General features: G+C 44.6%; 1 protein-coding gene and 1 long non-coding RNA gene across 17 annotated transcripts; both read right to left on the reverse strand.

Annotated features, from left to right (window-relative positions):
* Window positions 1–10,015: 10,015 nt before the first annotated feature.
* ripor3 (RIPOR family member 3) lies at window positions 10,016–56,854 on the reverse strand. 16 transcript variants are annotated; one of them, XM_037252486.1, is made up of 25 exons: window positions 56,559–56,853; window positions 56,365–56,465; window positions 53,027–53,125; window positions 32,599–32,754; window positions 31,746–31,824; window positions 26,063–26,086; window positions 25,936–25,989; window positions 25,013–25,162; window positions 24,702–24,765; window positions 24,578–24,621; window positions 24,333–24,458; window positions 23,690–23,835; window positions 23,485–23,611; window positions 16,538–16,689; window positions 15,811–15,990; window positions 14,391–14,499; window positions 14,046–14,279; window positions 12,645–12,757; window positions 12,239–12,383; window positions 12,046–12,175; window positions 11,706–11,888; window positions 11,189–11,356; window positions 10,916–11,118; window positions 10,606–10,852; window positions 10,016–10,535 (listed from the first exon to the last, which is right to left on the reverse strand). In XM_037252486.1, exons 3-25 carry the CDS (start codon window positions 53,122–53,124, stop codon window positions 10,435–10,437), a joined length of 3,033 nt encoding a protein of 1,010 aa, XP_037108381.1. In that variant the 5' UTR covers window position 53,125; window positions 56,365–56,465; window positions 56,559–56,853; the 3' UTR covers window positions 10,016–10,434. The 16 variants fall into 16 exon arrangements, with proteins under 16 accessions (XP_037108381.1, XP_037108397.1, XP_037108390.1 ...); XM_037252502.1 differs by having other exon boundaries at window positions 10,606–10,696; window positions 10,769–10,852; window positions 15,811–15,987; window positions 56,365–56,853; XM_037252495.1 differs by having other exon boundaries at window positions 10,606–10,696; window positions 10,769–10,852; window positions 56,365–56,853.
* Window positions 46,471–48,168, reverse strand: LOC119123490. The gene is made up of 2 exons (XR_005098081.1): window positions 46,959–48,168; window positions 46,471–46,680 (listed from the first exon to the last, which is right to left on the reverse strand). It is a non-coding gene; the product is annotated as an uncharacterized LOC119123490 (long non-coding RNA).
* Window positions 56,855–57,278: the final 424 nt, after the last annotated feature.

The raw sequence follows: 57,278 nt of genomic DNA on the forward strand, positions 1-57,278 counted from the left end.
ATAACCAATGGCCATCATTCGGGTGTCGTTATCCCAGTCATCGGGATTTTCGCTAATGATACAGAATAATTCAAGCAGATCACTTTGGTACATGCTTATTGATTGCACAAGCCTTGAATTTGAGCTCCATCTCGTGGGCCCTGCTCTCGGTAAACGCCGCTTTACAACTTCATCGAGTAAGTTAGTGCGTTTTGTTGACTTGCTGAAAAATGACCCAAGTCCCTCCACTGTTTTAAAAAAGGTTTTGCACTCAGGCATACATTTAGCAGAATGTGAGAGTACAAGGTTCAATTTATGTGCATAACAGTGGGTAAACATTGCCTCTGGGATCTTTTCTTTTACTTTAGCCTGTACCCCGTTAAGCTCTGAAGCCATCACAGCCGCTCCGTCGTATGTCTGAGCTACCAGCTTTTTCTCACAGTCATACTTGTTCACAACTCCCAAAACATAGTCTGCAACTGCAGCGGCACGTCTATCATTACTCACATCGTCAAATCCCAAAAACGCCTCCTTCACTTCACTGCCGCCTTCACTTATAGCCACGTATCGGAAAATGACAGATATCTGGGCTTTATTTTTGACATCAGTTGTCTCATCCACCTCCAGTGCGACAAATTGGGCTGCATCAATCTCCTTTTTAATGTCATTTCTGATCACATCACAGACTGCTTCAATCAAATCATTCTGTATTCTGTTTGATAAGCCAGAAAATACAGTAGAGGTCTCCAGATGTTTAGCTAACCTCTCATCTTTCTCTGCATAAGAATGCAATAGTTCCACATAATTTCCATGATTAGAAGAGCTTGCACTCTCATCATTACCACGAAATGCAAGCTCCTGGCCAAAAAGCAAGTGGCATTTATCAGGTCTTTCAAAATTTCACGGTTTTCCCTTACCTTGGCGTTATGGACGCTGATATTAAGTCTCCTTTGTTCATCAAGAGCCAAATCAATACGTGACTTTCCAAACGTTTTTATAGAAATCTGACTTTGAATGTGAGTAGCAGATCTTTCGTGTTTATCGAGGCTTCTTGGCAGGTTTTTCAGATCACAATATCCAGTATGGGTCCAGACGTTATTGTCACTCGTTGAGAATAAAAGACAGGGAAAGCAATAAAGTCGATTTTTTGCAGCACAACCACAAAGCCATTCTTTTTTAGAGTACCAATTCTTTTGAAACGAACGTGTTGTAGTCCGTCCCGGGAGGCCCGTAGTTTGAATTAATCCTCCCAAATCTGGCGTTGGTCTTCCCTTAATTATGATTTCTTTCTTTGAGTGAAAGTCAAGTTTTGAAAAATGTCTTATCTTCGAGATGATATCCTCCATTTTCAGAGAAAAAAAAGCCAAATAGCAACGCGTCAGCACCGAATGTTGTTGGTTGTTTTTCGTTTCTTTTTTTTTTTCTTAATTTACTCTCGCACTTTACTCGTGACGTGAACTATTAGCCTGAGGCTCACTATCGCCCCATCTTCGCGGCAAAGGTACTGGCTGCCTCAAGGCTCGCATTTTCACCCGCTCTGCAAGCAAGCACGCGCCGTTTGCACGCGCTCAGTACAGTGTGTGAGTGGTGCACACTCTCACACGCACGCCCTGAGCGGCACAACCTGTCACTGCCGCAGCCTCCATGATTCTCGTCTCCGGTTGTTATTTGAACAAGAAATACAGCTATTTTGACTATGAAAATGATCCAAATGTATAGGAAACACACCAAAATTGCATTAAAAGCATAGACCACAGGACAGTTATTATATTATGTTTTATTATATTATTCATTTTTTAACAACTTATGGTGACAGCTGAGGAAACCATGTTGAGCCCTTTACTGCCCCTGGTGGCAAGGTGAGGCACTGCCTCACCTGCCTCCTATGAGTGCACGTCACTGATCCAGAGTGATCATGGGCCTCTTGGCTGCATCTCTGATCAGTCTTCTCCTTGTTTGAGATGAAAGTTTGGAGGGACGGCCGGGTCTTGGTAGATTTGCAGTGGTCTGATACTCCTTCCATTTCAATATAATTGCTTGCACAGTGCTCCTTGAGATGTTTAAAGCTTGGGAAATCTTTTTGTATCCAAATCCGGCTTTAAACTTCTCCACAACAGTATCTCGGACCTGCCTGGTGTGTTCCTTTGTCTTCATGGTTCTCTCTGCGCTTTAAACAGAACCCTGAGACTATCAAAGAGCAGGTGCATTTATACGGAGACTTGATTACACACAGGTGCATTCTATTTATCATCATCAGTCATTTAGGACAACATTGGATCATTCAAAGATCCTCACTGAACTTCTGGAGTGAGTTTGCTGCACTGAAAGTAAAGGGGCCGAATAATATTGCACGCCCCACTTTTCAGTTTTTTATTTGTTAAAAAAGTTTAAATTATCCAATAAATCTCGTTCCACTTCACGATTGTGTCCCACTTGTTGATTCTTGACAAAAAATTAAAATTGTATATCTTTATGTTTGAAGCCTGAAATGTGGCGAAATGTTGAAAGGTTCAAGGGGGCCGAATACTTTCGCAAGGCACTGTAATTACTGTTCGGTTGTCTGATTGCCTCGGGAGGCCGTGAAGGCAGCAAGGGGGGGGGGGGGGGAGCGCGCGTGTGGGAGGGGGACTTGGCTTTGTACTGGGGGTGTAAATCGCGGGTTTTGTCACGATACGATATCATATCGATACAAAGAACCGCGATACGATATTTGCCGATATCTTAAAGCCTGCTGTGATTCATTCACGATACATCACGATATAGTGCTCTACGATCGAAATAGAACAATATCCTGATTTATAACAATTCATACGCAAAATCAACAAGGTACTGCAAACTCTTTATTTAGGAAATTACAAGAGTATTGTAGTATACAAAGTGCTTATTTTAACACTGAACTTGATCAAATTCCTATATTTTTTCTCATATAAGTAGGTATATTTTTTTGTAATACCATTAACTTTAAAGTGCATTACTGAACTATTTAATTACAAAACAAAAACAAGTTCTTTATAATGAATGTAGTAAAAATTACACCTTGACCATATGTTCTAATCCAAATGCAAAAAAAAAAAACATTCTCTTGCAATACCAGAGAACTATACACTAACTTCTTGGACACTAGCCATAGCACCAGCCCAGGAGCCGCGTAGTTGTCGGCTCCCCTTTCACGTGCCTGCTCTGCTCACAACACAACACGCCGCGCACTGCTCCCGGAAAGAGGAAGCAAGCAACAATGAACTGGATTTCAAAATAAAGTCGCGTCTAATGTCCGAGGTCAAAAACGGGCGATATAGATCAATGTTTACGTTTAGCATCGATGCCAACAAATCGTAGAGCATTATATCGATTAATCGATGTGTATCGATGAATCGTTACACCCCTACTTTGTACTCTTCTTTGTTGTGTGGAATAAAGAGCCAGTTACCAAATACGACGTGCCTGATTCATTGAAACGCTACATTATTATTATTATTATTATTATTATTATTGGTTCTCGCACTTAGCAAATATAATCTTTTTTTGATGCGCGTTGGTTAAAAAAATATTTTTCAAACCCGACTAAATGAATGAAAACGTTCTAATGCAGGGGTGTCCAAACTTTTTGCAAGGAGGGCCAGATTTAATAAAGTGAAGGGGCCCGGGGGCCAATAGTTTTTTCAGACATTTTTTAACTACAAAAATTTCATGCAAATACACACTGTTATAAAACAAATTTCAGTCACAATTGTCTTTACTTTTCAAATGACAAAATAACCAAATATAAGCCATTCAGGCAGACGTGAACAACTCTAAAAACACAAATTCTGCCTTTCATTCATATCTGAAGAGTCAGATAACATTGAACAAACTGTTTGAAATACCTTACATTTACATGAGTTTAAAATTATTTTTGCCTCATGAACATTTTAAACAGGAGTTATAAGTAATGCAAATTTGTCTGTTATTATTAAAACTTAAAAGTGAGTTTTGCTCTTGTCATTTACAATATCTTTCAGAAAGTAATAGTTTGTGTCATGTCTACAGGTTTATAACATCAACAGTATTAACATGCCCACTTCGTAATATTTAATATTAAGTAATATTTAATTTTTATTTAATTTTGACTCACAGCCCCGCGTGAAGAATCGCTGTTGTGATGCCATTTCAGCTTGGAGCTGCTTCACTTTATCAGCGCGGTTACTCCCTGTTAGCTTGTCGTATGTGTCAGCATGTTTAGTCTCCTAGTGTCTCTTTAGGTTGAAATCCTTAAACATGGCAACTGTCTCTTTAGAAATTAGACAAACACAATTGCCTTGATTTTCAGCGAAGAAGTATTGTAATTCCCATTTCTCTTGAAAGCGACGTTCCTCAATGTCAACTGTCCTCGTTTTCTTTGCAGTCGCCATGGCAGAAATGAGCGGCGAGGGGTGGTGCTGCCACCCTTGGGTAGTAGGAGGAATTACAGGTTCAAGTTTCTTTTTTCTTTTTTATATTCAGTTTGACAGTGCAGGCGGTCCATAAATAATACATTATAAGACCGAAGCTGCGGGCCATATGAAATCTGATCGGGGGCCGGATTTGGCCCGCGGGCCGGATTTTGGATTTGCCTGGATTAAGGCAAAGGACTACCAGTTTGACACACTTCTGAAATAGCCAATTTGCTCAATTTGGCTTTCACTATGTGTTATTATTGTCATTTCCAGTACACATGTAAGTGTGATTTTAACAAGAATAGCAAAAATACAGTCAAACCTTGGTTTTTGACCACAATCCGTTCCAGAAGGCGGTTCGAGAAGCGAATCGGTCGAATTCCGAATCTATTTTTCCCATTACAAATAATGGACATTTTTTTAAATTCGTTTTGAGACAAAAAAAACCCGCCTTTTTTAAGCATTTTTTTCATTTGCGCATATTTGTCCGATCGCGCAACTGTAGCGCACCGCCGAACGCGCAACCGTAGCGCGTCGCCGCACCGCGCAACTGCACCGCGCTACTGCACCGCGCTGGTCGCATTATTGTGACAGAGCCATCGCTGAAATTTAGAAAATATTTTTAAAGTCCTGATGTACTTTCCAAAATTTAAGTGGACCTAAGTGCGCAGGGAGCTTAATTTTGTCCGATCGCGCAACTGAAGCGCACCGCCGGATGCGCAACAGTAGCACGTCGCCGACAGCGCAACTGCACCGCGCTGGTCGCATTATTGTGACAGAGCCGTCGCTAAAATTTAGAAAATATTTTTAAAGTCCTGATGTACTTTCCAAAATTTAAGTGGGCCTAAGTGCGCAGGGAGCTTAATTTGGTCCGGTCGGCATCCGGGCCGCTCGGTCGGGTTTTCTCGGGTCCTCCCGGCTCATCTTGCGAGGTTCGACCTCCGAATTCTGTTGGACAACCGAAGCAAAAAAATCTCGATTTTCTTGTTCAAATTCCAATTTGTTCGAGAACCAGGACGTTCGTAAACCGAGGTTTGACTGTAAAACAAATAGATGCAGCTCACTGACAAGTGCCGCTATTTGAGCTAATTTTAGAACAGTCCTGCGGGCGACTCATGCGGTCCTCATCGGGCGACCTGGTGCCCGCGGCCACCGTGTTGGTGACTCCTGGTCTAAAGGATGCAATATCCAGATTGTCACAGTTAACGGTCGGCAACTACATGATACTGTATTGCCTTGATGACAATTTCTGATGGATTTAGCACGAGATGGTTCCTTTATCCTTTTTCATCTCCTTCAATCAAACATGTCTTTTTTTAATCTTTGTTAGGCTACTGATTTTAGTTATTGATCTGACTCCAAATTACGATCAACACTTAAAACATGAGTCGTTATGTCCTAATCCACACACTGGTACACCTAACAATTTTGCGAGTTCGTTCTGTCAAAGAGAAGACCAGTAGATCAATTACCGTGTTTATCCATGCATAATGCATAATACGCACCCTAAAAATGGCATGTCGATGCTGGAAAAAAGCCTCTACCCATGTATAATACGCACCCAAATTTTGACTCTTACTTAAAGTCAAAGTCAAAGTCAAAGTCAGCTTTATTGTCAATCCCTTCATATGTCAAGACACACAAAGAAACCGAAATTCCGTTTCCTCCATCCCACGGTGACGAGACATACAAGTAGGCGACACAAAACAAAAACAAGAAGGCACAAACCATAAATAATAAATAATAAATAAAATAAAATGAGCGATGAATAAAAACAGACCAATAACCCATTGAATATGAGGGGCAAAACCGAGCCAGTGAGCATACAGCAAGAACAGGACGCTACGCTGAAAGGGGGAGCGAGTTCAGGATCCTAACAGCCTGGAGTACGAAGCTGTTGGAAAGTCTGGTGGTGCGGGAGCGCAGGCTCCTGTACCGCCTCCCAGAGGGCAGAAGTTCAAACAAAGAGTGAGCGGGGTGACTCACATCACTCACAATCTTGGTCGCCTTGCGAGTGAGATGGGAGGTGTAAATGTCCTTCAAGGAGGGGAGAGAAGCACCAATAGTCTTACTAGCCGTTTTCACAATGCGCTGCAGGGCCTTCAAGTCTTGGTCAGTGCAGCTGCCACCCCAGACAGCAATACAGCTGGAGAGGACGCTCTCAATGGTGCCGCGGTAAAAAGTAGTCATGACGGCCGGAGGAGTCCCCGCTCGCCTGAGTTTCCGAAGGAAGTACAGGCGGCGCTGGGCCTTCTTCGCCAGCGACGCGGTGTTGGTGGACCAGGAGAGATCCTCACTGATGTGCACCCCCAGGAACCTGGCGCTGCTCACTCTCTCCACCACAGCACCGTCGATGGTCAGCGGCAGGTGTTGGGCGTGACCCTTCCGGAAGTCAACGACAATCTCCTTGGTCTTGTCGACGTTCAGCAGGAGGTTGTTGTCCCTGCACCACGCGGTCAGAAGGTCAACCTCCAGCCTGTATTGAGTCTCGTCTCCCTTGGTGATGAGACCCACCAGAGTCGTGTCGTCAGCAAACTTCACTATGCGGTTGCCGCTGCCGGTGGCAGCGCAGTCATGCGTCAGGAGGGTGAAGAGCAGCGGACTGAGCACGCAGCCTTGGGGGGCCCCTGTGCTCAGTGTGATGCTGGCGGAGATCTTGTCGCCAACACGTACCACCTGTGGCCTCTGACAGAGGAAGTCCAGTAGCCAGTTGCAGAGGCCGGTACTGAGGCCCAGCTTGTCAAGTTTGCTGATGAGACGCTGCGGCACAATGGTGTTGAAGGCAGAACTGAAGTCCACAAACAGCAACCTCACATACGAGTCCTTCCCCTCCAGGTGGGTGAGGGCCGAGTGGAGGGCAGAGCAGATGGCATCCTCAGAGGACCGTTTGGCTCGGTACGCAAACTGGAAGGGGTCAATGGTGGGAGGGAGAACTGACCGGATGTGCTCCAAGACAAGCCGCTCAAAGCACTTCATGACGATGGGCGTAAGTGCCACGGGGCGGTAGTCATTGAAGCAGGACGGAGCAGGCTTCTTCGGCACAGGTACGATGGTGGCTGCTTTGAAACTCGACGGGACGATGGCCTGCTGCAGGGAAGTGTTAAAGATGTCCGTGAAGACACCCGTCAGCTCACCAGCGCAGTCCTTCAGCGCTCGACCCGGGATGTTGTCCGGGCCCGCCGCCTTACGGATGTCGATAGCGGCAAGCGTCCTCCTCACGCTGTCGGCGGAGAGGCACAGGGGCAGCTCGTGGGAAGGGGGAGTGGCCTTCAGCGGGCAAGTGCTGTTCTGAGCGTCGAAGCGAGCAAAGAAGCGGTTGAGGTCATTGAGCAGACGGACGTCGCCATCACAGCTCTGCGGCGCGGGCTTGTAGTCCGTGATGGTCTGAATGCCCTGCCAAAGGCGCCGTGCGTCCCTGCTGTCCTTGAAGTGGGCGGTAATTTTGCCCGAGAACGCCCTCTTCGCTTCTTTGATGCCCCGGGACAGGTCGGCCCTCGCAGTCCTCAAGCCAGCCTCATCCCCCGCCCGGAAGGCTTTGTCCCTGGCCCTCAGCAGCCTGAAGACAGCCCCCGTCAGCCATGGCTTCCGGTTTGCCCGAGTGACGACGGATACTGAGTGTGTCACATCATCAATGCACTTCCCGATGTAGGAGGAAACAGAGTCAGTATACTCCTCAATGTCCGCCCGACCGTCGCAAGTGGCCGCCCTCCTAAACACGTCCCAGTCGGTAGAGCCAAAGCAGTCACGAAGCGCATCAGAGGCACCCTCAGGCCACACCCGCACCCGCTTGCGAACTGGTCTGGATGTTCTCACCTTTTGTCTGTATGCAGGCAAAAGCATAACAGTGAGATGGTCAGAAAGCCCAAGATGGGGGAGGGGGGCGGCTTTGAAAGCTCCCTTATGCGAAGAGTAGACCAGGTCCAGGAAGCTGTCGCCACGCGTAGGAAAATCAACATGCTGGTAAAGCCTCGGAAAAACAGACTTCAGATTAGCATGATTAAAATCCCCAGCGAAGATGGTGAAACCGTCAGGGTGCGCTGTCTGTTGGTCACTGACAGCCTGGTACAGTTCACTAAGAGCCGCGACCCTGTCGCCTCCGATGTTGGAAGGCGGGATGTAAACCGCGACCAGCAGAATCGCGGTAAATTCCCTCGGCAGGTAAAAAGGACGGCACTTAATGATCACAAACTCCGCCAGTGGCGAGCAGTGCCTGCATACCACCACAGAGTCCCGGCACCAGTCGTCACGGATGTAGACGCATATTCCACCTCCACGAGATTAAGTCTGTAAACGTAAAATTATTTCAGAAAAAAGATCATCTTTGGGAACAACTGGATGTTATTCTGCCGGTCAGTATCACTGCGCATGCGCTAGCAAACGCGATAGCGAAGAAATTTTTCGGATTTGTGTAGGGTACATTGTGCGGACATGTGAAAAAGGCGGCTCTGTATGGGAGAGACGTTGAAGAGGAATAAAAACACCCTTGGAAACCAAAACTTGCCCCTCGTCGTGACTCGGAGCCGCAACAAATGTTTCGGATTTGTGTAGGGTACATTGTGACAGCAAACGAGCAGGTGATCGAGCAAGCGTCTGATACGAGAGCATTGTGTTCGTATGGAGCGTGTTTGAAGTGAACAGCAGAGAAGAAAGGAACAAGGCAAAGTGTTGTGAAATAAAATATTACCTGTAATACGCATTTTGTTATTTGCTGATTGAAACTGCTAATTAAACTGTGAATTGAAACTAATAGGTAGAGAACTGAACTCTCGCTCTTTATATAGTAGCTGACGTGTCTTGCGCATCCGTTCTGCGCATACTGTCATGGCGGCCTCCGTAGGATATCCGGTCTGCGATGGAGATTAAAAAACAAACAATATTTGACAATAACACACCATCAAGGATTGCACCATCGCATCAAACGATGTGTCGTCAATTATGAATTTACTGACTAAGTGTGTTGGGCAGGATGGCTGAATGTGATGCGCGATTGACAACAAGCCAGAAGAAAGGTATGATTTCAAGTTTTATTTTGAGGGAGATTTTCTTCAAAAATTGTTGTACCCATGCATAATGCGCACCCCAGATTTTAGGACAATAAATTAGTTAAATTTTGCGCATTATGCATGGAAAACACGGTAGGCCAAATTTACCAATTGTTTAATCCTGACAAAGCAAGCTAATACACGCGCCTGGGTCTCGGGTCCTTAACACCAAAAAACTCGTGTGCCTTCGTGACCATCAAAGACAACACATTCTTCCGGGTTGCCCAGTTTTAAGGAAACACAATATGAATATTCAAGCATGCAAAATATTGTGTGGTGATTGGTCGATGGTCATCTCCTCCTCGTTTGGGTGTTTTTCCGCTGCTCAGCGCAGGTGTCTGGACCACCAAGACGAGTTGTTATTCGCGTTCCTCACCGGCTTTGGGATGTCCTCCCTGTCTGGACATCCTGTTCCACAATACTTTGTAGAAAATAAGTTCATGCAGTTGCCTGCACATTCCTTTCCACTTATTATGCGACCACACGAGTACACTACTACTGAAAATTATGTTGATATGATTATAAGTCTAGCGCCGCCTTAATAAAATATGTTTGCAAACTGCCGAAAGCACATTTCCCTTTATCTTGTCATTTCTAACTTGATCTGTTAGTCTTTGTTGTGCATTTAAATTAATTGTGGATTCTCCGCGTTGAACCTTTTAATATTTTGCCAGCATGATTTAAACTTTTAGTTGCTTTGTCGATAAAAATACTCATTTGTTTTTGTTCAATTTTTTTAAAAACCTTAAATTATGAACACTTGTGGAAACCTCTTTCATTTTTTGGAAATGTATAATTTAAGAATGAAATGCTAAATGTTTGAAAAATATTTTAATGTACTTTGACACTTGTGCTGTGTTTAGCTGACTTTATTGTTTAAATATGTATCAAATTATATATATATATATATATATATATTCTTTAAACAAATATATGTATATATATATGTATATATGTACACATGTTGGCCATGAAGAAAAAAAAGACAGCAAAAGTTGCTCTTAAAGAAAAGTGATCTCAGTGTCCAAATTTTGAAAAAAGTCCTCCTGCATCTCCAAGTCAAGCTGCTCCATCTTCTGGAAGGCTGCGTGGCCTTTTTTACCTGTCAAAAAAATGGAATCAATAAAAAAAAAAAAGGAAAGAAAGCTGTGAACCAATCAGGCACCAACTACCAAATGAGAGGACCGCTTCCTTGGCGGCATTTTGAACGTCTTCATTGGGACACCTGCGAAGTTCAACCATGTGCTCCACACTCTCCATGGCCTGCAAATACACGCAAACAAATACAAATGAATGTGTGAGAGCCAGTGCAATGGGAGGCCGCTGCGCGCTCACCGCCAAGCATTGGAGCGCCAAACAAGAGTTCCGCTGGATGACGACGTCAGTGCTCCTCAAACTCTCTGTGAAATAAACAAGTGCCTACGAACACACACACTGTGAGCGTTAGCCCTGCCACATGCTAACGCGGGACTAGTGGTGTACCCTGGCTCGGAAGGTGGCGCAGACAGAAGCCCGTCTCAGGCAGCGGGCAGCCGCCCGGCACACTTTGCGGTCGGCGTCTGTCAAGAGTGCTGCTATGGCCTGCAGCGTGCAGCCCAGTGGGAGAAGGCGGGCCACGCCCCGCGATGTCATCCTGGTCAGCATGCCCCGCCGCTTGGGACCCTTCAATGCCGACAGGAAGTACTCTGAAAGGCCATGACGTCCGAAAATTGTGACTTTTTGGCCTGGGGGGGGTGACGGCTGAACGGAACACACCTTCCTTGGCGAGGTGGGCGACGTGCTTGCCCAGCGTGGCGATGCCACACCGTCTCAGATAAATCGACAGCTGGAACACGCTCACTCTGTCGGCGGCGCTCGGAGGCTGTGGTGGCCACAGCGCCACCCTGCAGGCTGCCTGCACTTGCTGCAGTAGCGTGCGGAACACTGAATACATATCAAAGACACACTTTTGCTTACTTATTGCCATCAAAGACAAATAGTGACTTTTACACAATGGACTGATGTACATATCAAAGGATACCCACATGTTGACTTCTACACATCAAATGATCAGTTAAACGCATCAAATGCATCTTCACCTTCTTACATCTTTACATCAAAGAGCATGTACAGACTCGCACAAAAGAAACAAAAAACACGCTAATTGATGTGAACACATCAGAGAGTCATATTTACATACGCGTCACTAAGACACGTTAACCCACGTCAAGACAACTCACTCGTATCAAAGGCACGAGTTTACTTAACTTCACACACAATTCTTTGTTCTGACCTCTTTCAGAGAGCCCAGGCTGCTTGGCCTCTGCGTTGGGTTTAATTTTGTCCGAGTATTGTTTCCTGAGTGCGTTGACAAAGTTGTCTGAGTGGCAGCAGAATGGAGAAGAAGAATCGGAGTCTCGCACACATTCAGCCCACAACAGCAAAACATCTCGACTCCTCTGATCTTCCGGAAGCACTGGACACCACAACAGCGGATAAGAAAGCTTTCGCTTCTGAACCACCGACCGAGCGACTGACTGACCAGCAAGCAAGCAAGTTGTGCAAACAAGCTATCAGAAGCCATCAGTTTGTTAGCAAGCCAGCTAGCTAGTTAAAAGGTTAGTGATACTGACGGTCTTCAGTGGAGATGCCGTTCTTGTCCTCCAACAGCAAGCAGCCGATTCTGTTCAGGACGTCTGCTTGTTGAGAAACATCCTCAAGGAGATCCACACGAGTCAAACTGAAGTTGATCCTCTGCAGCATCTGAGAAGAACCACGAGAACCTCAAAGGAACATCCTGGAACATCGACGGGAAAGCCTCAGTACCTCCAGTAGGATGCAACAGGTGTCCAGGTGTGTCTCCAGAGCCTGGTCAAGACCCCAGTGGCCACAAGTCAGCTGGGCCACCGGCGGCTCCTTCTCACAACCCCATCGGTGGTCTTGTGGGAGGGGGCTCCTTGGACAAGACATGCTGTGGATATGACACGTATGCTGACAAGTCAATGACCCACCCCAAAGATACACGAGCACTTACCTCCAGGACTTGCCGACTTACACACATCAATGACCCATCCATGCTTACTTCTTCCACACACACACACACACACACACACACACACACACACACACACACACACACACACACACACACGCGCACACACGCACACACACACACACGCACACACGCACACACACATACACGCACACACACACACACACACGCTCTTCTCACCCGCCGGAACAGGAAGAGTCGTCGTCATGTGACAGGAAGTCAAAGCTGCTGAGAACCTCCTCCACGGCCAAGGTGTCGTCCCATGACGACGGTCTGATGAGGGACAAGTTGTTCTGAGGGGGTTCAAAGCGTACATTCACACTGGTTGCAGGGATGAGAATGGCAAATGAAGAAAAACACTGAGAAGTAGCCGGCCGGGGTCTGGGGGCCGCATGCCCCACTGGGGGGGCCGCAGTGGACCAGGGGCCACAGGCCCACATTGGGGGCCGCAGGGGGCCAGGAGCCACAGGCCCCTATTGGGGGCCACAGGGCCCACAGGCCCCCATTGGGGGCCGCAGGGTGCCAGGGGCAATGCCCCGGAGGGGGCTCAGGGGGCAAAGCTCCCTGGAAACTCCTGGATTTTGGCAGTAAAGCAACCCCAAAACCATTAATTCCACCACTCAATTTCAACAGTTTTGTTGAAAAAAATATTCCTGCTTGGTGGGCTACCAAGGTATATAATACATCAAAATGGCACAATCAATTCTGGAATTTTTCCTTTTGATGAAAACTGTTAATTTTTTGCAACATCTATCTATCTATCTATCTATCTATCTATCTATCTATCTATCTATCTATCTATCTATCTATCTATCTATCTATCTATCTATCTATCTATCTATCTATAAGATTTATTCTTTAACGATATCATCACAATAGCCAAACATTAACTTACATGTAATATCATGTTACCCACATGCTTGTACATAGCTTATCACATCTTGACAAAGAATGCACAAAACCTTCACCGGGACATCTAATTTACGGATATGATCCGTCAGGCAGGTGGTTACGGACTGTGTTCCGAGTTGTAAGATGACGCTGCTCTCGAGCCATGCCCATCTGAAGCAGTTCCTGATCCCGTTCGACTTGTCTATTTCCCTGGCACGATCCTCGTCTTTTTTCTCTAAAACTTTCGCCATGCTGGCTTAAACTTTTGCTTATTAGGCTGTTGTCGAAATACTGCTACAAGCCGCTCCCCCTCCCCCATATAAAAACAATTTTCTCAACGGATCTACACGAGTCACAAAAATGATACTCCCGACGGAAAAAAAACACGGAAATCCGCGGATCCGCGGAAGATTCTCATCCCTGTGGTTGACTTTGTTGGGGGCTTCGTGTACACTGGAAACAAGCGCTGCTTTGTCTATATCTTGTGGCATCTTCTTGCCGATTAACTAACTATCCAAAGGGCAGTTGATGAACTTTGGCCAACGGCAGTGCTGTAACACCACCTGGTGGCATCACAGTGCCACGGAACGTTTGCCATCTGAGGTACTCTGCCGCCAACGTTTTTAGAGCGGGTGTCAATTTTTTGGTCAGAGCCAGGTTCAGCACTTTGAGCTCCAGTGATCATCTCACCCTCAGAATGGTGTTGAGGTGTTCTATCTGCTGCTTCAGGAGCCTCAGCGGGCTCTCGCAGCTCCGCAGTGGCCGCAGGCTTCTCTCCAGCTCCCCCAGCAGCGTTCCTAGTTGCAGGGCCTGCGCCCGCTGCTCTCCGCCGCCGGGCTCCGCAGCTGCCGAGGCAACCGGGGGTGCGGGGAACTCCCCTATGTCCTGCCATTTAGGGAGCGAGGCAGTCAAAAGTCCCGTTTCCTTCAGTTGACAGGAGGCAATGATTATGATGACACCCGCTTGGAATTATGGCCAAAACGCAAACTCGAGTTGTGCCAAGATGATAGTCCAACAAAGAATAGCTCGACAAACTTTGCATTCCCGGCTGACCCCATCGGGCGGCCCGTCCTCGGCCTCCTCGCAACCTCCTGCAGGGTTGTCTTGGTTGTCTTTGAGGATATCCGGGGTGCTGGACCTAAAACTGACAAATATTGTCAAAGCCTTAACACTAACTCCTGCATTTTTTTTAACCAACATCATCTGTAGCCATCATTTGTGGTTTTCAACTCTGCTAATTGCAGTTTATTTGGAGCTGCGTGATGCAGCCAGCAGAGGGTGCTTTCACCGCATCCTCTTCAATTCAAATGGAATGCTTCTCTACAGTCAGTCAGCGTATCTGTCCTTGGTTGAATCCAAACCCAAAATCCCCTAAAGTGTTACCAAATGTAAACTGGTAGAAAACACACGCTCGCTCGCTCGCTCGCTCACGCACGCACGCGCGCGCACGCACACACACGCAGACGCACGCACACACACACACACACACACACACACACACACACACACACACACACACACACACACACACACACACACACACACACACACACACACACACACACACACACACACACACACACAAGGCAAATTTGCAAGTGTTGGGCTTTGAATAAGGCCCATGTGACTTCTATTTTGGGGAATCAAACGGGGAAATAAGAAGGTACATTGGAGCTTCGGTATTCGAACAAAAAATTCGAGATTTTTTTGCTTCGGATGTCGGACGAAATTCGGTTGTCGAATCTCCCGAGATGAGCCGAGAGGACCCGCATGCCAACTAACTCTGTTCGTTATTACATTCTCGTTACTCTGAGGATTGCATCAACTCTAATCATGCCTCCAAAGGAAGCCAGTGGGAGCAGTAAAGCCATCCTAAATCACAAAGACGCTCCTAAAGCAATGCGACAGTGAGCACCCGGCGCGCTGCGGTTGCGCGATTGAACCAAATTAAGCTCCCTGCGCACTGAGGTCCACTTAAATTTTGGAAAGTACATCAGGACTTTAAAAATATTTTCTAAAGTTTAGCGACCGCTCTGTCACAATAATGTGACCAGCGCGGTGCAGTTGCGCGGTGGGCGACGCGCTACGGTTGCGCGTTCGGCGGTGCGCTGCAGTTGCGCGATCGGACAAAAATGCGCAAATGAAAAAATGCTGAAAAAGGCTTTTTATTTATTTATTTTTTTTATTTGTAATGGGAAAACATGATTCGGAATTCGAACGATTCACTTCTCGAACAGCCTTCTGGAACGGATTGTGGTCGAAAACCGAGGCTCCACTGTATTTAGAATTCCTTTTCATGGCTTTTAAATTGTCAGAAGTGACCACAATAGAGACAGAAAGCCGTTTGATGCCAAACGTATATGATTGATTAAGATGTAAGTGAAAAAAAAAACGTTGCAAAGCTTGATTAAACTTGCTTCAACACGGCTGAGATGACTGATGCTGAAGTTGTCACCTGGGAAGATCCATGAGAGAAGACGAAGAAGCAAACGTTCCTCCCCAGGGCTCCCCGTTCTCGTCTTCCTCCTCCTCTTCCTTCCCACCCAGCTTCCTCCCTCTCCTCTCACCAGTCACTCTTCCCTCTCCGTCCTCCCCCAGGGAAAGTTGAGTGTGACTACCCGCCACGCTGCTGCTGCTGAGGTTGGATGGATGGAACGATAAATTAAATAATGGATGGGCAGAAGGAAAGCTGAATTGTTGGATGGATGAAATGTTAAAGGGAAGGAAAAAAGAATGGACTGATGGCCTGAAGAAAGGATGGCTGGATGGATGAACGGTAGAATGAAATGGTGAAAAGATGGATGGCCAAATGGATGCAGAAGCTTTTAAAATAGGCTTGGCGGAAAGAAGGACAGAAAACTAGATGGCTGGCTGGAAGGATGATTGAATTTCCATGCTCCGCTGCCTTGAAAAACATGTTTTTAAATATTTAATATTTTACTGAAGTTGTTATTGTAAAGTTCTGCTATCTCTTCAGTCGGGCCTTTTTTTTTGGCTCCACTGCAAGCATGGATTAATAAAGTCAAATCAAATCAATTAGAATCATTGATGTATAGCTGGATATGGGTGGTTGATGAGGCAAACAAATGGATGAAAGGATGGACGGACAGAATATTGGGTGGATGGAGGCATAGAAGGTTGACTGTGGAGTGAGTGGGGTGTGCTGTGCTGTGTGCATGTACCTGGGCGGCGTCTTGGCTTGTGAGAGGCTGGATGTGATGGACGAGTGTGACAGGTAGCTCATTAAAGACACACCCCTGTCCCGCCCACCTTTTATCATTCGGAGTGGGACTGAAGCTCCTCCCCCTCCTTCCTGCAGTTCTTGAACCATTGACTGCAACACAAAAATCAAATTCAGACACAATATTTTTATATTCACATCTTCATTAGCTACCTACCGACCAGCTTAGTTGACAAAAATGTACCTAACTTGATACATTTGCTCTCTTGCTAGCTACCTATCAACCTAGCTTCCTGCCTAGCTACGTAAAATATAACTACCTGGGAGTCGCTGATACACGTGCTTATCTTGTGTGCCGACATCGTGAGTTTGATTCCCACATATGACGGTGTGAATGTTTGTGTGTGAGTGACGGTGTGAATGTGTTTGTGAAGGACAAAAAAAAAATGTAACTACGTAGCTAGTCGCTAACTACCACATATCTATATTCTTAGCTTCCGAGCTACCCATCTTTTTGATGGCCAACTTGTTCATCTTCCTACCTAACTGCTTATACACCTACTGTTAGAAAGGTTCTTATGTTGATGCTGAAAATCAATATATATTTTGTGTTGAATATTGTCGTGTCGAGATGTGTCCATGTTGTGCCGAAAATTACGTCACCACGCCTTAAGTCTCGCGTGAATTACAGCTTGTTGCGCAGCGGTAAGTTACAGACTGTCAGGGTCTGGGGTGGCATACTTCTTTTGTCCACAGGGAGCAACCGTGAGCATCGTGGACGCCCGTCGGCGGGGCCGTGGGTGGCAGTACCTCGTTGACTGGGAGGGCTACGGGCCCAAGGACCGGTCGTGGGTGCCCCGTTCCTACATCTGCGACCCTACCCTCATCTCGGACTACTGGTCGTCACTCCCGTCTTCCTCTTCTGGGCCACCGGGGGGCGGCCGTTGAAGGGAGGGGGGTGTCAGGGTCTGGGGTGGCATACTTCTTTTGTCCACAGGGAGCAACCGTGAGCAGAGTGGCAGAGTGCAGAGGGCCCAGGTGCGGTTCATCAGGCTCGTTAAAGGAGGGCTCTTAGGGAGCATGCTGTCAACTGCTCGTCGCCCGAGTGTACCTTCAGTGTGATCACCTCCATGGTTGTGCCTCTAGCTCCTCGCTCATAGTTCTTGCCTTAATGCTCATCGACGCCACGTTCTTCAGATCCTCTGATTACTTCCACCGATCACCGCCAAGATCCACCCCGTTCTGGCTGAACTCCACACGCTCCGCCATTGCTGCTCCCGCTCCGTGCTCCTGGCTCCGATCATCCCGCTCTACCTCCACCGCAGCTCCTCCAATAAACACACCTCATTCATTCTGGATGTCTGAGTTGGTTTTTCTGCATGTGCGTCAACTCAATCGCTAAAACGATGACAGACCCAGCAGAGCCACTCAGACACGCCCTCGCAAAACAGCCATACCAACTCCAGACGCTATGTTGGGCAGAAGCCCGATTTTCTGACTGCAGGCATTTTGGCTGTTCTTACGAAGAGTTTTCAAAGGAATTTAAGCAGACCTTTTCGACCGAGACCGATCAGACCGGTGTGTCTAGCCCAGGGGTGGGCAAACATTTTGACTCGCGGGCCGAACTGGGTTCTAAATTTGGACCGGAGGGCAGAACCAGGAGCAGATGGACGTAGTGTTTGTGTGAAGTAATATAAGCGACCTGTAAAGGTCATTGCATAAAAGATTTTGGCCTTTAGTAGGTAGTAAAGCATGGATATTCCAAACAAGTTTTTTGAAAACAAATGCATTTATTAACAGCATTAAAAAAAAAAAATAATTCACAAAAAAACTGCTATCAGTGATTCTCATAAAATACGACACTGTTATTATGAATAACAGTCTCCATCACTTCAGTGCCTGCAGGTCAGATTAATGAAAGATGTTTATCTTATGAGATCACATCAAACGGCAAACATTCTGACCAAATATATCATCTTGAAGAATCGGTGAAAGCATACATCCAAATAAAGTAATCAAAACGGCAACACGGTGAGGGGTATCTGAACATCAGAGCAGAGTTTTAACTCACAAACACCTGGTAACAGAGGTGAGGAAACGGGAAACACTTCCTTAAAGTAAGCCTTAACAACTTTACAGGTTAAGATTAGTCGCAAACAGGTGGTGCATCAATGTCCTTGAGCATCCTGCATTGTTTGAAAATGAGAATGGTCGCTAGTTTGAATCCCTGCTATGTGTACAAATCATATTCAAAATGCATTTTTTTACAACCAACTTGAGAGCCTCCCCTTCATTTTCAGTGGGAACAGTGTTGTTGGTCTCCCTTTTTTGCTAGTGCGTCATAGTCTGGAGTAAAAATTGTTGTGGCAATTCTTAGGAGAGATCCGAGGTGTTGGTCCGTTTACCTCGATCTGTGACGGGTTGATGTTGATGTGGCTGAACGTCACGTCGCGTACGTCGAGCCAAATTTGCCACTCTTTTTTAAACACTCGGCACTGTGTCCACCTTGCTTTTCCTTGGGCGACTCATTTTAATAGAAGGATTCCAGGGGAAGGTTTGTGGGTGGCTTTAGCGTAAAACTGTATCTGAAAGCTCAGCGTGCGAATTACAAGAATGCTGTCGTCACAGCCCACGCTCTAAATTCGGGACTGATACAAATAGAGCGAGAGTGCGCTATGTCCGTACTACTGAGTACGTACACGCACTTGTGAGTGTGCACCGAGCTTTCTGACACGGCTTCCGGTAGTAAATGCGCAGGCGAGCGGTTCCCCATCTACTGGGGAAACGCAGTCATTGCATGCAAAATGACCAAAAAAAAAGTTTAATAATACAATTTATTCAGGGTTGGCGGGCCGGATTAAACGGCCGCGTGGGCCGGATGTGGCCCGCGGGCCGTAGTTTGCCCACCCCTGGTCTAGCCGGTTGTGGGGGCTTAGGCAAGGGAACAACACAGTGTCAGATTTCTCTATTGAGTTTCGTACGTTAGCAGCTGCGTCCGGGTGGGGCCCTGTAGCCTAGAAAACGGCTTTTTTTCAAGCCTTAAACGAGTCCTTAAAGGACGAACTGGCAGTCCTGGAAGAACCAGGGACTTTGGACGACCTGATTTCCCTGGCCATTAGGTCGGGCAATCGAATTAGGGAGAGACGGAGAAGCTCTTGATGGGAGCGGACAGAGGAGAGATCATAGGTTTTTTTTTAGCCAGGCCCAGTCTGCCCAGGCGATCGCCTAGCCAGTCAAAAGTCAAAAGTCAAAGTCAAAGTCAGCTTTATTGTCAATCCCTTCATATGTCAAGACACACAAAGAAACCGAAATTCCGTTTCCTCCATCCCACGGTGACGAGACATACAAGTAGGCGACACAAAACAAAAAACAAGAAGGCACAAACCATAAATAATAAATAATAAATAAAATAAAATGAGCGATGAATAAAAACAGACCAATAACCCATTGAATATGAGGGGCAAAACCGAGCCAGTGAGCATACAGCAAGAACAGGACGCTACGCTGAAAGGGGGAGCGAGTTCAGGATCCTAACAGCCTGGAGTACGAAGCTGTTGGAAAGTCTGGTGGTGCGGGAGCGCAGGCTCCTGTACCGCCTCCCAGAGGGCAGAAGTTCAAACAAAGAGTGAGCGGGGTGACTCACATCACTCACAATCTTGGTCGCCTTGCGAGTGAGATGGGAGGTGTAAATGTCCTTCAAGGAGGGGAGAGAAGCACCAATAGTCTTACTAGCCGTTTTCACAATGCGCTGCAGGGCCTTCAAGTCTTGGTCAGTGCAGCTGCCACCCCAGACAGCAATACAGCTGGAGAGGACGCTCTCAATGGTGCCGCGGTAAAAAGTAGTCATGACGGCCGGAGGAGTCCCCGCTCGCCTGAGTTTCCTCACCTGAGGGTCCTCTCCAGAACCCGAGGCCATGCAGATTGGCCCGGCCTGACTCTCCCCGGAGGAGCTGCAGCGGCGCCGCGAGTCCCGACAGTGTCTGTACTGCGGCTCCCCGGATCATTTCATCGCCTACTGTCCGGTTCGGCCAAATGAGAGGGTCCGACGGTCTTGAGGGGAGGACCGCCGGACCAGCCAACAAGTGTTAAGTCTCCTCGTTTCTCCCTACCGCCATGATGTCTGTGCACAACCATCACTACAAGATATCCGCGCTGGTCGACTCGGGGTGTGAGAGAAACTGGATCGACCAGGAATTCGTCTCCCGAGCCAAAGTCGAGACGGAACCTCTCCCTACGCCTCTCGCTGTCTCTGCCCTCGATGGGAGAGGGCTCTCCAGCATAACCCAATGCACCAAACCCGTGGAGCTAATCATCTCTGGCAACCATCGTGAAATCATTTCCTTTTATGTCTTCCCCGTAAGACAGTCAGGCCTTGTACTTGGTTTCCCCTGGCTCCAGAGACACAACCCTCAGATCAACTGGTCAGAATGCCATATCGAGTCCTGGTCCACGACGTGCTTGTCCTCTTGTCTTCAGTCTGCCGTGTCATCTCGCCCGCCCCTAGTTGCACCCGAGGAACCTGGCCCGATCGATCTTTCACAAGTGCCCAGAGGACACCATGACCTAAGACAGGTTTTTAACAAGAGCAAAGCTTCATCCTTACCACCACATCGCCCCTATGATTGCGCCATTGAGCTTCTTCCCGGAGCCCCGCTACCGTCCAGTAGACTCTACAATATCTCGCGCACCGAGAGACAAGCTATGGAGATTTACATCAATGAATCACTGGCCGCTGGCATCATTCGCCTATCCTCCTCACCCCTGGGGGCAGGTTTCTTCTTTGTGGGCAAGAAGAATAAGACCCTCCGCCCTTGCATTGACTACCGTGGCCTCAACCTCACCACCGTCAAAAACAGGTATCCTCTTCCCCTCCTCTCATCAGCCTTTGAACCAGTCCAGGAGTCCACCATCTTCACCATGCTCGACCTCCGTAATGCATATCATCTGGTCAGGATCCACCAGGGAGATGAGTGGAAGACCGCTTTCAAGACCCCGCTAGGGCACTTCGAGTACCATGTCATACCTTTTGGACTTTGCAACGCCCCCGCAGTTTTTCAAGCCTTAGTCAACGATGTCCTTCGGGACTTCCTCAACATATTCGTCTTTGTCTACCTTGATGACATCCTCATCTATTCACGGAACCTCTCCGAACATCGCCATCATGTCCGCCTGGTGCTGCAGCGCCTCCTGGAAAATCGCTTATTTGTCAAGACTGAAAAGTCCGAGTTCCACAAACAATCCGTCACATTCTTGGGATTGATTCTCGAGGGAGGTCAAGTTCGGCCTGACCCCGTCAAGATCAAGGCCGTCCTGGACTGGCCCGTTCCTGGGAACCGCACCCAGGTCCAACGCGTCCTCGGGTTTGCCAACTTTTACCGCCGATTCATCCGCAACTACTGTCAGACAGCCGCTCCCCTAGCAGCCTTGACCTCTACCAAGACAACATTCACCTGGACTCAAGAAGCTAACGCCGCATTCATCAGTTTAAAGGAGAAGTTCTCACAGGTACCAATCCTCATTCATCCGGATTCCTGCAAACAATTTACCCTGGAGGTCGCGCTTCCGACACAAGAGTAGGGGCTATCTTGTCACAGCGTTCGGACTCTGATGGGAAGCTTCACCCCTGTGCCTTTTTCTCCCGACGTCTGTCACCTGCAGAGAGTAATTATGATGTCGGTGACCGGGAACCTTTGGCCATTAAGTTGGCGCTTGAGGAGTGACGTCACTGGCTGGAGGGCACTGAGCAACCCGTGCTGGTCTGGACCGACCACAAGAATCTGTCGTATCTACAGTCCGCCAAACGCCTGAATCCTCGACAGTCTTGCTGGTCCTTGTTTTTCTTCCGTTTTAATTTGTCCATTTCTTATCGCCCAGGCTCCCAGAACACGAAGCCAGACGCCTTGTTCCGCCAATTCGCTCCCGGCGAGTCAGCGGAGGAACCAGCTCCCATCCTTCCCCCCAGTTGCACCATAGGCTCCCTCTCCTGGGATATTGAGGGGCTCGTTGCCCAGGCTCAGCTACGGGAACCCGATCCAGGCACGGGGCCACGGGGAAGGACCTATGTCCCTTCCTCAGTCCGTCCTTGCTTAATTCACTGGTTTCATTCGGCCAAGTTCTCAGCCCATCCCAGGACCAGCCGCACCATCGCGTTGATCACCAGATGCTTCTGGTGGCCATCCGTCCACAAGGACGTCAGGGAATACGTTCTCGCCTGTCCCATCTGTGCTCGCAACAAGTCCCTCCCATAGACCCTGCTGGTCTTCTACAGCCTCTCGCCATACCCAACCATCCCTGGTCCCATATTGCATTCGATTTTGTGACAGGCCTGCCTGTCTCACAGGGAATGACCACCATCCTCACCATCGTCGACCGTCTCCAAGTCATGTCACCTTGTATCGCTCAGAAAACTCCCCTCTGCGTTCCAGACAGCTCAGCTTCTCGTCAAACACGTATTCTGTCTCCATGGTATCCCGCAGGAGATCCTGTCCGATCGAGGTCCCCAGTTCATATACCAGGTGTGGAAACAGTTCTGTTCAGCCCTCGATGCGAAGGTCTCCCTGACATCGGGCTACCATCCCCAGACGAACGGGCATGTGCATTTCTGCATGTGGGTCAACTCAATCGCTAAAACGATGACACAGACAGGAGTTCGACGCTGCTGCTATCGACCGTGTGCGTGTTGCTGTGACCGTGTACGTCTTTGATACAAAGTGAGTACACTTTAACTGTTACTACTGTCCACTGTTGTGCTGTTGTTTGTCCGATCACGGTTTGTTTCGCGCGCGCGCCGTTTGATTGACAGCTCCAGCGCGCTCCTTTAGGTTTACCTCGCATCGTACGGGCATTGTACACGCAAGAGAAGAGCATACCCTTCCGAGTCAACCCCCTATACAGTCCTCAGGCTCCCCAACACCTACTGTAGCTATCAGGTCATTGCCACACACTCACCAGGAAGTACTTCTCCGAGAAGGACGGCGTGCTGGGTGCGGTCCAGCTTTGCACCGAAGTCTTCCTGCTCCACCCCGATGGTCGGCCGCTGGACATAAGTCCCACCTTCTCACCGCTGTCCAATGGACTATACGCGCAGAATCACAAAATGCGATCGGTAAGTGTTGTTTCGGTGGTGGTGGTGGTGTGCCTTTGTGTGTCTTACTTCCAGGTAACCTCCAGCTGTAGCTTGATGGTTCCCAGCTGGGTGATGTCCACCAGCATGAGTTGGGGAGTAGCCACAAAGAAGTGTGCGCTGGCACAGGTGACCGCACCTACCAGCTGCCAGCCCAGACCCTTGGCCTCCAAAACCTGAGCGAGGGGGTGTTGACTTCAGCATCCTCAAGTTTGTGGGCCACAAATGTTTCCAAGAAGCCTTTCCTAACCCTAACGCCAGTTAAACATTACAAGCATGCATACCCCTAATTAAGAAAATGTAGAGTGAAGAATGTTTGTGAGCAATTGTTGAAACTGGCTGCAAGTTGTTGGTTTCCTTCAACTCCCAGTCGCAGTTGACTGTCAGAGTGTAAAAGAAAGAGAGCAACACGCTGTGAATCCAAACTTATCACATCGCTTAGCCTTCGAAACATTTGTGGGCTTAATGCTTAGCACGCAAGGCAAAACAATGTTTAGCAAGAATTTATTTTAGAGCTTTTGATTGGCCCAAAGCTACAGTTGGGAGGAGGGATTGGCTAAAAACTTGAGCAAAGTTTCTTTTTTTCTTTTATTGATGCACTCATACTTGATTTATTGCAGAGTATTTGGAGCCCCAATTTGAGAAGAATTGCTGTAGAAAGCCTCCGCCTCACCTTGATCTCAAAGTTGTGCTTGACATGCGGTAGGAAGAGCATCTCCTCCTCGTCCCAGGACTGGACGTCGTCGCTTTGGATCCGGCCGCGAATCCTCCAGCGCTGACGGCCCAACTGCAGCACGACCTGAACCGCCAAGACGCAAAAGGATAAGAAAGTAGGCACCTTACTTAAGACAGAAAGGAGGAAGCTCAGGAACTAGCTAGCTAGCTAGGTGGAGTCCGCCGTTGGCTGGAGATGCTCACCTCATACTGGTCTCCGGGACATAGCCGGGCGAAACCAATGAGACCTGGGCGTGGTAAAAGCATGAAAACCATCCATCCATTCTAACGTCGTTGGTCAAAGGCAATCCACCTCTTCCCTTTCTACCTTTCATCTTGACGTGAAGTTCTCCCAGGAGGACCTCCAGCTCTTCCTCCATGGCCGACATGTCCTGCAGAGAGAACACAAGTCGCTTTTATCGACAAGGTCACTGTTGTTGCGTAATAAAGGCCAAGAGGTGTTTTTCTGCTGGAATTCCTCGCGAGCACAAGGTGTTCTGACCCACCCACCGACGGCTGTCACCGTTGTGCTCGGCATCCCGATGGCAAGCATGCAATCGTGTAACTAGGCAACTCTTGAAGTCTGTACAATGGAAAGGGCTGAGTGTGAGGAAACAACAAATTGGGAGTGGTAAAAACCTGCTCGCTGTGCCTGTGGCTGCGTCCCAGCTCCAGGAGGCTCTCCCTAGACTCCCTGGTGGAGGGCGCCAGGGAGAAGGCTCTCTTCATGTTGACAGCTCCCTGGCAGAGACGCCACTGGACGCAGTAGTTCTCGTAGAGCTCGTCCACCTGCGCTTAGGATTATTAATTGGTAGCATCTCAGTCAGAAGTAGCCTTAGTGGGAAAGCACAGATCCCCCTTAGCACAGTACGGCCTCATTAAAGCCTGGCGCGCGCGACACAACAAGCGCCTGGGACGACGAGCACAAATGGTGCCTCGTGTGCGCCAGGCTCAATCACTATTACGTTCCAGAGCACTGGCCTCCAGTCGTAGATGAAATCTGCAAAGTGGTCACCACATACGTATTTATTTGTTTTATTCCTTGCTATGTTCTGGCTGAAGGGCTTGCCAGCCTCACGTTCTACACGAGTGTTGTATCTGAGACTGAATGTGTGTGACTTAGTTATATTGATATCGACATTTGGCAGGTTGGCAGCTGGCTAACGTGTTAGCTGGTGTGCGTGCTGACACTGTTGCATAAAGCTGTCTTTAGCTCAACTGCTTGCGGAGGGAATTACAATTTGTTCCAACTTGGACTGTTTGGTTCAATTCAATGAGCTTGTGATCTTTACCATAGAGGTGCATTTCGTAACGTCGCACTTCAGCTTCTTTTCGTAAATGTGACGATGGCCAAAGTGGCGTGCTGTGCCCCAAGTTGCCAGGCGGCAAAGAGAGAAGAGACACCTGAGCACTGTACGTTTTATGCTCTGTTTGTGACTTGAGTCCAGCTGGACTCCTCTGACTGATTTTTGTTGTTGTTGTTTTATCACAGTAATTGACAACTGGCCAGAAATAAAGTTTAGGACTCGAGATAGTCACACTTTCCCAACTCGAGCATTTACCTTGCTGATTTGGAATTCCAACTTGCGGATCAGCCTCTCTTGAACTCGAATCTCCTGCAGGAGCAAAGTCGAACGGCAAGTGATTGTTGGTTGACCCTGAGAGGCACGAAGCTCAAGAGTTGCTCACCTTGTCAAGGTCGTACTGAAAGCCCTGCAAAGACAAACGAGGCCATGCATTAAGGGATATTGGTTGGTCTCGAGCGCTGACCTAAACTTCTCGGCTTGCGCCATCAGATATGGTTTGACCCACATGTGACCATCAGGATGAATTAGGGTCTATGCTAGGGGCGATTCTTCTAAGGTACACAACATTCAAAGGTCGCTAGTAGGGCCCCTGTTAAGTATTATTGTTTATGTCCGCCCTTAGACTCACTGTGTGTATTAAGGTACCAATTCTGTTTACCTTTTTGTTGTTATATACGGTAATGACGTCACTACATTGATGCTACCGGGGAAGAAAGTCCTGTGACAACGGACATGCGGATTGTTGTATGGGATTGACTGACGGAGAAGTTGTTGCGTTTAGCGCCAGTGTGTTTGTTAAATAAATACGCTGTGTTTTCAGATGAAAAAGGAACCACGCATCGTCCTACTTTTCTCCACCACGCAGACAGCGGAAAAGTCACCGCTGCACACCATTTATTTGGTTAAGAAAAAGGAACCCCCCCCTTTTTCACTTTACAGGTTATGGGCCCAGAGAAGGTTTGGACATGAGCTAACGTTAGCATCGGTAAGAAGACCGGAAAAAGTTACCGCGAAGTATACACGTGAAACTTGTGTCAAGCTAACAAGAAAGCTATCCGTGTACCAACCACCTGGAAATAAGTGGACGTGTTCAGATTCCCGGAAGAAGTGAAACGTGAGTGGCGATATTTGCATGTTGTAAATGCTAAAGAAGCAAACAACCTAGCTTAGCAAGTGAAAAGTATTTTAGCAAGCTAGAGTGAACGTGGCGCGTCAACAACAACAATAAGAAAAATGGCAAGCACAACAGCAGGAATCATTGCAGCACAGCTGTTATTCGACGGTTCAGAAGATAAATATGAACTATGGGAAACAAGATTCCTGGGACACCCGCACATTCGTAAGTTAAAAAGGACAATTTTGAATGAGCCCGCAACCGACACCAGTGAAGAGGAATTAGCCCAAGATGTAGCTAAAAATGCTGACTGTTATGCAGAGCTGATAAGGCTGTTAGACGACAAAAGCTTATCACTTATCAGACATGATGCAGCTGATGATGGCAGGAAAGCCTTGAAAATGCTCAGAGAACATTATTCAGGAAAAAGCAAGCCAAGAATCATAAACTTGTATACCTCGTTGACCAGACTGAACATGACAGGTAACGAGAGTGTAACAGACTATATGATAAGGGCAGAAAACCTGATTACTGCTCTGAGGGATGCAGGTGAGACTATGAGTGATGGATTGACCATAGCAATGGTGTTAAATGGCCTACCTGATTCCTTCAAGCCACTAACCGTACATGTAACACAAAATGAAGATACAGTTACATTCACCGATTTCAAGAGAAGGCTACGGATTTATGAAGAAACTGAGAGGATGAAACTAATAGAGTCTGCAGATAATGTGATGAAAACTTGTGTGAAGCCAAGCCGAGGCTCCACTAAAAAGCACATCAGTAACAGAAACGGTGAAGATTCTGCTGACCTGACATGCTACAGATGTGGAACAAAAGGGCACAAGTCAAGAGGATGTACCAGAAAAGTTTGGTGCAGTTACTGCAACAGCAACACGCATCAAGAGTCCATATGCAGGAAAAAGAGGACTCAAGATGGAGCGAGACAAATCGCAGAGGGAGAGACTGGTAACCAAGATCAACTTTTCAAAGCCGAGCACATGAAAAAGAAGAGACTGTCAGATAACGTGAAGATGAAAGGCATCATGGTGGACGGGGGAGCTACATCTCACATTGTGAATGACATCCAGACGTTCACCAGCTTCGATGAGTCATTCAAGCCTGAGTCTCATTCAGTGGAACTAGCCGACGGGACCAAGTGCAGTGGAATAGCACAACGCAGAGGAACAGCGGTGATCTACCTACGTGACGATGCCGGGCGCCAGCAGACAGCGCAGCTGAGAGAGGCGTTGTACATGCCCTCATATCCTCACAACATCTTTTCGGTGGCAAGAGCAACAAATGGAGGAGCGACTATCACCTTCAAGAAAGGAGACAGTCACATAGTTACCAAAGACGGCAGCAGGTTTGACATCCATGAGAGTGGTAACTTGTTTTATTTGCCAACCATTGAAAAGAATGTTATTGATAAATGTAAACAATGTGTGAGTCATGATGTGCAAACTTGGCACGAGATTTTTGGACATTGTAACTTCGATGATGTACAAAGATTACATGGTGTAGTGAAAGGTATGGAGATAAAAGGCAGTGCAGTAAAACCCGCATTCTGTGAGGTATGCACACAGGGAAAATTCACCCAGACAAGGAACAGAGAGCCAGATAGTAAAGCTAAAAAGCCTTTAGAACTAGTGCACACTGACCTAGCGGGTCCCATGCGGACACCAAGCATAGAAGGGCACAGATATGCACAGTCTTTCACCGATGACTACTCAGGGACCATATTGGTGTATTTTCTTATGTCTAAAGCAGATACAGTACAGGCTACAGAGCGGTTCTTAGCAGACATAGCACCTTATGGGGAAGTAAAATGTATCCGTTCAGATAACGGGACTGAGTTCACAAGTCGAGACTTCCAGACATTGTTGAGGATAAATAGGATTAAACACGAGACGTCTGCACCATATTCTCTCCACCAAAACGGTACAGCAGAAAGAGGGTGGAGAACACTGTATGATATGGGCAGGTGTTTTCTCATAGAGAGTAAGCTACCAGATACGCTGTGGAACTACGCTATCCAAACAGCAGCTTACGTGAGAAACAGATGTTACAATAGACGTACAAAGAAAACGCCATACGAACTGTTAAACGGCAGGGAACCAAATGTATCCAAACTACAAAAATTTGGATCTGTATGTTTTGCTTACAAACAAGAGAAAGGCAAACTAGAGTCAAGGTGCGAGCAGGGTGTGTTCGTAGGTTATGACAAAAACAGCCCAGCTTACCTGGTGTATTATCCAGATACAGAGAAGGTTCAGAAGCATAGATTGGTGAAATTCACCCAAGCAGCCAAAGAGAAGGAAACACAAACACCTGAGTCACATACAGGATGTAATGACATAGAGGTACATCCCAGGGTCAACAAGGATGAAAATGTTGATGATGAATGTGTGTATGTGCCAGATGATTGTACCCAAAGTGATGTTTCCAGAGCTCTACCTGACATGACTGAACGTACACCACGGGATAGAGCTACTGAGACTGAGATTAGAAGGAACCCACCGAGAAACAGGAGACTTCCAAGCCACCTACAGGAGTTTGAGACCGAGGACACGGTTGACAAACTGATAACATGCGTGGACTTTTGTTACAAAGCCGTATGCGACATTCCTCAAACCTACCAGGACGCCATAGTGTCATCCAAGTCAAAGCAGTGGAAAAATGCAATGGACGAGGAGATGAGATCACTGGAGGAAAACAAGACCTTCACCCTCACCCAGTTGCCACCGGGTAAACAGGCAGTGGGTGGTAGGTGGGTCTATGCACTCAAGAGTGACATTGATGGATCAGACAAGTACAAGGCAAGATTTGTGGCAAAAGGCTACAGTCAGAGACAAGGGACTGACTATGAGGAAACATTCTCACCTACAGCCGACATGACAAGTGTGCGAGTAATAATGCAAAAAGCGGCGCAAGAGGATCTTATTCTACACCAGATGGACGTTAAGACAGCTTATTTGCATGCACCAATTGACTGTGAGATATATCTGGAGCAGCCACAAGGTTATGAAAAAGAGTCTGAAAATGGTGAAAAAATGGTATGTAAATTGCACAAGTCTCTTTATGGTTTAAAACAATCAGGCAGGAACTGGAATGTGATGTTACATACATATCTGAGTGAAAATGGTTTTGAACAGAACCCAGCAGACCACTGTGTGTACACGAGAGAAAAAGATAATGAGAAGGTTATTTTGCTAGTATGGGTGGATGATCTCATAATAGCAGCTAGTAGCGAGAATGTACTAAACAGTGTAAAAGGGATGCTTGCAGACAGGTTTAAAATGAAAGACCTTGGTAAGTTAAACCATTTTTTAGGGATAGACTTTAACCAGACAGAGGGCCAGGTAAAAATGGCACAGAAGAGATATGTAAACAAGATACTTGACAGATTTGAAATGCATAATTGCAGGCCCAGAGAGACTCCTTGTGAGCCAAAGCTTGAGTATTCAGAGGATGCTCAGAAAATGAAAGACCCAAGGAAATATAGGGAAGCTGTGGGAAGTTTAATTTACTTGTCCACATGCACTCGACCAGATCTAAGTTATGTGGTCAGTAAACTATCCCAGCACTTTGCTTATCCAACAGAGGAACACTGGAGCACAGTTAAACATGTGTTCAGATATCTCAAAAACACCACAGAACAGGAGCTACGTTTTAAAAGAAGTGAGACACTAGGTCTAAGAGTGTACTGTGATGCTGATTGGGCATCAGATGTAACAGACAGGCATAGTACAACAGGATTTTGTGTCAACATGAGTGAGAGGAGCGCTCTCATGTCTTGGAAAACAAGAAAACAATCAACTGTGGCTTTGTCTACATGCGAAGCAGAGTATATGTCCTTAGCATCAGCTATTCAGGAATGTATCTACTTAGAACAGCTGCTGAGAGGCATAGACAAATACGAGTATGCACAAACTAAAGTGTACGAAGACAATCAAGGTACTATTGCACTAGCCAGAAACCCAGTAAGCAGGCAAAGATGCAAACATATAGATATAAAGTACCACTTCATCAGAGAACATGTAAAAAGTGGGAAGATAATCTTAGAGTACTGTCCTACTGAGCAAATGGTTGCTGACGTGTTAACTAAACCAGCTACGAAACTTAAACTAAGAAGGTTTGCTCAGGACATGTTTGGTACTTAAATGTGCATAGTGCATTTGTGTTATTGTTTTATTTGGCCCAAAGAGGCAAACTGTGTTATTGTTTTGTTTTTCTAGATAACACAGTGAGTTAAGTGCGAGTGGGTGTGTTAAGTATTATTGTTTATGTCCGCCCTTAGACTCACTGTGTGTATTAAGGTACCAATTCTGTTTACCTTTTTGTTGTTATATACGGTAATGACGTCACTACATTGATGCTACCGGGGAAGAAAGTCCTGTGACAACGGACATGCGGATTGTTGTATGGGATTGACTGACGGAGAAGTTGTTGCGTTTAGCGCCAGTGTGTTTGTTAAATAAATACGCTGTGTTTTCAGCTGAAAAAGGAACCACGCATCGTCCTACTTTTCTCCACCACGCAGACAGCGGATAAGTCACCGCTGCACACCATTCATTTGGTTAAGAAAAAGGAACCCCCTTCTTTTTCACTTTACAGCCCCTTTGACATTCGTTAGCTTTATTTGACTTAACGTGCTAATATGCAAAGACATTCTATTTTAGTTTTGTACAGCATTATTTTAAGAAAACAACAATTAGAAGGCAAAGCAAAAAGTCAAGTTTTTGGCAGGGAGTTTTGAGTGGCTAGCATATTAGAATCTGCCCTCGTACTGAGTAGCATCTCTACATTCAGAAATGAAACGAGAAGACGATCTGGATACGGAGCAGAAGGTGGAAATCACACAGGTGAGAGATGAAAATGACTTACTTCTTCTCTTTTTCTGGATACCCTCGCTATCATAACAGTGTCCAAAAGCTCGTTGTGAACTCACCAGCCTGGAGTTTCTTTTTGTTTCTTGCTGGCGTGAAGACAGAAAGTCCATCTCAGTCTGGTGACGCTGCACATGCTCCCTGCGGAGACACACGCGCACACACACGTGCACACACACTCGCACTTTAGACGTCCAAGCTCAGTTTTCAGACCTAGATGTCTGAGGTTAAATTTCAGGCGGTATATTTGAGTCCTTGACCATCAATCTGTTGATCTCTCATCACAGTTTTTTAGACCGCTGACTTTGGACAACAGACTTCAAATCTCAGACTACAGATCTGAGATTTCAGACCAGATATCAATTCTCACAACTTGCATGGGAGACCCTAAATTCGTTTTCAGACCCTTGATCTTAGACTTCAAACATCAGATATTAGACTTCAGACCACAGATACCAGTCCTCATAAGTCAGACCTTGGAACTCAGGCCTCAATTTTCACAACTTGGATTACAGACCTCAGATGTTAGACATTACAGACTCCAGACCTCTTGTCCATGTACAGTACTTCAGACCTCACACTTTAGACAACAGAGCTATGACATCCAAATTTCAGACCTAAAAACTTAAGATATCAATCCTCAGAATTCACATTAGAGATCCCATATCTATTTTCAGAACTCTGAGCTCGCAATTCAAAGCTCAGATGGGAAATTTCACTTGCCTAATACAAATCTTCAGATCCCAGGCAAAAGATTTCAAGAATCAGAACTCACTTCTCACACATTAGATAACAGACTTCAGGCCTCAGAGGTGAGCCATCAGATTTCTGAACTCAGAAAATAGATCTTAGATGGCAGACCTACCATCTGTGCCACATGAGCAGAAAATGGCACGTGACCTGGAGTAACCCTACCTGAGGCCTTTGCGAAGCGCCTGGAAGACGTGGTCGACGTCCTCTGGCTGCATGGACCAGACGGCTCCGAACCCTCTTCTAGGAGACAAAGGAGCTCTCGGAGTTTTTCTTTCAGACACGGAGTTGAGGCGCAGTGAGTTCCAAGTGGAGGAAGGCCTGAAAAGAGCAGCCATGGGCAGTGTTCATACCCTGCACTCAAGTAGATGTGTGGATACTTGTGTAAAAAATACTTTGGTCAAAGTACAAGTATTGATTTGGAACCTAATTAAAAGTAGAACAAAAACCTGACTGAAAATTAACTACAAAGTTAAGAAGTGACTTTTGAATTTAATACCCGTTTTGAAAAATTGAAAGCAAAACCTTTGCACACAAAATAGCTTCCATTCTTTTCTGAACTTGCCTAATACGCATATTGGGGAGAAGAAAAAAATTATATTAATTTATATTATATTATGTTACATGTTGTTATTTCAACTGAAGAGGGAGCAACAGCAATGTGTAAATACTCTTATTAATTTATACAAACATAGTTGCTCCATCAGAGCACAGACACGGCACACAAAGCTTGGTAACTTTTCAATTACACATAAGGCACAGCTCATTAACGTCATGACACATAGATACAAAACATTCAGTAGATAACAAGACATTCAGGGAATAACAGAACAAATGTCTGCCTTATGAGGATATGTTTTTCCTTCTTTTCCCCTCCACTATAAAGCCTTCTGACGGGAACTATGAGGTTGTTGTTTCATCTGCTGAAGTGCATTGTGTACTGACTGCCGTAAAACAACCCAAGATCTTGCAAATAAAGAACCTTTGCATACAAAATAGCTTCCATTCTTTTCTGAACTTGCCTAATACGCATACTGGGGAGAAGACAAAAATTATGTTACATGTTGTTATTTCAACCAAGCATTAATTAGCATTGGCTTGACTTTTATGCTATCAAAACTTTGTGAACCATGTGACCTCCTAAAATGCTTAATTAGCCCCATTAACAGAAACTGGAAGCAAAAAAAAACCACCTTACTTGTATGCCTTTTGTCAGATTAGACTGCACATTTTTTAATCATGGAAACTTTTGCTTTTTAAGATGACACAGCACATAAATTGTTCCAAGAGCAAACAACAACACACAATCCTCAAATCGGGCCATTCCTTCTCCTCATCTGTAGCTGCTATTGTGAATGCACCTTGGATCCCATTCATACACGTGGCTGCAATCCCAGTTTTTCCCCCCCACCTGATAAGAAGATCTCAATCAAGATCAAGACCACCGTTGACATTCCCCTCATTCCTCTCTTTGTCCTTTCCCCGCGATTGTTTTTATGAAGCATTGGCATCCACCACGCCCGGACTGACCATCGGGAGAACCGGGAGTATTCCCGAAGCGCCGGCCTAGAATTGGCCTGCTGGCCTGAGTCTCTCTGCGTCACTTTTTTTTTTTGTCTGCTGGTGCGGCGGCTGGTCTATCAGAGAGACAGGCCAGGCCACTCAGGCCAGTAGCATGTGAGAAGGGAAAGACGATTGGTTTATATCAATTAACACCCGTCCCCACAGTCCGTATCAACCACACAGCGCGTGTGGAGGAAGGGGTGTGTTAATAGTAATTACAGTCAAACCTCGCTTTTCGAACGTCCCGGTTCTCGAACAAATCGGAATTCTAACGAAAAATTCGAGATTTTTTTTGCTTCGGTTGTCGAACAAAATTCGAAGGTCGAACCTCGCGAGATGACCCGAAAGGACCCGAGAAAACCCGACCGCGCGGCCTGGATGCCGACTGACTTCGTTCGTTACGGTATTTTCGTTACTTTGAGGATTGTATTAACTCCTAATCATGCCTCCAAAGAAAGCAAGTGGGAGCAGTAAAGCATCCTAAAACACAAAGACGCTCTTAAAGCAATGCGACAGTGATCGCCCGGCGCGCTGCGGTTGCGCGATCGGACCAAATTAAGCTCCCTGCGCACTGAGGTCCACTTAAATTTTGGAAAGTACATCAGGACTTTAAAAATATTTTCTAAATTTCAGCGCACAATAATGCGAACAGCGCGGTGCAGTTGCGCGGTCGGCGGCGCGCTACGGTTGCGCGTTCGGCGGTGCGCTGCAGTTGCGCGATCGGACAAAAATGCGCAAATGAAAAAATGCTTAAAAAAGTCGCTTTTTTGTGTCTTGGGACGGATTAGATTTTTTTCCATTATTTGTAATGGGAAAAATAGATTCGGAATTCGACCGATTCACTTCTCGAGCCGCGTTCTGAAACAGATTGTGGTCGAAAACCGAGGTTTGACTGTACTATGCAAGGTGCCGGCTGCTGAAGCTAGCGAGCAGTGCAAGTGAGAATAATGGACTTCGAACGTGGTAAAAAGAGGAGGAAAGACGGTGCGGAGAGGGACAAAAAAAGAAAGGCGCTGGAGGAGGACGCGGCCAATTGCAGAAAAGTTACGGATTTATTCAGCACCCCCCTCCCAACACACGCGTGCGTTAAAAACCTGTGTGAGCCCGCGCGTGTATGCATGCCAGTTTGCATGTGTTGTGTGTGTATATGAGCCGCTGCCATGTAATAAGGCTGTCCCTCTGCTGATTTATTGTTAGATTTAATTCTAGTTGATTTTGTAAGTTGAAGAGTCATTTGTTAGTCTTTCTTACTTGCACATTCCTCTAAACTTTGTAACTGGCCCTGGCTAAATTAATATTGAAATATGTCTATGTTTCCTCTGCAAAAGTGGAAATATTGCCAGTTTTTGATTTGTTTTTCCCGGTACTACTCACAACAAAACCCAAAGAATGATTGTGTGCATGTGTGTGCGCACAAATGCGTTTTGCTTGTGCCCATGCATTTAAGTGTGGGTGTGAACATGCACGTGTGGGTAACAACGTCCGGGAGGCAAACGGTGAATGGATAACATCGCGCACATAGAATAGCGCAAGCACATTCGCGCAAGACCGAAAGAAAAAAACGGCATGAAAATGAAGGATCGAAAAAGCTCGATTTTTTTTTTTTTCCAACCGGGGCGCAGGGAGTCCTAAAAAAAAAAAAAAACAAAAAAAAAAAAACTACCATCTCAGTGGCCTAGTGGTAGAGTGTCCGCCCTGAGACTGGAAGGTTGTGGGTTCAAACCCCGGCCGGGTCATACCAAAGACTATAAAAATGGGACCCATTGCCTCCCTGCTTGGCACTCAGCATTAAGGGTTGGAATTGGGGGGTTAGATCACCAACTGATTCCCGAGCGCGGCACCGCTGCTGCTCACTGCTCCCCTCTCCCCCAGGGGATGGATTAAAATCACACGGGGATGGGTTAAATGCAGAGGACAAATTTCACCACACCCAGGTGTGTGTGACGATCATTGGGACTTTGACTTTTTTTGGGTAAGGCCAGGGTGGCCTGGTTACATAACCGACTCCTGGCCTGAAAAAAATCTCCCAGTCTGGCCCTGGCATCCACGCAGGCTGAAAAGAGTAACAAGTGTAGAAAGTACAGACATCTGACATCAAATGTTCGCGAGTCCGTGTAAAAAAATCTGTCGGAAAAAAATCATGTAATCAAGTACAAATACCTGAAAATTCAATTGTGCAGTGAAATATAATTGACCATGAAACGCATTATTTTGTCCAAGAAATGGCACACTCTTTGAAGTGTGATAACTCAGTCATTTTTTAATACTTTTTTACTTTCAGCCACTCAAAATGTTCAGCGGCATGAGACCTATCCATCAGAGGCGTAGCCAAGCCGGGGCGAGCCGGGGCGGCGCCCCGGTTAGGACTCCCTGCGCCCCGGTTGGAAAAAAAAAAAAAAATCGAGCTTTTTCGATCCTTCATTTTCATGCCGTTTTTTTCTTTCGGTCTTGCGCGAATGTGCTTGCGCTATTCTATGTGCGCGATGTTATCCATTCACCGTTTGCCTCCCGGACGTTGTTTTAGCGATCAGCGAACGGCGTGGGTGATGTTCGATTTTTTTTCCTGTGGGCGTGCGCCCCTACTGGAAAAATTCCTGGCTACGCCTCTGCTATCCATACATATGTATTGTTCATTTATTTGTTTATTTGTTTGTATTTCATACCCTCTACGGCAGGGGTCACCAACTCCGGTCCTCAAGGGCGCCAATCCAGCCTGTTTTAGATGTATCCCCCCTGCAACACACCTGATTCAAATAATCAGGATCGCTATCAGCCTTAATAGAGCTTGCTGATGAGCTGATCATTTGAATCAGGTGTGTTGTTGCAGGGCTGCACCTAAAACAGGCTGGATAGGCGCCCTTGAGGACCGGAGTTGGTGACCCCTGCTCTACGGGCAATAAAAGCAATATTGTGCCACGAGCACAAATAACTATGATGCACTGCGTATTGCCCTATGCGTAGTGTGCGCAAAAATGTACTTGCTGAAATGCGCAGGGATGACACGCGCGTACGTGACTGTACATTCTTGTGCATGATTGCATACCAAGACACAACAGTATTCTCAAAAATAAGACCGTTCCGGCCCGATTCTGTGCACGCAAACTCACTCTACAACTAGAATGTGCAATTTCTGGAGAAATTGCGTGTGAAGGCGAAATGTATGAATAACTTCTTCGGGGAATGCTGCCGAATGACGTTGAAACGTGTTGAATTACTTGAGAAATGTAGAAATTTTGGAGAATTTGTGTTGAATTTCAAAATAAAAGATGTGAAGTTTTTGGTAAGTGGGAAGTTGTGGAATAGGTAGGCAAAAGATGAACAGTTGAAAGTTGGAATGGGTTGAATCGGTTGAAAAATGTAGAAATGAGAAGGGAAAAAGGAATTGGGTGTGAATTTCAAAATAAAAGATGTGAAGTTTTTGGTAAGTGGGAAGTTGTGGAATAGGTAGAAAAATGATGAACAGTGGAAAGTTGGAATGGGTTGAATCGGTTGAAAAATGTAGAATTGAGAAGGGAAAAAGGAATTGGGTGTGAATTTCAAAATAAAAGATGTGAAGTTTTTGGTAAGTGGGAAGTTGTGGAATAGGTAGAAAAATGATGAACAGTTGAAAGTTGGAATGGGTTGAATCGGTTGAAAAATGTAGAAATGAGATGGGGAAAAGGAATTGGGTGTGAATTTCAAAATAAAAGATGTGAAGTTTTTGGTAAGTGGGAAGTTGTGGAATAGGTAGAAAAATGATGAACAGTTGAAAGTTGGAATGGGTTGAATCGGTTGAAAAATGTAGAAATGAGAAGGGAAAAAGGAATTGGGTGTGAATTTCAAAATAAAAGATGTGAAGTTTTTGGGAAGTTGTGGAATAGGTAGAAAAATGATGAACAGTTGAAAGTTGGAATGGGTTGAATCAGTTGAAAAATGTAGAAATGAGAAGGGAAAAAGGAAATATTGGAGAATTGGGTGTGAATTTCAAAATAAAAGATGTGAAGTTTTTGGGAAGTGGGAAGTTGTGGAATAGGTAGGCAAAAGATGAACAGTTGAAAGTTGGAATGGGTTGAATCGGTTGAAAAATGTAGAAATGAGAAGGGAAAAAGGAATTGGGTGTGAATTTCAAAATAAAAGATGTGAAGTTTTTGGGAAGTTGTGGAATAGGTAGGCAAAAGATGAACAGTTGAAAGTTGGAATGGGTTGAATCGGTTGAAAAATGTAGAAATTAGAGTAGAAAAACGGAATTTTAGAGAATTTTGGTTGAATTTCAAAATAAAAGATGTGAAGTTTTTGGTAAGTGGGAAGTTGTGGAATAGGTAGGCAAAAGATGAACAGTTGAAAGTTGGAATGGGTTGAATCGGTTGAAAAATGTAGAAATGAAAAGGGAAAAAGGAATTGGGTGTGAATTTCAAAATAAAAGATGTGAAGTTTTTGGTAAGTTGTGGAATAGGTAGAAAAATGATGAACAGTTGAAAGTTGGAATGGGTTGAATCGGTTGAAAAATGTAGAAATGAGAAGGGAAAAAGGAATTGGGTGTGAATTTCAAAATAAAAGATGTGAAGTTTTTGGTAAGTGGGAAGTTGTGGAATAGGTAGAAAAATGATGAACAGTTGAAAGTTGGAATGGGTTGAATCGGTTGAAAAATGTAGAAATGAGAAGGGAAAAAGGAATTGGGTGTGAATTTCAAAATAAAAGATATGAAGTTTTTGGGAAGTTGTGGAATAGGTAGAAAAATGATGAACAGTTGAAAGTTGGAATGGGTTGAATCGGTTGAAAAATGTAGAAATTAGAGTAGAAAAACGGAATTTTAGAGAATTTTGGTTGAATTTCAAAATAAAAGATGTGAAGTTTTTGGTAAGTGGGAAGTTGTGGAATAGGTAGGCAAAAGATGAACAGTTGAAAGTTGGAATGGGTTGAATCGGTTGAAAAATGTAGAAATTAGAGTAGAAAAACGGAATTTTAGAGAATTTTGGTTGAATTTCAAAATAAAAGATGTGAAGTTTTTGGTAAGTGGGAAGTTGTGGAATAGGTAGGCAAAAAGATGAACAGTTGAAAGTTGGAATGGGTTGAATCGGTTGAAAAATGTAGAAATGAGAGGTGAAAAACGAAATTTTGTGAAATGTCGAATGTGACATTAAGAATGAATGGGGAAAAATTTGTCGGAATTCTGGGAATTCTGCGAAAACGGAAAATTTTCGGAACGAGAAAAATGGAAGCGCTCATGCCATGAATATTTGGAATACGTCAAAAGTGGAATGGAGTGAATCGGATGAATTATGTGGAAGAAGAAGCGGGACAAGGAATAAAATATAATAATAATAATAAAGTGAAAAAAGTAGAATAACATATGTGTGAAGGCCATCGCCTTCACACAATAACATACGTAATCACACGCAAAATCGTGAGTTGTATACTGGCTCTACCTGCTGGATAAAAGCTGTTAACACTCCCAACACCAGTTTCATGACTTGAGTTTGTAATTCCTTGCCATAGAAGGGATTCGTTTGGTAATGGTGGGAAATACACTTATAATCATAAATTATGATTTTGAATGGGAGTCAATTTATGTCTGATCACTACCTACCGTGTTTTCCATGCATAATGCGCAAAATTTAACTAATTTATTGTCCTAAAATCTTGGGTGCGCATTATGCATGGGTACAAAACTTTTTGAAGAAAATCTCCCTCGAAATAAAACTTGAAATCACACCTTTCTTCTTGTTTGTTGTCAATCGCGCATCGCATTCAGCCATCCTGCCCAACACACTTAGTCAGTAAAATTCATAATTGACGACACATCGTTTGATGCGATGGTGTAATCCTTGATGGTGTGTTATTGTCAAATATTGTTTGTTTTTTAATCTCCATCGCAGACCGGATATCATACGGAGGCCGCCATGACAGTATGCGCAGAACGGATGCGCAAGACACGTCAGCTATATAAAGAGCGAGAGTTCAGTTCTCTACCTATTAGTTTCAATTCACAGTTTAATTAGCAGTTTCAATCAGCAAATAACAAAATGCGTATTACAGGTAATATTTTATTTCACAACACTTTGCCTTGTTCCTTTCTTCTCTGCTGTTCACTTCAAACACGCTCCATAACGAACACAATGCTCTCGTATCAGACGCTTGCTCGATCACCTGCTCGTTTGCTGTCACAATGTACCCTACACAAATCCGAAACATTTCTTCGCTATCGAGTTTGCTAGCGCATGCGCAGTGATACTGACCGGCAGAATAACATCCGGTTATTCCCAAAAATGATCTTTTTTCTGAAATAATTTTACGTTTACGGACTTAAGTAAGAGTCAAAATTTGGGTGCGTATTATACATGAGTACAGGCTTTTTTCCAGCATCGACATGCCATGTTTAGGGTGCGTATTATGCACGGGGGCGCATTTTGCATGGAAAAACACGGTAATAAAATTTGAAATTTTAGCTCTCTGCCAACGACAGGAACGTAATCAAAATTACAGCAGCCGTAATATTAACTCCTTAACTGTGACTGCGTTCTCTGAGTTCCTGCCGCAGGTGTTGTGTTCGATTTGGTTCCCCCGTGAGATTTTGTTCCCCCTGCCGCGGGAGCGCGCACGCCTTGTTTGTTTGGAAAGCGAAAAACCGATGCCGTACGGCGTCGTACGGCGTCAGCACTATGATGTTTTCAATAAAAACATGAAGAACTCACGTTTGCGTCAGTCAATTTTAATTTTTATAAAGGATTGTTCTCATTTGATGTCTTTAAGTTCATTCGCGTTCTGCCGTTGAAGCGGGGTGCATTCAAAGACCAGTCGTACAGACAGAACACTCAATCACTTCACCAAAAAGCAACGATATAATTACGTGAGTTCTTTGCATAAACCTCGATGCAAAGAAACTCCTCTTTTTGGGTACCGTTACATGCTACAAGGAGTATATATTACAAAGGAGACTTTATACTTAATTGTGATCATCATTCATCCATCCATTTTATTACTCAGGTATTTTCAAAGCAAAATAATATTGTTGCATTTATTAATTTGCTTTAAAATGACCGCGCAATATAATTAAAAGCTGACACTATAGCAATGTCAAACGTGTTCCTTTAAGAAAAAGCCACACACGTTTTGTGATCAAATCTTTCATAACGAGAATGATTTGAGTGAACTGATTTGAATGAATAATTGAGAAGAAATTTCAGTTCTGAAGGCTCCTTTTGTCCCAAGCAAAGTGACAGGTGGTGGGGAGGGGGGATAAAAAATGTAACAGGAACTCTATAAAAAACGTCAACCCATGAGAATTTGTGCCCCCCTCCCATTTTGAGAACGGTGAGTCCTGGACATCGACTGGCTTTTTTTCTGTCTTCCTTCTTTCTGTTCAGGTTGTGTGGCAAATTTGAACAGATTCCCTCATTCCTAGGCCAAATTACAGGGGGGGAACACATCCTCACGGCGGCCCCGTGAGGATATGTCCCCCCCTTATTTTGAGAACGGTGAGTGCTGGACTCCAACTGTTTTTTTTTTCTGTCTTCTTGGGGGTCTGTTCAGGTAGTGTGGCAAATTTGAACAGGTTCCCTCATTCCTAGACCAAATTACAGGGGGGAACACATCCTCACGGCGGCCCCGTGAGGATATGTTGCCCCCCTTATTTTGAGAACGGTGAGTGCTGGACTCCAACTGTTTTTTTTCTGTCTTCCTGGGGGTCTGTTCAGGTAGTGTGACAAATTTGAACAGGTTGCCTCATTTCTAGCCCAAATTACAGGGGGGAACACATCCTCACGGCGGTCCACTTCCCCACCACCTGTCACTTTGCTTGGGACAAAAGGAGCCTTCAGAACTGAAATGTCTTCTCAATTATTCATTCAAATCAATTCACTCAAATCCTTCTCGTTATGAAAGATTTGATCACAAAACATTTTCTTAAATGAACACGTTTGACATTGCTATAGTGTCAGCTTTTAATTATATTGCGCTGTCATTTTAAAGCAAATTAATAAATGCAACAATATTAATTTGCTTTGAAAATACCTGAGTAATAAAATGGATGGATGAATGATGATCACAATTAAGTATAAAGTCTCCTTTGTAATATACAGGACTGTCTCAGAAAATTTGAATATTGTGATAAAGTTCTTTATTTTCTGTAATACAATTAAAAAAACAAAAATGTCATACATTCTGGATTCATTACAAATCAACTGAAATATTGCAAGCCTTTTATTATTTTAATATTGCTGATTATGGCCTACAGCTTGAGAAAACTCAAATATCCTATCTCAAACATTAGAATATCATGAAAAAGTATACCAGTAGGATATTCAATTAATCACTTGAATGGTCTGATTAACTCGAAACACCTGCAAGGGTTTCCTGAGCCTTGAAAAACACTCAGCTTGGTTCAGTAAACTAAATGACAAGTATGGGGAAGACTGCTGATCTGACTGCTGTCCAGAGGACCATCATTGACCTCCATCAGGAGGGTAAGACACAAAAAGAAATTTCTCGAAGAGCAAGCTGTTCACAGAGTGCAGTTTCAAAGCACATCCACAAAAAGGCAATTGGAAGGGGGAAATGTGGCAGGAAACGCTGCACAACCAAGAGAGATGTCCGCAGCCTTGTGAAGAAGAGTCGCTTCCAGAATTTGGGGGAGTCCAGGTATCAAAAGCCACTGTTCACAGACGTGTCCGGGAAATGGGCTACGATAGCCGTATTCCCATGGTCAAGCCACTTCTGATATCAAGACAACGGAAGAAGCGTCTGACTTGGGCTATGGAAAAGAAGCACTGGACAGTTGCAGAGTGGTCCAAAGTCCTCTTTTCAGACGAAAGCAAGTTTTGTATTTCATTTGGAAGTCAAGGCGCCAGAGTCTGGAGAAAGGTTGGAGAGGAGCAAAATCCAAGTTGCTTGAAATCCAGTGTGACGTTCCCACAGTCAGCGATGGTTTGGGGAGCCATTTCAGCTGCTGGTGTTGGTCCACTGTGTTTCATCAAGTCCAGAGTAAATGCAGATTTTAGAGCACTACATGCTTCCGTCTGCTGAAAAGCTCTATGGCAGGGGTAGGCAATTCCGGTCCTCGAGGGCCGGTGTCCTGCATGTTTTCTATGTCACCCTGTTGCAACACACCTGATTCAAATAGTCAGATAATTAGCAAGGTCTGCAGAAGCTGGATAACAATCCTGATCATTTGAATCAGGTGTGTTGTAGCAGGGACACCTATAAAACATGCAGGACACCGGCCCTCGAGGACCGGAATTGCCTACCCCTGCTCTATGGAGATGATGATTTCATTTTCCAGCATGATCTGGCACCTGCCCACAGTGCCAAAACCACCAGTAAATGGTGTACTGACCATGCCATTACTGTCCTCGATTGGCCTGCCAATTCCCCTGACCTGAACCCCATTAGTGAATTTGTGGGGTATTTTACACAATTTCCCAACTTCAAACGAATCCGGTTTGTATTTCAGGAGGATGTCACGCCATGCCTGATGTAAAACCTCAACTTTGGTTAAACGCCATTTGCGCTCAAGCTTTCTACATAATTGCTTTAAGCGTACGTGTCCCATCCGTGAACCACGGAGTAGGCTTTCTACAGCGAGTTTTCAGACGTCGTAGCGCTACAGAGTCGATGGCATTTAACAGTGTCGCATTGAATTTATTTGTAAGATTATCAATAGAGCCAATATATGCGGGAAATATGGCAGTAACAGGTGGTGTGCTCGATTTGGTTCCCCCGTGAGATTTTGTTCCCCCTGCCGCGGGAGCGAGCACGCCTTGTTTGGAAAGCGAAAAACCGATGCCGTACGGCAGGGGTGGTCAATTCCGGTCCTTGAGGGCCGTTAATGTTAATGGAACGTCAAACGCTGCGCGTTCGCTTCGCTTCGGGGGGTGGGGGGTGGGGTGGTAATAGGACGTCAAACGCTGCGTGTTCGCTTCGGGGGGGGGGGGTTGTGGCTCTTTGCGGTACACAGTAAAAAAATGTGGCTCTTAGTCTCTGACTGGTTGGCCACCCCTGCGATAGAGGAAGCTAAGACGAGATTTGACTTTTGACTGTAGGTGTTTTATGTGGGTAGTGAAGGAGAGGGACGAGTCCAACCATAAACCTAGATATTTGTAACAATTTACAAACTCGAGTTCAGTGCCATCTGCACAAAATATTTTAGGGGTATTGTTGGAAGCACGAGACCGGTTAAAAATTATGCATTTGGTTTTCTTAGTGTTAAGAAGGAGATTATGGAAGTAACGGAGTTGAAGCTAAGTTGTAATGAGGATGCTGCAGAATGGAAGAAGGACCTTCAGAGTATAGAATAGTATCATCAGCATAAAGGTGGATCTTTGAACTGCCGACATACTTGACTACATCATTAATGTAAATGGAGAACAGCAATGGGCCTAGGATCGAGCCTTAAGGAACCCCTTTGGAGATGGTGAGAGGGTCAGAAAGAATATTTTCCAATTTAATTTGATGGAGACGATTATTTAGGTAGCTGGCAAACCAATCACATCCTTGTGATGACAGGCCAATAATAGAGAGTCTCTGCAGGAGGATGGAATGGATGACGGAGTCAAAGGCTTTCGTCAGGTCAATGAAGGCAGCAACACAAATCTGCTTGGAATCCAGGGAAGTAATGATACCGTCTAAACACACCTGATTCAAATGATCAGTTCATCCTCACGTTCTGCAGGAGCCTGATAATTGAATCAGGTGTGTTTAACGAGGGAAACTTGGAAAACATGTAGGAATGCGGCCCCCGAGGACTGGAGTTGGAGACCCCTGGTCTAGGACCTCCAAAGTAGCTGTCGTGCATCCATAGCCAGGCCGGAACCCAGACAGCAATTCGGACAGGATGTTATTTGAGGCCAAAAAAAGACTGAGCTGTTTGTGGACCAGTTTTTCTAAGACCTTAGCCAAGCAAGGCAGGATGGAAATAGGTCTATAACAGTTGGGGTCAGAGCCAGAACCTCCTTTAAAGAGTGGAGTAATCAATGCGAATTTCCAGTCTGGAGGAAAGACAGACAACTCCAGGGACATATTAAAAAGCCGTGAGATGGGGGCAGCAATAATGGGAGCAGCAATTTTTAGAAATCTTGGGTCCAACTTGTCATAACCTGCCGACTTATTAGTGTCCAGTTTAGAGAATTCCTCAAAAACCTCTGAGGTCAGGATGGGTCTAAAGGAGAACCTCACTGGGCTAGAACACATCGATGAATGTAAAATGGCAGCGGTGGGGGGTATGATTGGGAGATTAAAGTTAAAGTTATAGTTAAAGTCCCAATGATCGTCACACACACATCTGGGTGTGGTGAAATTTATCCTCTGCATTTAACCCATCCCCGTGTGATTTTAATCCATCCCCTGGGGGAGAGGGGAGCAGTGAGCAGCAGCGGTGCCGCGCTCGGGAATCATTTGGTGATCTAACCCCCCAATTCCAACCCTTAATGCTGAGTGCCAAGCAGGGAGGCAATGGGTCCCATTTTTATAGTCTTTGGTATGACCCGGCCGGGGTTTGAACCCACAACCTTCCAGTCTCAGGGCGGACACTCTACCACTAGGCGACTGAGCTCATTAATAGCTCAATTAACAAAATGTTGATTTAAAAGAGAGGCCATAAGAAATTTATTGGTAACAACAGTGTCACCAAAGGTCATAGCACTGGGAAATAGGGGAGGTGTCAATTTATTTTCCATGGATTTGACTGTTTTCCAAAATGTTTTGGCATCAGAGGAACCGGATGCAAATTTATCCAGAAAATAGGTGATTTTGGTTTTTCTGATTGCCTGTGTGCATTTGTTTCTATATTGCCGAAAAGCAAGCCAATTACTTGGAGACTGCGAGGAACGGGCTTTCCGCCATAAGGTGTTCTTTTGACGGATTAACACAGCCAGATCTCGGGAAAACCAGGGACTGCAGCGGTCTTTGATTCGCAGTTTAATGAGCGGAGCATGTTTATTGATGGTCGGTCCAAAAGTCGATTTGAGGTAGGACCAGGCAGCATCTACAGTAGAAGACCGGTAGAAAAAGTGTTAATTTTTTCCCAGCACACTGCAGCAATGTCCTGGAGAAAGGCATCTAGGTTAAACTTTTTCAGGGAGCGTTTATAGACCATCATGGGTGGGCGTTTAACCGAAGAACCAGAGCGTATGCAAGCAATAGCACAATGATCACTCAGATCTTGGCTAAAAACACCAGACTTATAATTAGAGGGAGCGTTTGTAAGGATAACATCTAGCAGTGTGGCAGAAGAAGGAGATTTCAGGTTATGTCTAGTAGGTTCAGATATAATTTAAAAGAGGTTTAGGGCATCAAATTGTTGCACAACCAGTTCCGGTGGGTTAGTCATATCCCAATTTAGATCACCTAAAAGATATGTGGGGCCAAGAGTTCACTGAGGGTAGTTAAAGATGAGACAGGGGCAGAAGGTGGTCTGTAGCAGACAGCAACAGAAAGGGAGAAGTTATTAGACAGTTTTATCTTTACCACTAATAATTCCAATTGCTTAGGGACAGACCTTGATAGGAAAATAGTACATTGCAGATGGTCTTTTATATATAAAGCAACACCACCCCCTTTGGTGGCTCTGTCCTGACGGAAAACAGTGTAACCTGGTATAGAAATTACAGAATTGACAGTACTTTTTCTAAGCCATGATTCTGAAATAGCAAGAACATCAGGAGTAGCAGTATGAATCCATGATTTCAACAAATCAAATTTGGGTAACAGGCTCTGACTTGGACATCCACTTTTTTGATTTTCATATTATGTATTATTTGCGCCCTCTCTGCATCCATTACAACCTGGTGATCCTGAAAGGGGGATCCTTCCATCTGTGGTCCCTTCTCAACGTTTCTCATTTTCCCCTGGCAGGGGTTTTTGAGTTTTTCCTTGCCCTTTTGGGAGCTTAAGATCAGGGGATGCTTTGAGAATAATTGTCAATTTTTGTCTATGTGAAGCCCTTTGAAACTGCTTGTGATTTAGGGCTATACAAATAAACTTGACTTGACTTGAATGTTAATATGTAAAAAACCCATAGATGTGCGATCACAAAAATCAGCAAATGACAAAATAGAAACATTCTGATTAAGTATAGCTGGACCTGGGTTTGGATGTATATTGCCTGAGATAAGCAGCATGAGAATGATTAAATTGCGCCTGAGCACATAGATAAAAGGTTTTTTAGGAGTATTGCAGTTTTTTTTCAATGAGGTTTTAACATCAAATAGAAAGGGAGAGTCAATGAATTGCTGCAATAGAAAAAAGGAATACAGTGGAGATTGTAGCCCAGACAGATTACAAAGTCCTGTATTTGCAGTGATCCAGAAAGTGAAAACGTCTCTGGGCAATAGCCTGTAATCCATCGTGCCACCACCATAGTAGACTATGGCTGGCCTGTGCAAATGACTGCCAGTGGTCCTTCCGGATTGATCCAGAACGCTCAAGTAGATAATAGTCAATATAGGCCAAAAGACCATAGGCAATCGTCTCTAATAATACATGTTGAAAAGTGCACAAAGTACCGAGGCACTGAGAATGGTGTTCACCTTTTGGAGCAGGCGCCCCCCGGCTTACCCAAGCAACCGGGGTCCCGACGCTGTCGTGGGTCCCGAAACGGCGGTCGCGAAGGGAAGCGATGAGAGAGGACGGGCCCGACTCGAGACTCGTTTTCCGGACTTTTGTCGACCCAAATCCAATGCGCCAACTCATCGGTTCCGCTCCAGACGAACGACACGGTGGCATCCCGACACGTCGCCGGCGCACGACACCTGATCGGGCGGCAAGCCATCAACGTCCCTCCTCGGCCGGTCTCCTATTGCCCTTGGCACCGTCAGCTTCCTTCCGATGGCGCCGTTGGGTTTATTTGGCAGGAGGTGGCTCGAATATCCGCTGCTGTATGTGCAGCTGGAGATAGACGCCGAGTCCGTGGGTGCTCTCCACGCGTACCAAGATGGCGTCCTTCTGCGTTGTCGGTTTCAATTGAGTCCAATTGTACCACCGCAGTGAAAGCGAGTTCAGAAGACGGTGGCGTTCTCTTGCAGCCAACCTGTCTCTGTGAGTGTCTGATAAACTTGACTTGACTTGAATTTGCCAAAATTTGGCAAAATACCGAAGGAAGGGTAAACAATATGAAACCAATGCACTTTAAAGAATATCTAACTTAGAAATGACAGCATGGAGCCATTTTGACTATTGACATGTTCTGAACATCTGCGTGAAATTTCAAGGTCAAACTCCTTTCCTCGGGGGCCGAATCCCTACATGTTTTCCAAGTTTACTAAGTGGACTAACTTGGAACGAGTTGTCGTTTCCAATGTGGTAATTTCAGCAATCAATTGATTAGAAACTAACGGACGAGGTCGATCGGAAATTGGAGTTCGGAGTTGATGAGCTAACTAGCCGCGAAGCTACAACACACTGCTTCACTGCTAAAAACCAACAAGCGCGTCCCAAACATGGGTCCGAAGAAGGCATCAACGGCTCCCCTCTTTTCGGTCGAGGAGGGCGAGGATATTAAAAAGGCGTTGGACTTCCTCACTGAAGAAGTCTCGGCTGTCAGGTTGGAGCAGAAAGCTATCCTCAAGCTGGTCGAGGAGGTCAAAGCTCTCCGCATCCAGAATGCGGAAAATGAAAAGAAAATCACCTTCCTGGAAAGCAGGGTTGCTGACCTGGAGCAGTATACCAGAATCAACGACGTGATCATCTCTGGAGTCAATACCAAAGCCCGGTCATACGCCCGGGCATTGGCCGCTGGCGAGGGAGGTGAGCCCGATGAACTGGATGTTAGCTCCACGGAGCAACAGGTGGCTACTTTCCTGCAGTCCAAGGGGATACAGCTGGACTGCGACAACATCGAAGCTTGCCACCCTCTGCCCAAGAGGAGACCCGGAGACAAACCCGCTGTCATCATGCGGTTTGTCAACAAAAAACACAAGATTGCACTATTAAAACAAGGAAGAAAGCTGAGAGGAACCGACGTCTACATCAATGAGCACCTGACCAAGCACAACGCTGATATTGCCAAAAAAGCACGCTACCTGAGGAAGCAGAAAAAAATTCAACATACCTGGACTACAAACTGTAAAATATTTATCAAGCTCAATGGAACACCGGAGGAAGCAAAAGTGCTGATGGTAAGGAGTATTGAGGAGCTGGATAGATACCAATGATCATCATGCAGGACTGTAAGGTAAACTCTACTCACAACCATGACACACATCGAAAGAAATCAAGCATCTACACCTGAAGACAACAGTAACATAACTCAGAGGATTAGTGAACACGACAAACTGGAACTCCAATCATTTCAATACACTGACCACAGTTCACTGGATATGGAACATGATATAGACCCGGATAACAACTTCTTTAACTCAATCAACAATAACTGCAGTTATTATACTGATGAAGAATTTAATAGAATCAATATAGATAGCAAACTGTCTATTATACATATTAACAGTAGGAGTCTGTATGCCAACTTTACAAACATTAAGGATTATCTTCATCAGTTTACTCGCCCATTCAACATTATTGCAATAACGGAAACATGGATCAACACAGTAAAAGGGGCGGACTTTGAGCTGGAGGGATATGACTTTATACACATAGATCGACAAAACAAAGGTGGAGGAGGAGTTGCGATCTATGTGGAAAAGACATTAAACGTCAGGGTGATAAAGGATATGTCAATGGTAGTTAACAACATATTGGAATGCATAACAATTGAAATACTCAAGGAAAAAAAGAAAAATGTGATCATTAGCTGTATATATCAGACACCAGGTTCTAGCATTGAACTGTTCACAGAATGGATGGAGGAGGTGTTTTCGAAAATCAGTTGCAAAACAATTTTCATCTGTGGGGACTTCAACATTGATTTACTCAATCCAAACAAGCACAACCTGACCGAACACTTTGTTAACACAATATATAGCATGAACTTGTATCCAAAAATCACTAGACCAACCAGAATAACTTCTCACTGTGCCACTCTTATTGATAATATATTCACAAATGACATTTTAAACAACACCATAAGTGGGTTATTAGTCAGCGACATCAGTGACCATTTGCCAGTTTTTATGGTTTTTGATGACAACTATAAAATTATCCAACCGGCCAAAAAACAGGAATACAGAAGAATTAAAACAGAAGAAACAATAAACGCATTTAAAAATGGTTTAATGTCACAAAACTGGGATATTATATACAATGAAAATAATATTAACTGTGCATATGAGGAATTCTTAAAAATTTTCAAAAGGTTATATGACAAATACTGTCCTGTAAAAGTAAATAATAGGAAACTAAAGTATGTAGATCATCCCTGGATCACAAAGGGCTTACAAAATGCCTGTAAAAAGAAAAATACACTTTACAGAGAATTTATAAGACAGAGAACTAAAGAGTCAGAAAATAAATATAAACAATATAAGAATAAACTAACTAATATTAAAAGAGCTGCTAGAAAAGAATACTATAGTAAAATATTAAATGATAATAAAAATAACACCAAAGAAATATGGAATATAATGAATACTGTAATAAAAAATGGCTCTAAAAAAATTTATTATCCTAAATATTTTATTATCGGGAATACTGAGAAGTATGATATGCAAGAAGTGGCTGATAACTTCAATACATTCTTTGTAAATACGGGACCTGATCTGGCCAAACAAATACCAGATTCAGTAACAACTGAGGAGCAGTGTAATAGTTTAATAGATAGGAATCTGAGCTCAATGTTCCTCAAAGCAGCGGATGAGAAAGAAATTATAAAGATAGTCTCCCAATGCACAAACAAGACATCCAAAGACTGTGATGACATTGATATGATTACCGTAAAACGAGTGATTGAGGGGATCTCTAAACCATTAACATACATCTGTAACCTATCATTTCAGACCGGTATATTTCCAGATAAAATGAAAATAGCAAAAATCATACCTTTGTATAAAACCGGGAACAAACACCACTTCACAAACTACAGACCTGTATCATTACTATCACAATTTTCTAAAATACTGGAAAAACTTTTCAATAAACGACTGGACAAATTTATAGATAAATATAAAATACTCACTGAAAGTCAATATGGATTTAGATCCAACAGGGCAACATCACTGGCACTAATTGACTCAGTGGAGGAAATTACTAACGCAATAGACCTAAAACAATATACAGTTGGGATATTCATTGATCTAAGAAAGGCATTTGACACAATAAATCATGAAATATTATTCAATAAATTACATCGGTATGGCATCAGGGGGAAACCGTTAGAATGGATCAAGAGCTATTTCACAAAAAGGAAGCAGTTTGTGAAGTTGGGTGACACTTGTTCAACGTGGTTGGACATTAGTTGTGGCGTCTCTCAGGGGTCAGTGTTGGGCCCTAAACTTTTTATATTATATATAAATGATATATGCAAGGTATCACATATTTTGAAGATGGTTTTGTTTGCAGATGACACAAATATTTTTTGTTCTGGTAGTGATTTGCGCACCTTAACAACACTAATAAATACTGAATTAAGTAAATTAAAGGTATGGTTGGACAGCAATAAATTATCCTTAAACCTAAGCAAAACAAGAGTAATACTTTTTGGTAATCACAGAACTAATTTGAAACTAGAGATAAAGCTGGATGGGGTTATTATTGAAAGAGTGAATGAGATTAAACTTTTAGGGGTGACAATAGATGATAAGATCAGTTGGAAATCACAAGTTAAACATGTACAAACTAAAATCTCAAGGTGCATCGCAGTATTAAATAGAGCAAAACAGGCTCTGGATCATACAACACTTCGCATCCTTTATAATACACTAGTTCTTCCATATTTCATGTATTGTGTAGAAATCTGGGGTAATAATTACATAAGCACAATATATCCACTTATTATTTTACAAAAAAAAGCAATACGGATCATTCATGGGGCAGGATACAGGGATCATACAAATTCATTATTCTTAGAGTCAAAACTCATCAAACTCAGAGATATAGTGGAATTCCGGACAGCACAAATACTTTACAAAGCAAAAAATAATCTGTTGCCAACTAATATTCAGAATCTTTTCATTGGGAGGGAAGGGGGTTATAATTTAAGGGGGACATTTAATTACAGGATAAGGAAGGCACGCACAACAAAAAAAACATTCTGTATTTCAATATGTGGAGTTAAGTTATGGAATACTTTGGAGGAAACGCTCAGGGAATGTTCAAACATCTATCAGTTTAAAAAAAGATATAAAGAAGAAATTATTTTTACAAGGTACAGAAATGAGGGTGTATGAGTATCATGGGGTGCTTAGTAATTATTGATTTACGTTTCTTTGTTGGTTTTGTTTGTCTGTTTGTCATTGTTTTGTTCAGGCTGTTTTTTATTTTTGTTTTATTTTGTTTATTTCTACCATTCAGGTATCTTTGTGTTGTATTTGAGGTGTGTATGTACGTTAAGTGTCTGTGTGTGAAATATACGTATGTATTAATAGTGTGTAGGTACATGTTTAGTGTTAAGCGAGCAGCAGGTGGGAGATAATTTAGTAATTTAGTATTTTGTTGGGATAACTGAGGCAAAATGATTTATGGCTGGGTATTTAGGGATTATTAAAAGGGGGTGGGATTAAATAAGTTATACTTCTTCCTACTCCTTTTCAGACATGTGAATGTGACTTATGGTTCTTTTGCGGTTATATCTTTATTGCTACGCTTATAGGCATGTGTATGTGTATATGTATATATATGTATATGTATATTTTTATATGTATATATATATATGTATATGTATGTATGTGGGTATGTCGGTATGTGTATATATGTATATGCATGTATTTTGTCATGTCTTTTCATTGTGTACAATAATCTTATTCTCTTTTCACATGTTTGAAATAAATGAAACGAAACGAAACGAAACGAAATTTCAGGTCCTTAAGTTTTTTTTTAATGTTTGGCCTTTGATGAAACACCTTATATGTGGAAAAAATGTCCAGAAAATGGACAGGTACTGCACAAGGGTTAAGCAACCGAGTGTTAGCACTTTCTTTGTTGGCTCGGTGCTAATGATGCGAACACTTACCGCCGTCGTCCTGCCAGAGAGCCAAACCCCGTGAAGGAGCGACTCCGACAGATTGGCTTTCCATCCGAGGGTGAGTCGAATCGCAGCTTGACAGACATCCTGAAAGCAGGAAAAGTGGTTGTCAGGCGTCCTGTTTCCTGTTTCCCAATCCATTCACGTGCATCAGCTCCCCAATGGGCCCAAAAAACACTGAGCACCAGTCAGCGCAAACGCTGGCTTTCCCAAAGACAATACGGATGTACCTTGAATTAACAACTGCCAGAATCTCAAACGTCAGACATTAGATCTCATCCACGGACTTCTGAACCCAGACTGCATACTTCAGAGTTCAGAGTGTAGACATTCTTCTTTAGACTTCAGAGTTCTCACCTAAGAAGTTAGACTTTAGGCTTCATAGCAAAGACCGTCGACTCCAGACCTCGGAATATCAGACCACAGATTTTAGACTTCACTTCACATTACAATCGGTAGATCGCAGGCTTCAGACTTCAGACAACATACTTCAGACATTCAACTTCAAGCCTCAGACTTTCAGATTAAAAATGTTATACTTCACATCTGAGATATCTGATGTCAGACCTGATTCTTTAGATCTCAGACTTTAGACATTCTTACTTAGACGTCAGACCATAAATATTAGACCTAAGACTTCATACCACAACTTGAGACTTCACAGATCAGACTGCAGATTTTAAACTTCGCACTGTAGGAGTCAGAATTTAGATCTCAGATCACAGATTTTAGACATTAGACTTTGGGCCTACAACCTTTTACTTTGGACTTCAGAGCTTTGACTTATGTCCTTGTTCAACTTCAGACCTCAGATATCCAATCTCAGAGTTCAGACCTCGGGTATCCAATCTATGACCTCATAACTGACTTCATTATCAGAGCTCAAGATATACCTCAAACCTCAGATCTCCAAGACATCCTTATTTAGGCTTCTTTGATCTTATTCTTTGCTTTGTGACTGTCCACTTTTCTGCGGTCAAACCACAATTTCCCCATTTAGAGAATGACAAAGGTCCATCCTATCTGGTTTCAATTCTGTTTTTCCCCCCTCTTCCATCGTACCAGTTGATTCCGTCTCTCGCACGTACGACTGAGTCATCTTGGGCTGCGAGGCCGCGTTTCCTCCTTTTGTTGTCTTGCTCGGGACTTCCCTCTTGTTTCCACTCGTAACTGAGGACGAGTGTTAAAACAGCACAACAAAATTTTGAAAACAACAACACAGAAACCAGAGATATTGAGTTGAAATACATCTTGAGGATTTCGCTTTCTTCATCTTCTTCTTTTAGGATCCACGCCAATTCAAACAAGACCGACTCACTACAGAGTTCAGAGATTATAAATGACTCATGCTCCCCAGGGTGGGCAACTATGCCACACACACACACACATGCACGCACGCACGCACGCACACACACACACACACACACGCACACACGCGCGCACACACACACACACACACGCACGCACGCACACACACGCAGACAGGATGTTGGACAAGGCACAGAAAAGTGACTTAGTAGCAATGAGTGGTCCTTCTCCACGATGTGGAGACAAGTGATTGGAACACATCACAACCAACCAATCAATCAATCAATCAATCAATCAATCAATCAAGCAATCAAGCAATCAAGCAATCAAGCAATCAATCAATCAATCAATCAATCAATCAATCAGTTTGAAACCTCTCTCAAATCCCCAAGACCGGGCAAACCTTTCACACATAGTCATACTAGTATATCTTGTAGAAAGTCTGACTGTTAAAGAAATGCTTCTAGTAGATTTTCTTTTTAAGGCTTAAAGTTGCCATTGAACCGATACATTGGTCCTGAAAGGTCCAATGCAAATACCTTATAGGACTCCGTTAGGAATTTGATTTGGCTTTAAAGATGACACAGTACGTTGACATTAGAAAGACTGAAATGATTGTTAGCATTGAAAAGCCAACATCTGAGGCGACATGAGCATCTGAATGTGGCAACGTTTGTGGCAGTGTGCGTTACTTGTTGCTACATGCGCTCTCTGCTATCTGAACTCAGCTATCTGCTGCCAACAGATGAGCGACGCCTGCTGAGAGCTGCAACGCGCACGAGTGCGTGCACGTTCAGTCAGGATGTTTCAAGCTCGGCTAGCTTGGCTGCCTCACAGCCACGAGTATATTGAAATAAGTCGCCTGACCATTCAACGCTGCGATACAACTCACTTTTACTCTGTACTTCCGACACCTAAACTGCTTCTTCATGTAAAATACTGAGCCTTGCTGCTGTTCTTGTTGCCTTTTGCACTTGGACTACATTCCAACCCAGAGTGTACAGTTGCTTGAAACGTGTCGTTGTTGCACTATAGACGAACAACACTGACGAGTATTGCTGCGGCTGCTCTTCACGTTCACCTCCGCACACGGATTGATCCTTGGTTAAAAACAAAAGCTGTGTGTCATACAGTTTACGCCGTGCACCGCATTTCGACTATTTATAATCCATCCGTTATCGGCCTTTGTTACATGCAACGATGCTGAGTACTGCTAATGCTCAAATTCACCTGTATACAAACGTGCATATTGATTATGTATACTATAGTTTAACTACATACGCTGCAGACTATTTTAACTGTTGCTCACATATTCAACACTGCGTATACAGTATGTCTAAACGACTATTTCGTGATACGTGTGACACACACACACACACACACACGCGTGCACACACACACACACACAGACACACACTTGCTGCTGACTATTACTGCTGACTATCAATGCCACTTTAGTACAGATGTATAATATGTACATGCCACTTTAGAGTACGTATATTGAGACTAGTGAGTCTATGTATAAGTAGTAAACGAATCTCTAATAAGCGATCTCTGAGATGACTGCCTGTTGACACATTAAACTACAAGCAACTCTGACTACGACGTAGTGGTGCTGCTCATTTTGACTTCTGTACTGTCGTAGCCAGCTCAAACAATTCATACATGAAGAGTTGCTTGACGCTGAGCATTGTCGCACTACACATTAACTTCTGTGTATATTTAGGAGGATAATACCAATGATTTGAAACATTTGCAGTTGTTTCTACATCTAATGCTTCGGACTATTTTATTGCATGTTGCGTTGCTGAATGCTGCTTTCATATTTGCATTATTTTGATGCAGTTGCTATGATTCTCGGTTTTGGAATCCATCTGAGGTTTCAAACAGCTGCTTTGAGCTTTTGGAATTCTTTGTATGTTGGTCTCGTCTACACACACAGCACATGTCCTTCATCCAACAACACATCGCTCGATGGATTACTCGGAATAACAAGACAAGGGCAGCACGTCACTCACTTGTGGTGTCCGTGAAGAAGTATTGAGTAAGAAGTTATTTCCAAGTCCGAGGCTTCCTTAGCTCAGAGGTTCCATGCTGGACTATTAGGGCGCTCCTCTGCCTGAGTGGCGTAAACATGCAGCATACCTGTTCCTGTGCGTGCGCGTGTGAGTTGCTGATAGCACTTTTCGGACGTTTCAGGACGTCAACGTACGTGAGTTGCTGTCTCTCTTGCCTCAGCTGTGCTTTCCTCACCAGTCACCACTCCCACTCTCCTCCGCCCTGTCTTGCCCCTTTGCCCTTCGACGTCATCCTTTCTCCACTGTCGTCAATCCACCTAGATCCTCTCTGCTCCGGCACTCCTCTTCTGTTTTTTTGCCACTTGTCTTTACTGCTGCGTTTCGTCTTTTGGAGTTCTTTCCGCCACTTTTGCCTGCACTTCTTGCTGTTTTTTTCCCCCAACCGCTACTCCTCTTCCTGCCTCCTTTGTTTACTTGCCTTTGCTTTAACTTCCTCCTCCTCCTCTCTCCCTTCCTCTGCTTCCACTCTGCTGCCGCCCCCCCAACGTCGAAGCTTGTATACATCTGGACCATGTAACATTCTGAACACATTCCTTCCTACATCCAGCGCCGCACGCAAGCATTGACATACACAACTTATAAGCGGGCCTTCACGTGCACACACATTAAAGTTCAATACATCCTATATAGCAGTGTTTCCCAACCACACGGTGTGTGCCGTGAGAGATATGTTCTGCTGTGCCGGGAAATTGTCCATTATCAATTACGGAGCGCATTGTAAACAGGATCGCCAAACCACTGGTCAGTTAGCGCAAGGCCTGGTCAGCCACTTGCTAATCGTGCATGCGTGGCAAATCGGAGAATCTTGAGATTTCATGATGTGTCGGTCTGATTGTATTGCATCGGCACATATT

This window comes from Syngnathus acus, chromosome 5 (genome assembly GCF_901709675.1).
Source record: "Syngnathus acus chromosome 5, fSynAcu1.2, whole genome shotgun sequence".
NCBI lineage: Eukaryota > Metazoa > Chordata > Actinopteri > Syngnathiformes > Syngnathidae > Syngnathus > Syngnathus acus.

What these genes read in the sequence shown, in the direction of transcription:
- ripor3 (XM_037252486.1), bottom strand. Translation starts at nt 53,124, where the DNA reads ATGTCTGTCAAGCTGCGATTCGACTCACCCTCGGATGGAAAGCCAATC. An exon ending in GGGTCAGCCGGGAATGCAAA is followed by an intron (nt 14,280 to 14,390) that starts GTTTGTCGAGCT and finishes TGTCAACTGAAG; the next exon opens with GAAACGGGACTTTTGACTGC. An exon ending in GGAAGCGGTCCTCTCATTTG is followed by an intron (nt 10,536 to 10,605) that starts GTAGTTGGTGCC and finishes TTTTTTTGACAG; the next exon opens with GTAAAAAAGGCCACGCAGCC.